This window comes from Pyxicephalus adspersus, chromosome 3 (genome assembly GCF_032062135.1).
Source record: "Pyxicephalus adspersus chromosome 3, UCB_Pads_2.0, whole genome shotgun sequence".
Taxonomy (NCBI): Eukaryota; Metazoa; Chordata; class Amphibia; order Anura; family Pyxicephalidae; genus Pyxicephalus; species Pyxicephalus adspersus.
Genome location: NC_092860.1, coordinates 49,284,029 through 49,352,922, shown reverse-complemented (window position 1 = coordinate 49,352,922; position 68,894 = coordinate 49,284,029). Strand labels below are relative to the sequence as shown.

The following is a 68,894-nucleotide window of genomic DNA, read 5'->3' as shown; positions in this document are numbered from 1 at the left end:
AGCTTATTCAGTTGCTGAATTGCGCGACGGCGTACGATTTCGGATCGCGAATACGAATGCGCGAGCGTCCGATTCTGCTTGATGAATTTGGGCCAAAGTTGCAATGCACAAAAGTCCAGTCTAGTCAGTGTGTGCAATAACATTGAAACTTAATTTTTCTTTAAATGAAAAATGCTAACATTCCTTTCCACTTAATTACCAAGAGCTATCATCATTGCACTGAATAGTTATCCCTTATCATGCAGTCTTCTCTAAGGTGCAAGGTGACCATTGCATATAGGTATGTGAGTAAATGCAGTTCTTTTGATTAGTCTCGTCTCTAGACCCCATTCTTTCCCTGGCTGATATCTCTAGTCAAGACACTAGTCATTGTATCAACTTTCATGTCACAAAAGAGGACCTGTGGGCCATAAAGCTTCATGCATCCCATTAGTTTCTCCAAAATAGAATCCAATAATAAAGAAACGGCACTCTGTATTTGTGTATTGTTTGGTTCTTCTAATCTTCTGATGTAATTGCTCCTGATCCAATAAATGTGGGATACCTAGATGGTGGATTTCCATAGTGCCACTAGCTGTAAGGCCTCAAACAGTTAAACAAACCTCTAAAAAATGAAAATGTATTATATGGTAACCAGTAATTGCTTTGACATACAGCAATGTCATTCCATACAATAGTGTGAAAATCTTAAAAGGAATGCAGCAAATAATGACATTTTCCAGTAATAATTTCTCTGCTCAATGGGACGCATTGAAAGTTTTTTCAACACTTAATTTAATGCCAGAGCACAAAGGAGTATTCTGTTTGGTATATTTGGTACATATGTATATAAATACTTTTATAATTGATGGGTGGACATGTTCATTTATGACATAACACATACCTAACTGAATAGCAAAAGGACATGATCACTTTATTGTGTATATAAATTTACACATGATGTTTAGACCTATATTTACCTATAAAGCTAATCACCTAATGCACAACATTGTCATTTTCTCTTTCTTGTAGGGATACCAACAAAAGTTCCTAAATGTACACTCATGTGAATAACTAAAAAAACATTGAAATCTACAAAAATGCTGCTGTTTAAAAAAAGTGTCTCTGTTCTGTGCTATTATGAGCGTTTGCACCAAATTCTACACAATTTGTCCTAAAATTATTGTAGTTTAAGCTTATACTGTAATTTAATATGCTTATAAAGGACCAGCCCAAATTGATACTAATTGTTTAGCTAGATTTAATAACTACAAAGCTATTTCAACTAACATAATTATCCTCCCCTTCTTCAAACAATATAGAGCTAAAGCCCCTATCATGAGTTTTCACCACACCTCCCTCCCACCTGCTTCTAGCTTCCCATACACATTTGTGTTTCCAGGTTGTGGGTGACCACTGATCCATTGCCACAATTGTGTCAGTTCTGGACTCTTGTGATGATGTGTGCCTGTTTGGGGTGCCAATGGCCAGATAGAGGGATGTAGGAGGAAGATGTTGGGGGGGGGGGGGTGTTTGGTTTTTCAAGTCTGACTAACATTTTCAGGGTAATGTGTAGACACAATTATTATTTTTAGATGTTCTCTGTACCATAGCAGACTTTTACTTTTTGAGTGCCCACTTTGAAAACAGACCTGCTGACAAAGTAAATATTAGCATCCTGACCACATGCATACTGTGCGGTGCATTGTAACTGGTATCTTTTTTTGTTGTTGATTTTGAATGTAGAAAAGTGTGCTACTAGAGTTTTAGCTTTGAAATGCAACAAAATCCTCTCCATGCCATCTCATATATCAAATAATTTAATAATATAAATCTGTGTCAAACTTAGTGAAACTAAGTTGGATTCAGTCCTATAAAGATTTCAAATATTAAAAGTTCACAGAGTTAGCAGGCTGTGCAGATGCCTGCATTCTTGGTAAATTGGATAATACATGTTGGTTCCCTGGAGTTTTATAGTTTCCTTGTGGATTGCCTCACCATGTGAAGTGTTCCTGTCTTTGTAAACGTATCATGTTAGTGACACCTTTTTTTTCAGACGTAAGAACAACCATTATTGCAGTCATGAGACTTTTCAAAGCTGCTTTACATTGACTGTACATGTAAAAGAGATAACCTTAATGTAAATAATCTTATCATAGCATGGTAATGTTTAACGTGTATTAATGTCTTATGGAAGAGCAATTCTTTGTAATTGCACTAAAACAATGGGAGAGAGAGAGCGACAGAGAGCACGATCATTCGTGCACTAGGAAGCTCAATAAAATTTCAGTAGACTGGATTGTGGCATCACTTTCCCTGTTTCACCTGCTCAACCCCTTGCTTACTATCCCAGAGAATGCACAGAAATAACCCCTATTCATATACAGTATGTCCAATTTAAAGACAAAGTTACAACACATGCAAAGTCCTCTGTAATAGTTTTGGTGGATTTCTAAAAGAAACTTTTGTGGGGGGCTTCTTATGTCTTGGAACTCTGTCCTGGAAATAAAGTCACCCTTCTGCTGGTGGAAGACAGGAGTAAGGTAAATAAATTTTCTAAATTTATTTACAAGTATTTTTTTACACCTTGAATGCAGCTATTTAGGACGTTTCTTGGATGAAACAAATTTGCAGTAGAATACAATGTAATGAAGAATTTCATGAATTCTAAAAAAATAAAAATAAAGAAAAAGTCTGGGTGTAGAAATGAGCTGTGCATTAAAGACTTCTGGTTGAAAACACCAATGCGTTTGCTTTGAATTAGCTTTAAAATCAGGTAGTTGACACTTTTTTTTTACAACACTTGGTGGCTTAGACTCTTAAAAAATAACATTAATTATAATTTTCAAGGAACTATTTGGAAGGATTAGCAGTCAGTGGATGGCTGCTAAATGTTAGGACAAACTGACATTGATATTTAATCACTGACAGAATCAGCCATTAAGTTAAGCTGTATATTGACATTAGGATTTATACACATGGTCTAAAGAAGCGTATTAAGCTCCAAGCTATGCAGTGGCTTTATTGTTTAGTGTATCTAAAATGAATCAGACCTGTTGAAATCAGGCTACTTCTCTACCTTTAAATAATGTTTTTGTCAGTGGAGAGGGGGAAATAGAACACATGTCTTCCAAATATAAGCAAGAAAGACTGAGAATCTTTGCTCCAAACTAACATCCAGAACTCCAGTCCCTTTTACATCTATGGGATCAGCCTCCCACAGCTCCATAGTTTAAAAGCTTCTCTAACTTTTAACATTGCACAGGTACCTAACTCTTCCTTGGATAGCTCCAGAGGACTAAAGCCTCCAAGTCTTTGAAAATATCCTCAACTCCGCCTGCAGCGTTTAATGTAACTAACACCGCTACCTGTGTGCAGCATATACATATTCTAACATTTCCCCATCAGTCCACAACCACACTGGGCCTAGTTTATTTAGGCTCTCCAAGGCTGGAGAGGATACACTTTCAACAGTGTACCTAGGTGATCTAGAAAACCTGGAATGGATCTAGGATTGAAAACATTTGCTAACAAATAGCAAATTACTTTAAACTTAATTACAGGTTTGCGTGATCACCCAGCTTCACTGATGAATGAAGTGTATCCTTTCCAGCACTGGAGAGCTTTAATAAATCAGGCTCACTGAATAACATACCTCACACCCTCCTTCCCCTTATATAATCGAACCTGTTGGGCACCAACTACCATTACACAATTGGCCTGAATTTTTTCTAGCTCTGGAAGACTGGAGAAGATAAACTAATATAAGAGACCTGGGTGATCTTGGACGTGAACAGTAAATGGTGGACAATTGTCTGATCACTTTCTGTTAACAGGAAACTAGAAGACAGGAGATGAGGTCAGATAGCTGTGCAGCTACAGACAGGCACAGCCACAAAAGAGTGAGTGTTTTTAGTTTGTAAAGTTCAGTTCCAAAGATAATAATACTAAACCATAAACACATTTGCTTTGAGAGTTTGCCTTTTTCAATTTTTGGCTTTCAATGTTAGCAGGAAATATCACAAGCAGGCAGGGGGATTTCCAGTTAAACTGGAAGTGAAAAAACATTCCTTAAGCAAATTATGTTCATGTCTAACAATGCAATCTTCATCCATCTTAATAATGTATGTCATGCTTATACTGTATATATCAAGCAGTATGTGGAGAATCTGGAACACCTACATACTTAGCATATATTTCTGCATTACGTTTTACCAATATCCAGGTCACTTAAAAGCAAAACTGTAAGCAAATAGTAAATGTCCTCATTTAACTTTAAGTTTTCCTTAATGTGTAAATTGTATTTACAGTTAGGTCCATAAATATTTGGACAGAGACAACTTTTTTTCTAATTTTGGTTCTGTACATTACCACAATTAATTTTAAATGAAACAACTCAGATCCAGTTGAACTGCAGACTTTCAGCTTTAATTCAGTGGGTTGAACAAAAAGATTGCATAAAAATGTGAGGAACTAAAAGCCTTTTTTTTTTTTTTTTTCACATTAACTTCATTTCAGGGGCTCAAAAGTAATTGGACAATTGACTCAAAGGCTATTTCATTAGCTGGTGTGGGCCATTTCTTCGTTATGTCATTATCAATTAAGCAGATAAAAGGCCTGGAGTTGATTGGGGTGTGTGTGTGCACTTTTATGTGAAAGATTTTGCTGTGAACAGACAACATGCGGTCAAAGAAGCTCTCCATGCAGGTAAAACAAGCCATCCATAAGCTGCAAAAACAGGAAAAACACATCTGAGAAATTGCTACAATATTAGGAGTGGCAAAGTAGTGGTGGATGATTGCAGAAATATTTCCATGCTGAAGAGAAACCCCTTCACAACAGCCAACCAAGTGAACAACACTCTCCAGGAAGTAGGCGTATCGATATCCAAGTCTACCATAAAGAGAAGACTGCATGAAAGTAAATACAGAGGGTGCACTGCAAGGTGCAAGCCACCCATAAGCCTCAAGAATAGAAAGGCTAGTATGGACTTTGCTCAAAAACATCTAAAAAAGCCTCCACAGTTTTGGAAAAACATTCTTTGGACAGATGAAACCAAGATCAACCTTTACCAGAATGACGGCAAGAAAAAAGTATGGAGAAGGCGTGGAACAGCTCATGATCCAAAGCATACCACATCATCTGTAAAACATGGCGGAGGCAATGTGATGGCTTGGGTGCATGGCTGCCAGTGGAAAATTCTTGAATGGCCAAGTCAGTCACCTGATCTGAACCGAATTGAGCATGCATTTTACTTGTTGAAGACAAAACTTGGGACAGAAGGGCCCACAAACAAACACCAACTGAAAGCCGCTGCAGTAAAGGCCTGGCAGAGCATTAAAAAGGAGGAAACCCAGCATCTGGTGATGTCCATGAGTTCAAGTCTACAGACTGTCATTGCCAGTCCAATTACTTTTGGGCCCCTGAAATGAAGTCATTGTGTTAAAAAAAAAAAAAAGGCTTTATTTCCTCACATTTTTATACATTTTTGTTCAACCCACTGAATTAAAGCTGAAAGTCTGCAGTTCAAATGCAGACTTATTTCATTTAAAATTGTGGTAATGTACAGAACCAAAAATAGAAAAAAAGTTGTCTCTGTCCAAATATTTATGGATCTAACTGTATATTCATCCCATGCAGTTAATTTCACAGCATGATTTAGGTTAGAAGAGAAGGTAGCAGCCCTGAAACTGAGACCATTTTTACCCCTTCTGGTCCAAAAGCCTGCATAAGGCCTCTTTTTGCACAGCTAATCTTGTTTTACCATGGGGAGGATGCAATTCCTGCTTCCCCCTCCAATCTGCATAGAACAGAAGACTTATTGTCACCTGAAACAATCTCTAAGGTACATTTTGGATGACAATTATTTAGCATCTATATGGGGCTTTAAACCAGGGTGTGTTGCTCAAATGCAGTAGTGTAGTGAGGTGTTATGAAGAGCAGGATCTAGCTGTGATTTCTGGTAAGTGGATCACGAGACTACCTAAGCACTGTATCTATTTTCAAAAACATTGCACTGCTCAGCCAGAGGTAGAATGAGATTTCCAGGGACATTCTGGTAAGGTACCAGGGGTAATAGGTGAGCGTGGTATATGTATTGGCATTGCTAAGTAAGGGAATGGAGAAATATTTCCAGGGACACCACTGGTATTCTTAGAGATATTGTGTTGCTTGGCTGAGCATAAACACTTGTATGTTTGTGAAAGAGATCTCCAAGGACACTCCATTGCTTTGTGTATCGAATGTTGACAGCAATTATCAATATGCAATGTGCTGTCAAACTAGGTATGGGACATGTTGTGCTGGGTTTGGGAAATGTTGGGGCACTGCTATATCATACATCCACATATTTCCAGGTACAATGTGCTCCTGAGCAAGATATGAGGCCAAAATTTACAGGTACATTGAAGTTTTAAATAGGAAACATGAAAATATGAATAAAAGTGTTGTGTAAATAGTGTTACCATGCAGGCACATTTTCCAGTACTCTATATATCCAACAACACATTTGCTGTTTGAAAGGATTAATAAGATTGCAACTTACTCTTTTGCAACGCAAAATTCTGACTTCATTCCTAACATTAGCTATTCAAGGCATACTGGGCAGGGGAGATGAGTATACAAACAAGAAACTAGCAGTGCCAACCCCACCAGTACCAAAAAACAATGTTCTGTTCACTGCCAGTGAGATTCTACTCCAACCACATGGTTTGGTCCCCCTTGTTTTTCCAGCTCCTTGGCACACACTTTGCTGCATTCCTTGGTAAGATCTTCATTTGTGCACAAGCAAATCATTCATCAGAAGTCTTTACAGGCACCTTCAAATCGGAAAGTTTACAAGCTACTCTTAGATTGTAAGCTCCTTGGGCAGGGTCCTCGCCTCTTTATGTGTCACTGTCTGTATCTGTCATTTGCAACCCCAATTTATTGTACAGTGCTGTGTAATATGTTGGAAAGGATCTTTCACAATCCTTTCCAATGACTAACAACTGCATGATGCATGAACAAGAGCTGTACATATAGCACCGTTCTGCTCTATGGAGAGGGGAGAACGATGGAGCGACACCCCCCTACGCTCTCTCCCACTTCACTTCTTGTACAATCATTTGTTCTCCGTGGATCCGCCAGGATGGTAATTTAGACGATGGACGACGAGCGCTGTACAAACGGAAGATTCCCATGCGATATCGGCCCTGAGCAGATTATCGGTCAAGAACAATTGCACATGTGTACCTAGCCTTAGGTTCCCAGGTCCTGTGACTGCAAAACAAGCCCACATAAACACTCTACCACAAGTGTGTCTGACATTTGGTATGTAATGTTTGCACTGATAGCCAGTGTTTGCTTTTCACCAATGGCGCTATTAATTATCACCAAACATCACCACAGGAGTCTTGTGGTTTGTTCAGATATAAATTTACAAACATAGGCCATATGCTGCTATTTTCTTTTAGGGAAAATGCTTTTTCCTGGCAATCCTTCTAAACAAGCCATTCTTGTTGAGCTTTTTTCTGATTGTACTGTCATGAACTTTAACAAGCGGAGGCCTATAGAGTCTGAGGTGCAGCTCTTGGGTTTTTTGCAACTTCTCATAGCATTGCTGGGTCAAATCTTGGGGTGGATTTGCTGGACATCTGCTCCTGGGAATATTGACAACTGTCTTGAATGTTTTCCACTTTCTAAGTGAAAAAATGACAGACATATTATTGTTTGGAAATAGACATATAACCCTTCCCATATTGATGACAGCAACAATTGCCTCTCTAAGATCATTGCTGGTGCCTTTCCTCCTTGGCATTGTGTTAACACAACCCGTGAATCTGCACGTTGACTCAAGTGTAATACAAAATTAAGTATATAATGACACAATGCAATATGCCATCCGGTGTTGTTCACCGGCGGTTGTATTTGCCTAATTTTAAGACCTGTCAAGGAGAAGATGATTTTTTTTAGTGTGTCGTTATATATAAGAAGACGTAAGAATATGATTTAAAATATATATATACACACACACGCACACTAAGGGTTCACGGCATTCAATTGGCCTTTTATACGTATTCCTGTTTCTGCGTTTTGTCTCTGGCTGACTTTGTATTTACAATTGTTTTATTGTCATTCTTACCTTTGTATTTGCTGTTAAGAAATAAAAAAAAATAAATTAAAAGTAACTGTACTTTCTTTTTCACATGCCTGTACCTAGCCTTTTTCTCAGAATGACTGTACCTGGTTCAATACTTTTGATCCACAGGACCAGTATAGTATAGGTGAGTGTCAAATTTCATAATTCCCACACTATAATGCTTCTCCTTTCCCTGTCCAGTCACAGCCTGGAGTTCAGGATGGGCTCAGGTGAAGTAAATGGAATAATGCCAACTATCACTGAGGACTAAGGGCAGAAAAAATATTTTGGATGGAAATTCTGGATTTCAGGTGAATTTGCTGCTGTATTACAATTTTATCTATTGAAGCAGAATAGCACTGGTTGGTGAGCTTCTGCCATAATCAGACAATATGCACAGCATCCTTACTGATTATGGCACATACTTACCTTGCACAGTCATCCTAACGGAGATGTTAATCCTGATTCATTGACTGGATAATGTACGTTACATCAGGGCTCCCCAACAAATGGTCTAAAAGGTGGGCCGTGGCTCTGGCCAGTTCAGAAGGACCCCACTTGGGGGGGCACCGCCCAGAGCCGCGGACCACATCTCCAGTACCCATCACAGGCTCAGGGAGGTGAGCGGGTTGTGTCTCTGGGCGTGTTCTGGCATCATAACGTCACTCTGGGGGGTGTCTCTTCTACCTTGGAGCAACACACGGCTCCTTGTGCATGCACGGTCCGGAGTCCATGCATTTAGTGTTCCGCGAGCTCCAAGTGGTGGAGTTAGATTATTCCTGGCTGTGTGCGTAGTGACGCCGCAGAGCCGAGCTCCAAGCTACATCGCACATGAGCAGAAACAATAAGCCACCTGGAGCCAGGGAGTTATTGGACTGAAGAGACCTGGCACACGCAGGGGAAGCCAGGAGCGCCGGGTTTCCCTGGTAACTGAGGCTGACATACTGTGCCGTGTGTACACCACAAGCCCCATACATGGCATTAGATAAGGGACATTGCCCATCTAAATACAATGACCGGCCTGACCATACAACTTTACCCACATAGTGTGAGCTTGTACCAAATGCCTCAGTGATGGTGTTGTTAGGTATTAATGTCAGCATCACTAGCTGTATTTTCAGCCTATTCTCCCATAGCAGCTTACACTATGCCCTCTATTCTAGTCACAACAAAACCGTGAACTCTTCCATCACGGTGACGTCACCTCCTTATCACTAGGACACAGCAACCAGTATCACAGCCTCACCACAACCTCTCCATGCCCTCAGGGGAATGACGACATCCCACATGACACGTTCCTCACACATACCACTAGCCACGCCCACCTCCGCTCGTGATGTCATCGCGTTTGATAGACAGTTTCACTATGGCGGTGTCACCTCCGCCCACCTGCTTCTTCAGGCGTAGGAGGAGGGGCTCCGCTGTTGGGCGTGGCCGTCTTGTAGTCCCAGGGAGGGCGTGTTTGGCGTGGAGAATAACACGGGTGTGCTTGGAATTGTCGTGGTGCTGATGAGTGAGTGAGCCGGACATGGGGTGGGCGTGGAGTGTACAGGGGGGCGTGGCTACGTGTGTGGCGGAGAAGGGTGGTTGAGCTCTTGCGCCGGTGTCACTTGTCAGAGAAAGCTACAGAGCTTTATTACCGTGCTGCGAGCTGGGCACAGGCGGTGACTGAGGAGCCTATGAATAGAGGGAGGCGGTAGAGAGCCCGCTCCTGTCACACCGACTCAGTATTACGTTCCGGCTGCGTCCATGTCGTGCTGTGTGAGCCATTGCTGACACTTGTCACCGCTATCCCGGACAGCACAGCTCGCCCACACACGGGAAGAAGAGGCGGCAGCGGAGGCTTCATATTACTGCTCGGTCTACTCAGCCCCGGTTATGGCCGTCCTGGATCTGGCCCTACAGGGACTCGCCATCTTCGGCGTCATCCTTTTCTTCGTCGTATGGTTCATGCATTTCTTATCCATTATTTACACGTGAGTACTCCCCTTCTGTATGTCACATCTAGGGCTGTGCATTCCCGTGTCCCCAGTGTACATCCTATATCATCATACATTGATGTGCTCCCCGTCATCTACATCACCCATTCTACCCATTCCATGTCTCTGGTAACCCCTGATCATTCAGTTTATTGGGGACTAATCAATGGGGGTCAGTGGCACAAAAGCCCCTTACCAATTGCTGCTGGTCACTGGGAGGAATTCCACTTTAAAAGTCAATGATGGTCTTTGGTCAGCATGCCCCCCCTTCCATTACATTGGTCAGCATGCCCCCCCCTTCCATTACATTGGTCAGCATGCCCCCCCCTTCCATTACATTGGTCAGCATGCCCCCCCCTCCATTACATTGGTCAGCATGCCCCCCCCCCTTCCATTACATTGGTCAGCATGCCCCCCCCCTCCATTACGTTGGTCAGCATTTACATTGCTGGTCAGTGGGAAGAATTTCCCATCACGTTGGTGATCAGTCAGGATACCACTCTTACAGACCACCAAGGAGTTTATGGTGCCATGCCTCTGGTGCCCTATGTATGCAGCCAGTGTTAGATGGTAAGTCCACACTTCAGGAACCTCTACCAACCAGGAGCCCTGGTGTAGAATGGGTGCTGCAGAATGTATTTATCCCATATCTGCTCCTTCCTAAATATTGCAGTGCTGGTAAATCATTCCATCTGCCTTTCAATGAAAACCTTCTGAAGCATTCATCTGCCTTTCAATGAAAACCTTCCGAAGCATTCCTCTCCTTGTACTGTAATCAGTGACCGGCCAGGGGCTGCTGAATAAATCAATCCTTGGAGGTAGAATAGGGTGTAGGGCCATCATTTGCCTGGCAACCTGCATCAGCTATTTTGGCAGGTTTGTGATGCTGGCTTCCGTGACTGGCATTGTAGGGTGCCCGTGTCTAGACAAAGACATGTGGTCGTGTCATGTAGTTGCCATATATGTGCCTTTAACATCTCTGTGCGGAATATATGGACAATTGTGCTATTGATAGCCATGCTGCTCTGAATGGTATGGATTTTTTAGAGTGGCAAGAGGAAGAAGCTGCTTACAGGAAGGGGGAGGGAGTATTTCCTTGCTGTCCTGCTGCTGCTAATGACACTTGAAGTATCTGCTAAAGCGGTTTAGGAACAGGAACATCTCGGCCTCCTCTTTATGATACTATATAATTTTAGGTGCATGAGATAATATATATCCTAGCAGAAGGGATGATATCTCATGGACTTAAAGAGGAACTAAACTCAAAAGTGCCTAAAACAAAAAAAAAAATCGACTTGCCTTCAATCTCGCAGCGCAGTCGATCAGTCCGCAGGTGTCTTCCATCGGGTCCCGGCATCCATCTCCGAGCCAGCGCGCCAGGTGGCACAATCATAGCCTCTTCTTCCGGGTTCTTCTTTCTATGTCACCCGACTCAAGTGCGAGATTGGGTGACATATGTTGGAAAAAAAACTTACTGATCTCACTGCGCATGCATGAGATCGGCAAACTTTTCTCTTTTCATGAAAAGGCTTCTGCACATGCCTGAGATGCTCGGACATGCGCAGAAGGAACACTCAAGCCTCTCGGGATGTGTGATGTAGGTATCCTGGGAAACTTTGCGCTCCCATTCATTCTCAATCGCCTAGGTGAAAAAAAAAAAGTATGTTGGACTTAAAAAACCTAAACAAACAGAATGTTTACCTTACATAAAATGGTTGTCTACCCTTTTATGTAAAGTGACATTTTTGAGTTTAGGTAAGCTTTAGGTGGAAATGTGGCCAAGGTAGTTGCCATCCATAACAAAATCTGTGCTGGAAAGTCTTTTTGGATGAGTAAAATTAGACACATATGCAACTGCCTGCAGAGTAAGTTACTACTATTGCAGGAACAACACTACTTTGTGTACGCAAACGGCAATATTAAGGAAGTGGTGCAATCATGTAAATTTTAGGCTAATATGTATATGACTAAGTGTATTAGACTTGATGCAATGGTAATTAGTATAATAAATGTTGTTCTTGGTGTCTAGGTTGTGCAAAACTGCTGAGTATCCTAGTTTCAGCCCATTATTGTCTCCCATGGTAATGGATAATTTCCTCTTACCCTTTGCTCACTTTGAAAAAGAAATCGTTACAGGGAGATGATTAAACTTTGCATTGCATCAGCAGATGGTATTTTATGTCATTGCCTTCAGGTGCAGTCTGCTGTTGTTATATCGTATATAAGTGGTCTGTATTGTTAGCCGTATCAACAAGGAACACAATTGTAATTTCTATCCATACTTCACAGAGTCTGTGCTGATGGTGGTTTAAGATCTGTGTAGGGCAGCTACCCATCTACATGTTTGTGCATTGCAATGTGTATCTGAAGACAATGTTGGGTTTCTATTATGTGGAGAAGGGGTAGCAGCCCTGTCAAGGTATTATTGGTGTCTGTGCCTGTTAGAGGTATTTCCCCTCTCTGCTCCTATTAATTATTATCCCATGGACTGTGAAAGTGATGGAAGAATCTAAAGGTTGCCAGCACAAGGATAAAAGGTTTTCCAGTGAGGACACTTTGGATTGTTGGAATGTCATCTTCTCACCTTTTGTCTAATGTACAGGAAGTATAAAGGAATCTCCCAGGTGACCACAACGGATCTAGCTTTTAAAAGTTTTTTTTTTATTATTTATTTAGAGTGTTGTTTTTTATTTCTCTATATATCACCCCTGGTCTCTTTACATGGAGGCTGTGCTTTGATAATGATGTATGCCAACATACATGCTTCCGGCATATTGCTCTGCTTCTGTCTACCAAGTTACCTTGTAATTACATTTATATTACTTGGAGAGATTGTTTTTGGAGGCTAGACTGTATGATATGCAGTTTGATGAAAATGATCTCCTGGTGCCTTCAGTGTCTCAGTACATTTAACCTAACATTCATACCTGCAAGGGCAATGGGGCACGTACATATATGCATTATACACAATATATTCATGACCTAATTACGGAAAGCGACCCTTCACAGTTGAATGTGAATCATACATAGAAGCGGTGGGGTTTTGTTGCCCAGCAACTGTCAGCTTCGTATCATCAAAGGAGGAGGGGGTTTCCATGGCATCCTCGGCCGTATCCATGGACAACTGGTGCAGAAGGTTACCACCTGTATTGTCTGCACAAATCACTTAACTACCATTCCAGTAAGTCACATCTGCTCTGTCCTTTGGTGACTTGTTGATATCCCAGTGGACCTCCAGTGCCAGCATTGATGAGATCAGGGCACATGTGCCTTGTGCCTCACTGTCCCTGGGTTTGTCATATCCTTTTTGGATTATCTGAAACTTTGCAAGTAGCAAGATTTTCTGCAGTGTAGTTTTGTTACTGGATTTTTAATCAAGTGACATCAGCAGCAGCTGATCTGTATTATTCCCCTGGAGATTTGTTCATTTAAAAAAATGTTCACTTGACAGCTTTCCTTGAACCTTGTTTCCTTTTGTTTTAACACATTGCAGAAACAATGACTTCCTTCTGATAAAGTGCTTGTGTAACTTTAGAAGGCTGAGCAACCATTGAAGCAGCTGCAGTTTCATGAGACTTGGGAAGAACAGATTTAAATGTTGTCTGGACAGAGTGAAATATTTGCTGACTGTTCTGTGTTTCAACTTAAATGTTGCTTATGCACATATTTTAGATCCTGCACTGTTACAGCTCCCTGGTTTCCTTTTAGTATCACTTGTCAGCATAACATCCTAAACACTGAACGCTAACCTGACATAAACCTTTTCCCATAAAAGCTGATTTTGATTTTATCTCTACCTGTAACTCTGGAAATAGTCATCTGTTCTGTATGCTATTTGAAAGATGCTAACTTCTACTTACACATTTTTGATCCTATACTCAGTGACAGACTTACCCTAAAGGAGATCACTGATTAGAGTAATAATTTCTTGTGCAATCATTTTTCAAGAATATCAGGTAATGCCAATTTGGTGTTTTTTTTTTTTGGGGCATCTATTCATGACCTTATAGCAAATTGCATTGCATTACTTGTGTCTTTTAAAGGTTTCCTTTTAAAATACTTGATTTGTTGAGCTGAACAACTAAAGTCTAGTGTTAGGTATTGAGCTGTTTCTTAAGCAAAGATCTAATAAAAAATCATTAGAATTCTTTGCAATGATTAAACATTTGTATTTCTTTGTAGCCGTTCCTCACAAAACTTGAAACTTAAAAGATCATATATTATACAAAAAGACCTTAAGCTGGTCACGTGCACAATATATTTTTATCTCTCAGTCAGATGTGATGGTTTTAAATATTTCTTTTGAAGTTTGTGTGTGCAAAATATTAAACTGACTGTAATCTATCAAGTTTCTGATTGAGCTGCTGTTGTAGTACAGTTTATACAGCTGATTTGTGAAGGATTAGATATGTGAAGGATTAGATTTGCATACATTTAGTAAATACCTTGTTTAATGGTTGCTTGCACTTGTTGATGAGGGGTTAAAAGTTCTTTTTTTCATTTTCATTTTTCACTTTTGCAAGTAGTTGACTTTTGTTCAGTTGTGGGAAGAGGAAGGATCAAGTTACATGTTTAATGAAGACTATATCAATATTTATTTAATATAGGTCTTTGTTTAGGTTTTCTTTAGGCTCTTGTTCTCTATATTGGGAAGCTAGTGCATGCTTAGAGCCTTTTGGAGATGTACAAGGACATAAAGGAAATATTTATTCACCGAGAGGAAGGGAAAAAAACATACAGAAGTATTAGTAAATCTGAAACCTCATAAATGGTGTAAGTAGCAGAAATTCTCTCTTAATATTGAAACTTGCATGGCAACAAAAACCACAAACTATTTTTAAGCAGTCTGTCCTCTCTTCTTTTGTTCCTATTTTTTGTTTTATTATGTCTCCATGCTTGTACTCAAATTGGCCATTGTGTACATGCCGTTTGTCATCAATGGGCAGTATATGGCCTAATAAAGACAATGGCAATGCATGATGCACATAATTCTTGCAAATGTACACAAAGTGTCCAGAAGGTTTTTGCCATTTAGAGCAATGTTTCTCAACCAGGGTTTCATGGAACCTAGGGTTCCCCCAGAGGTTGCTAGTGGTTCCTTTAGCAATGTCAGATCACATACCGCTGACACCAGTGATCTTTTTGGCTATCTGTAATGGTGACATTCTTCCCCTACCCCCCATGCTAATGTACCTTGAGCTGTGAAAATAGTAGCTATAGAGGGGGTTTCATGAAGACCCAAAAAGTATTTCAAGGGTTCCCCCATGTTAAAAAGGTTGTGAAACTGATCTAGATTACAACATTTCCAGTGTTAGTGAATTAAATATGTTGTTTATCTGTGTAAATGGGAGGCCCACTTGTGTTTTACTTTTCATTTCAGCTAGTTATGTACTGGAAGTATGAGAGCCCAATAAACCTGCGCATTAAATCACAAAAGATAGTTTTCTGTGCTTTACTGTGATGCTCAATTCGTTGTGGTACACTTCAACCACTAAACATGAATGATTGATGTGTTTATAAATGTAGTTTATTATCTTTTATTTATAAAGCTCCAAGATATTACACAGTGCTTCACATTAAATAGGGACTGCAGATGACAAACCTGCATACATTCAAGTACAAACAATGACACCGGGGGAGACCAGAAGCCTTCCCAATAAAGCATATTTTTCACAATCTAGTGGAAACAGTCCAGTCATGTGTACATTGCTGCATTGGTTTTGCTTAGGTAAAGGATCCTACAAATGTATTTATTGTTCGATATGCAGCCCCCTGTATTTACATATTAGCCCAAAATTGCTATTTTATTGTCTGTTCTAATTATCTGACTTACATTACCTTGAGATTTAGGGTTTGCTAATTGAACATGATCCTCACAATTGAATACAGTCAATCTGTAATATTTATTGTTTTATTTTTTGTGAGTGCTGCTCTTGGTTCCTATGGAGGATACATGAGTACCACCTATGATACCCATAGGGATTAAATAATCCAGTCCAAAGTCAAACTACTCTTCATTCCTGAGCATTTTAACCCATGGACTAATCAATTTACAAAAATAGCGCTCAAATCTGGTTTAAATGGCTACTTACGAGCCGTAGGATTTGTATCTGTGTAGCAGTTAAAGGGAAGATGGTTACTTAAAGTTAGATGTAATAAATCTAACTTAAAGTTAGATAAAAATGTCATTTCAGTAGATCTTTGACACAAAGGTTTGTTTATCTATGCAGCACCTTCCATTAGTTATGCAGTTCTGGCTGTAGGCATTTGCTTTTTAGTAGTGCCTTTTTAATTGTCTCATTCTGCTGATGTTCAGTGAATTCTCACATGAAGGCTCAAGGCAATTACTAGTGTGTTATCATGGGACCAGCAGTCACTACCAAAGACTATTTTCTTAATAGAGTTTCAGATCATTTCAGAATGTAGTCCTTGGTTAAGCTGGCACATTAACAGACTGAAATTGTTAGTTCTGTGCAGGAAAGGAGACGCGGCTTCCAGTGCTAGAAAATTGTACTTTTGTTTATCTGTCCAGATTTGTAATTCATGACAATTAAGCTAAACTCTAGGAAAACAGAAAAATGAACAGGCATGAGACCTGTTTTACCTGGCACAGGTTACTCATTTCTGAGGGTTGTATAGCCAAATCAATACACAGTTGAACTATATATATATATATATATATATATATATATATATATATATATATATATATATATATATATATATATATATGAACTATTTATCAGCCAAAAAGATTTGTAATTTCTATGGCATATGTTGTGATCCAGACAGCCCACAGTAGTAACACAGCTTGACCAAGAACAATGTGTTTAATACAATCTTGCCTGCGGATTAGACAGTAAAGCCACATACACACGTGCAATTAAAGTTGTTGGAAAGGATCTTACACGATCCTTTCCATCGCCTAAGCACTGCACGATGCATGAACGAGTGCTGTACATACAGTACCGTTCTGCTCTATGCAGAGGGGAGGGGGGTAATGGCGGAGTGGCACCCTGATGTGCACTCTCCCCCTTTCCTTGCATTACGATCGTTCACCATCCATCGTCTGTGGATCTGCCAGAATGGTCGTTCGGACGATGAACGATGGGTCCTGCACACACCAGATTCTCGTCCGATAATGGCCCTGACCCGATTATCGGGCAAAAACCATTGGTGTGTACGTAGATTAAGAGAGGAAATCATCGATTTGGGAGGTCATACTCCTGCTCATAACATAGCAGATTACAAAGACTAACTTGAGGTATTGGTTGTTTTTTAAAATAAACTTATTTTTGTATTTGACTGGTTTGTTATATGTTATCCAGCTTCATATTTTAATATTGGGTAACAATGCCCAATGGAAATTGTGTAATGTGCAGTTGCTACTCAAGCCATTTTGCAATTTAATATGATAAAAACGCTCCTTCCATTGCAATATGCAGATGTTGAAATTTACTAGACATATGTGCTCTTGATTTCATTATGTACGCTATCTTGCTGTAAGTGCAATCTGTCAAAATGTTGGTCACAAGGCCTGTGCTCTGAACATTAGAGCCTCTGTTCACCCCTATGTTTCCATGTTTGTTTGATATTTATAGCTTTAGGATAATATTTCCTTGCAGAAGCTCTGATATCATGTGGGCCTATATCTGCAGTGTGTACAGCACACAGAGTGACCATTGACATAGAAAGAGAAGACTGTTATAACTTCAGATTCTAAATTAATCCTAGTTCATTTTCATTACAGGAGATTACATCTTAACAAGAAAGCATCTGACAAGCAACCTTACAGCAAGCTTCCTGGGGTTTCTCTTCTTAAACCATTAAAAGGGGTGGATCCTAATCTTATCAACAATTTAGAAACCTTTTTTGAACTGGACTATCCAAAAGTACGTACAAACGTTCTTATCTATTATGTTTGTGGAATGTATCATACAGGTAGTCCCTGGGTCAAGGACATCTGACATACAGACGCCTCCTAGATACGAACAGGGTTGCCCTGTTTCCTGTATGAAGGACGGAGGCTTGATGGGGGGAGGGGGCAGTTTGCATGACTTGCAGAAGAAATCTTTTGCTAAACACAGCTGAGGTTGTGGGTGATCTCAAGAGCTGAGCAGAATTGTAGCATCTTGTAACTCTTAATTGAAGAAGATAAACTTTGCAGTTGTTTCTTTTTCCATATCAAAGCACAGCTTGCTCCAGAAGTTAATGAATGCCTAGGCTCCATAAAAGTTTATTTTTTTGCTTTGTGATTAGCTCACAGTGTGGATTTTATACAGTAACTGACACCTCCCTGCCTAATAATATGTTGAGATAAACATCTGTCCTAATTACATTTATTAAAATATTGTACCTGTTCTGACATGCTTACAAATTCAAATTCAACAAGAACAAACCTACAGTCCCTATCTCGTATGTAACCAAGGGACTACCTGTATATGCTTCTAAACCATGACTATCATCGCTGTGATCATCCCATACCCAATGCTAAGGACTGTTATTGAAGAACACTAAAAGGCTGCAGACAAGGATGAATCTAAAGCACCTAGCGGTGCCTTTACACGTCTATAAAAGTTCTGAGTATCCTGTGTTTTACCTAAATGCTGGATATAATGATCAGGCAAACTTTCCTCTTTTTGTTTGGCCACCACCTGCTTTGTTCCACACATTCCTATTCACATGTGATACTGCCCTTCAGAGTGTTGAGTTAAAAAGAATCTCTGTAGGTGTGATGCTCGAACACTTCAGTGATGCCCATTCAGAGCTGTCCTGGATTTCTATGAAGTACAGGATAATCAAAGCTGCTGCTGGTATGTTTAGGTACTTTTTTAAGGTCTACTTTTTGTAGCAGTGAGTAGACCACAATCACCTAAATTTTGCTGAGGACAGATTCATTTACTGAATCAAATGGTACAGTGTGGAAGGGAAATACATAGATAGAATATAGGTAATAATGTTTACTATTTTTTAAATATTCATTTGCAGCCAAACTAATATTTTGGCTTTGTGTGCTTCCAAGCTGTTTGAGTTGCATAAAAACTTCTGGTATTTCTTGAGAAATTGCCATAATTTCCAGTTCTCTTTTACTATTGTTACACTTACAACACTAATTGCACTTTCCTGATGGGTTTCCTATAACAAAGAATGATGCCATCAATATGGCTTTGCAAGAGATTAATATAACCTAACTAGTACAAGAAAATGCTGTTTTTTTTAGACCTGAAGTGCCCTTTCATAGATTTGAGAAATGTACCTCTGTTTTGTGAAGTATTAAAGCTGTACTACTTTTGACTTTTATAAAAATATTTTCTGTGTGTAAATATATTAGAACCTTATATTAGAACCTGGTGAATGTGCTTCTTCTATTTCTGGCCTTCAGCTAGTATGAAATCGTGGAGCTTCAAACAATTGCCCTTTATTTTAAGTGTATTTTTGGAACAATGGTTTCATCACATAGTGGTAGACGGGGTTTCTGAATGTGCTGCAGTTGGATATCTTATTCTAGAAACACTAGTCCAGCTTATTGCATGGGATTGAGTGCTTCAGCTGTGTTGAATCCTTTTTTATGAAGCTTTTAACTTTTTTTCCCACCTTTTTGTAGCAACCATAGAGTTTGTCCATCAATCAAAGTTTGTCTGATTTTAGTGTATTGAATGGGTATTTTTTATTTTCAAGCTGTCATGAACTTTACTTTACATGGTTTTGCATCATGATTGCGTGATCAGACAGTCAAGTGATATGGCCATAAACGCGTAGATTGAATGTAATTTCATTATGCAGATACCCTCCAGCTTTTGCTTAATGAACGAGGAAACAGTCTTCTATTTGATATAGGCTGCCTTATACAATTCCGGTGAAGGAAGCTGGCTGATAAATTAGTGAATATTTTAACTTTACCGCTTTGGAGCTAAATATCAAATTAGTGGAGTTTAGAATCACACCATTCATTTACTTCTGTCTTGCTTTTACATTGGATACCTCGGATGTTTACCAGTCAACTTTCTGATGACCTCAAATGAAGGAAAAGACATCAAGACAGGGAGGGTTTGGCTCCTAGGTTGCAGTAGTAGGGGGAATTTTTCCTGCTTTGTAAAGTTTTATTCTTTTTTTAAGTAGAAACAAATGAATTCTTGAACAAAAAATAATTTAGCTGTTCTGTAGTTGAAAATAAAAACCACACATTACTATTTCTGTTCCAATGCCAATAATTTATCTATTGAGAGATCTTGTCTGAAAACAAGGAATGTAGATAAAGGTATTGGGTGCAGTGTTGTGCCAAAATATTTGAGCTACAGTAGGTATGTCTGTGTATAGATCCATTAAAGAAAATAAATTACATCTAGAATGAAAGGCAAAATGGATATGTTAGCTGACAGAGTTTGTATTTCTGTTCAGCCAATCCCTTAGTTCACATACCTATTAAAACACCTTTTCCACACTGCACTTTCAGGAACGTGCATCCGCAGTTGGTAAAGATATTAAACCAAATTGTTCAATCATCACAGCTGTTTGGAACTTGAAATATTGTTCTCTTGGGATGAATTGACTGCTGAATTTACTTTAGATCTGATTGTTTTATAGAAGTAGAAAATCTGTCTGTGTGTACCAACCTTATGGTACCAACCCAAATTTTAGTGTACAGTCTGCCCTTAAAAAATGAATTAGAAGAGTAATGTGATTTGATTATTGGCGCGTCATCGGGGTGGCTATTGGGGTGTTCGTCTGTCTTGACTGTACAATGTGGTAGAGCCTCACAAGACTGAATTCCAAGAGTAGGTTTAGACCTCTTAGGAATCAAATAATCTAAATGCATGTTGTTCACTGGCAGTGAGTTGTACTGGTACTGCTCATTGCCACCCCAAGTCATTCTCTATAGGCTACTGCCTGGTGAAGTTACACTTAACGTCCTCTAAGAGGCAATGACTGCTTGGCATGCAGCGGTAAATGCACCACAACCTCCCCGCCAGTGTGAATGTAGCCTCAATATTTTGACAGGTAAATGGGATTCCCATTTCCTCCTGCTGCTCCAGTTTTTGTAAGTTGCCTCCTGTGTTGAGTGGAAAGTCCTTAAACAGATCTAGCATTTCCAAACCATTCAAAAGGTTGCCTGCCACAAAGGAAGGCTGATTTAATGTGTATTAGATGCACAAACAAAACTCTCACATATAATTTTTGAGTAACATTGAATTTGTAACCAATGCTTTATTCCAATGAAGCTTTTCCTGGTTCTCTACAGAAATTATTTTGTCTGGCACCAAACCAAATCTGTAAATCTGTCTTTAGCATTTAGGAGGAACACACACTTATTTTCTATAGAGTGTTTGAATTCCTTTATTGCGTGGGAAAATGAATCTTCCTAAGTGACACTGCAGTGCCTTTCCATTTATAGTATCCATAAATTCTGGAAGGTGTATTTGGTATGTATTGTTTCCTCTGCTTAGGAGTCACAGATTTGCTGAATTCAGTGTAAATGCGCACATTTATCTTTGGAAAACCTATGTAAGAAGCTGAAAAAAGCAGTGTGTTTGTTCTTCTGAGTTCCAGGGGAGGTTTGTTTTCATTGCAGTTAAGGTTAAAAAAAGTAAATAAAGAAAAACTAAAGATCAGCAAGTGTCCTCAAAAACTGTGTGCATAACAATTTGGGAGAGCACGGCCCAAGCTGTGTGTTTGCTTTCAGGAGTACATTACATTCCAGAAGAAATAAACAGTTTTGAGGCAGGCCTTTTCTGTTCATACAGATGCCACGTAAAAACATGTCTGCATTTAAATGGAATGTAATGCCAATAAAATCCTTTAAAAGTGTCACTAATACAATTCAACCACAGATATAACGTGTGTTATGTCTATCTCTAGCTTTGTGTATTAAATTCAGCACAGAATGGTTAAGACTCAGATCACTGTGTTTTTCTAACGTCCCTTCTATGGTGTATCTGGCTTAAGGGACTTTTCCAGAAATGCTAGTTGTACTGTATGCTTTATTTTGAAAATATTAGACGTTTATTTTTTTTTTTATGAAAGTAGATGTAAACCTTAAATGATACGTAGCGGGCTGCATGGCATTTCTTAGAGTGACTTTCCTAATGTGACCACAGTGGTTTCATTGCTGCAAAAAAATATGTGCTCTAACAACCATCAACATGGTGACAACAGAATGCGGAGAGATAAGGATGCAGAATTTTACCCCATCACAAAAACTGGCTTGCAGTATTGCTTGTCTAAATAATAAAGTATTGTATTTTGTTGCAAGTTTCCTGTTATCCAAAACTTTCACAAAGTCATGGAAATTTTGATACAATGCAAATTTCAAAGTTATCATTTGTTTCTGCTAAAGCTCTGTTTTCCTTGTTCATGCGATGATGTTGCATATATCAAAAACAGTGAAAGCTCAGAGAAATGTTACCAGATCTTCTAAGATTGCTATTTATCTTTGGAAAAACACACATGGGAATGATGAATATCACTGGAAAGTTCAAAGTAATGTTTTTAACATGTGGCTAAAGGTTATGTTATCCTCAAGTGTTTTCCTTTAACACATAAATATCTGCTTGTGTTAGAGTACCAAACAGATGTTCCTTGTTGGTTGATGCTTATACAGGACACATTGGAAGGTTACTGTGGGGTTCTAGCAGTGAGCTGTCTGGTGCCATTTCATTAGCATTTAATTATTGCTTAGCAGTTTTTGGCTTTTTATTTATCATTGTCTTCCTTCCTCTTCTTGTTTGACTAGTGTGCACTCTTTTAATGGATGCCCTATGTGGTGTTTAGTAGTCATTTGGCGTCTGGGTTTTGTAAATACCAACAGGTGTAAATAGCCATTGAGTTGCTAATGACATCATTGTTACCGTACTTACTTTGTATTTAGCACTTTTGCTTACACCGTTTCCTGTATCACAAATGACATTTACATGTCCAAGCCAAATATGAATCTAGATTGGTGTCTATAGGTGTCAGTTGGTATTCCAGCGTCACAAGCAGGCATGTTCTAGAATCACTGACTGGTGCCATGCCTGGGTGGGATTCAGGAATGCAACAGAAAGTTTTAGTTAGGATCATTTGCACAAACTAATACAAAACTAAATATTTTGGTAAATGGTTTACCAAACAATTTGTTATATATAGATTACAAATTTGAACGCTGCTGACACTTGTAATATTAGTAAGAGTGATATTAATAAAATATTCTCTCACTTTTCTTTTATTATTCTTTTGTAGTACAAAAACTCTCTAGCTGTTCTTCACAATTATGACAGAATTAATTTATTAAACCTCTCCGCTGCTAAACTTGACGATTGCCATGACGGTCATACCATGCACGTAATGAGCAATTACTGTTGTACAGGGCTGGGCGTGCAGAACTACTAATTACCCAATACCATCCTTGAAATAATTAAACCAATGTTTTTTAAATTGCTTTCCACTGATTTGTAGTGTCTTTAAGCAGCCTTTCCTTCCATTTGCTTGGTTATCATTTAAATAGTTTTAATACAAAGACCCTTGTCTGTCCTCAAGCATGATGACCTTGTTTGATTTTGCTTTATAATTTAGTATACTTTATTACGTACATTTTTTGTTAGTATAACTTTTGGCTTTGATCCGTTGCAGGGTTTTTTAGTGGTGAGGGAGCAGTTCGTTGTTGCAAGTGGTCAAAAGGTGCTTAAAACAAACGCCATTTATCTCCATTGTAGCCCATGATAATTCTCCACTTTCAGATTGTCTGAATTTATTAAAGGCATGATAAATATGTTACATATAGGTTTGGCAAAAAACTGTAAAGATTAAAAAAGAAGAAAAAAAAATGTAAAAAAAGTCATAATGCCCAACTGGCTTGGATTTGAGTTGACATTTGCTGGAAATGAACCGCAAAGGTGCTTTACAAGTGTATGTATGATGAAAAACTTCCCTTTGTTGTGAAGTTATGTTTAAAATAAAGTTAAGGAGGGACTATACTCAGAAAAAACAAAAACACACCTTCAATCCTGCAGGGCAGTCCGATCACTCCGGGGGTGTCCGGCATCGGGTCCTGCGTCCTCTCGGCATCTGTCCTGAAGCTCCGGGCATCTCCATCTTCGTCTTTTCTTCAGGGTTCTTCATCCCAGGCGTGAGATGGGGTGATGTAGGATTACATAAAAGGGTTCTTTACCCTTTTATGTATAGTGAAAATTCTGAGTTTTATAGGGTTTGCTTTTTCTTGATGGCCAACATTTTAGAATTCTCACCCTTCAGGCACTAAAAAGTCACATACAACTTTCTCTTTATCATTCTCACAAAGAAAATCTTGCCATGCACCAGGTCTTCAATGCTAATACAATGTTTTTGTGTATGTGTAACAAATTATTCCATTAGTAAGACTGGTTTAGCTAGGGCTTAAATTGAAGCTAATGAGAGGAATGTGTGTTGCCTTTGTCAACCTCATTTTGAGAATTGTTGTTGCCTAGTTTTCAGGCAGGACTTCCCGACCACTTATAAAATGACTTTCTGTAACCAGCATAGTTGAAATGACTAATGTTTGTGTTGAGTACTGCTACCGTCCATGATTGCTCAATTCACATATTTCTCAGATGACAGGTTCCCTGTAAGCACAAAATCAGGAAGTTGTTGCTGCATAGGATTTGGAACCACAGTCAGGATGAGCTCACTTGTTGCCTGGTTAAGCCCAGGGAGGTTCATAAGCTTTCTGAGAGCTGAGTTAATGAGTTACCTTGACATTACCTATAACTTATTCACATGTCCTGCTCCTATACAAGCTATTTATAGATAAGAACAGGAAGGCAGAAGAATAAGAAGATTATATGCTGTTTTCATTCACACATTAATTTACCTTTGGCTTAATAGGCTGGGGTTATTTAAAGGAAATATTTAATTTATACTATACATTACTTCTTGTAAAGTCCTCTCCAAAAGAAGGAATGTCTCAAAAAGAAGGAATGTCCCCAAAACTACTTCTCCACGTATATGGGCTTGGACAAGCTGTCGAGTCAAAGCAGAAATACACTTTTGGTGTAATAGAAATCAGTGTATTCATGTGAACCTGGGACAGAGAGGGGCGAGCATAGGATAGGATGATTTTTGCTATCCAAATGGCACAGTGCAGCAAATACTTTGCCATCTTTTCGCCATATTTTTGAAGCTTTGGTGGACCAACCTGTATTTTTTTTTATTTGCAGCATTTTAAATAGGTAAAACATGGAAAAATATGCATGTATTCCAGAGAAGTACTGAATATATCCCCCCCCCCAACATACACATCCTGGTGCCGATTTATACCAGGCACAATTCAGTTGCACTTTCTAGGATTGCCCATCCCCTGGGTTCAAAAATGTACAAAAGAGAGTATACCTTAAGAGTATGTTATGTGATGAAAGTAAGTACTTTTCTATACTTTTTTTAATTTTTTGGTGTCCATGCATATACCTTAAAATACACAATACTTTCCCTCTATTTTTTTAAAAATCATTTGGTTAGTATAGATGGACATCTCACAAACCTACATTTCTGCCTTCTAGTATTGACTGTAACATAAGAAATTTAAGTAAAAGTAACATACCATCCCTGCTTCTTTCCCAAGTTGTGATAACTGAATTCTTAACCAACATTTCATCTTTGTTTTTTGTCACCTACAGTTTGAAATCCTTCTCTGTGTGCAAGATGTTGATGACCCAGCAGTGGATGTGTGTAAAAAGCTGCTTGGAAAATACCCAAATGTGGATGCTAACTTGTTTATAGGTAAGGTTTATGCTAAATATGTTCATTTGTATAGAATATATGTGGGAGGTGGGTTAACCATTATGTACAGTAAAATCCATTTTATCCTGCCGTCATTCTCTGTGGTTCTATTCACTCCAATGTAATGCAACCTCTGTTGAATAGCAATGCATGGCATATGTAATACAGGAGGCTTTTATAGGGTAAGAGAATATTGGATGCCTTTTGGTTCAAGACTGGTGACTTGCATGCTATGTGCTTTAAGAAATAAATAAACAATGAGGGTGCTCTTCAATGAAGCTTTTTTTCTTCTTTAATATTGGGTTGAAAATGTTGGCGTTCAGGAAGAAGTCCAATCTAATGGGGTCAGGTGCTTCTGTTGACAGTTCACAGACACCAACTATAATAAACGATTTTAATTGTTAGGGTTGCCTAGGATTTTTTTTATTGGCTATATGTTAGATTTATGGTAGAGGTTATCCCCATGTTTGTAAAATTGCAGTTTTCATATGTAATATAGTTTTCTCACTGGCTTTGGCATGAAGAATCCCAGGCGCAAGACATACTATACTTCTGAGCTGAAACAGCAGGATGTATAACAGAGGAGCTTTGTTCATAAATCACTCCTCTGCGCTTTGTAATCTAATACATAAAATACATAACAAGCTGCTACACTATAAAAGCAATTGCTACAGTATCTGATACCCCAATTCCAGGGTATCCTTATCTCCTCAGGCAGGTGAATGCTTTGTTTTCATTATTGCTTTAAAGCTAGGAAAAACATACATGGTTTACTAATGAGAAATTCCTCTTAAAGTCTAATAAAGGCAACATGTATCCTAATCATGAAACTGTTTCATTCTAAACATTGTTACTGGTATTGGCTGCAAAGTTCCTGGCAGCTTATGCTGAGGAAGGGAAAACTCCTTTGACTTATTTCAGGATGCATCAAACAGCAGTGTTTGCATTTTCTAGTATTCTGGCACGCAAGAAAAACATAACTGGCCCACGAGACCCGCCAACAGCTGAGCTCCAACAAAACTGCCTGCTCTCAATCAGGCTGCCTCTTTCCTGCCAGTAATGAATATTTTATAGCTTGCGCTACACATTTCTATTATGTGCTGTCAGTCTCGCTGGAAAATTGGGGCATGTAAAAAAAATTTTAATAAGTTGCCATTTCTCCCTTCCTCCCTATTTATCCATTCTAAATTTACTAGGGACTGTGTTTTTTTTTGCCAGAGCTAACTGGAATGGAGACATCATTTAAAGTATAAAGAGAGTGTATAAGAATACCAGTAACAGACTAGCCATCCAGCTTCTTTGTAAATAACTGTATGTGATCGCTTTATTATTGTCATCACATGATCTGGAACCATACTGATTTCTGGTTCTAAAAGGCTAGCAAATACAGCACTCTATCCAGGTGCCAGCTCATACTTTAGATAAAGGATCAGTGTTCAAACCAGTAATTTTTTTTTAAGCTGGTTAAGAAGAAATTGTAGGTGGGTGGCAGCCCCTGGATTATGGGCCAACTCATCTGTCAGCAACAGCTGGGTGGTTACTGAAAATTGGTGGTTGTTTCGGCAGGGCTAAAAGGTGCTGGAGGATGTTTATTACCTTATCCCCAGCATGGGTTATTATACTGAGGAATGGTAGTGAGAGGATTCTAAATGAGGGGGAGGTGAAAGTGGTTCTCAAGTTCAATAACCCATGCACTTTTTCACAGTATAAAAGACCATTCTTATCATGAACAGCTGGTATGGATCCACTTCTCTTAAATAATTCATAATTTTGTGTACTTTTATTTTCTTTGGACCATACTTATATGTGCGTTTAGTTATAAACTAAATGCAGACATTTCGTGCCAAATTTAAGTAGGGATTTAATGTTTATAAACTTTTTTCATACATACATTCATGTTTTTGTTTTTTATGTAGCCGGGGTGACCCAATTTTTACAATTTACTTTTTTCCCCTAGGTGGCAAAAAGGTTGGAATTAATCCGAAAATAAACAACTTGATGCCTGGGTATGAACTTGCTAAGTATGACCTCATCTGGATTTGTGATAGTGGGATCAAAGGTATGTTGGTGATAGTACATTTCTAATGATTCTTATTCTGGTTATCAATGCAATCATGCATGCCAACATCAAGTAAAATAATACTTATCATAAAACATTTCTACCTATTGTGTACCTTCCATAAAATATGAACATAGTTTAATGTTTACTTCTTGTCAAGTAGCTTATTGTAGAATGGCTATGGTATTTGTCATGAAGGTTTATTTAAAACTATTTTTACATAATCACCGGAGTCCCCGTAGAACCCATACTGGCTGAGCTGTTTTTTTTTTCATGAGCTTTATGAGGCCTGCGGGATTTGATAAGATCTATTTATGCTTCCATATCCTCCTAGTACATAACGTGACTTGGTTATGTTGGCTGCTGTGTAGACAATGCAAACTGCAATTAGCTTTTTTCTTTCTTTTAATATTCTAAATCCCCTATGTACAGAGAAAAGAGCGAAGTTACAAAGTAAACACCAGGAACAATAGGATAACTGTGATGTGTGTATCTTGTAAAGACAGTAAAACTCTTTATTGCTACGTATTATTATTATTATTATTATTATTATTGTTTTTTTATTATTATTCTTAATAAAACTGTTTTACTTTTTGACAGTATTTTTGATTTAGTTCCTACATCATTAGGGCAAGTGTCATCATAAATAAGGAATCTTTCTCCATTGTCACATATACATATTAGCACTTGCTGTTCCATCTTTTCAGAGTAGTGATATTTGCAAGTAAGTCATACCTTACTATAAATGTTCTCCATTTTGGAGACTGACTTGATTGTAATCCTGGGTTTAGGTCAAAATTCCTTAATGTAAGGTCTTTTTTTTCTCTCTCGTTTTTCAAATTTCTAGACTATTATCCTCATCTTAGTTCACTGCAAGGTTTACTGCTAAGACTCCATGTTTAAAAGTACCTAAATCAAGTTCATGAAATGGTTTTATATTATGCCATGTGCTGCAATTGTTCTAGTCAAAAAATATTTTTTTTTTTTTTTTTTTATGGCAGTGAAACCTGACACATTGACTGATATGGCCAACCAGATGACAGAAAAAGTTGGCTTGGTCCATGGACTTCCTTATGTAGCAGACAGGCAAGGCTTTGCTGCTACACTAGAACAGGTATGCTAAAATTAGAGTGTGACACAATACCTAGCATTACTGCAGAGAAGAACTAGTTATGTGAGGGTGGGTGTGTGGAAGCTTTTAGTCTGCTGTGCATTTCATCATCCACTTTAGGGATAAATATTGGTGCATTGCAAGCACACCATTCCTAATTTTTTTTTTTATATGGGCAATGTTTTGGTACATAATATCATACCAAGAGGGAGCATTAGAATAATAAATTGGCATGTGGTGTACACATGATGATGTCACCTGGAGCCAGTCTGTAATTGGTATTTTAGTTCTAAAAAAGTAAAATCAAAATATTTCACTTGGGCCCTTTACAGTTTGTGGTTTAAATCTCATCTTGAGTGCATCCCATCTATTCTGTCATGGTTTCATTTTAAAGAGACTCTGTCACCAGGCTCTCACAGATACATGCACTCTTTTTTGTTCATCGCCCAGAAGCTACATACAAGGTAGGGAAGTGAGGGGAAAAATGCTGGATTTAAACATACCCAGAAACATAGGGCTGTGCTTGGAAAATGACGCAGTCTAGAGCAGTGTTTCTTGACCTATCCAACATGTACGAAACCCCTAGGGGTTCCTTGCTTGAGGAACACTAGTTCTAGTGTTAATAAGAGACACATTGCAAGGCAATAACATGTTCATGGAAGAGAAAGTTATAATTTGGAATTCTTGTTTGTGTATATATATATATATATATATATTATAATGGTTATTCAATTTAAGGCTGACCGCTACATTAATTGCACACAGCAAATTGTGACTTCAGGTCATGGCCTAAAGTTGAACTAGGATTGTCAAGTGCATGACTGGGGACAGGATATCATGCAGATTTCTGGTGCTTGAGATAAAGAAAAATTTGTCAAAGTAATCAGTTTGTCCCTGTTCTTACGTCCATTCTGGTGAGCAGAAGATGTAATGATATACATTTTATAAAGTCTAAGCAGAAAAAGATGGATATCATGTATAGTTTATGTGTAAACACAATTTGAAGTAAATGTGTTCACTTTTAATAGTATTAGAATATTTAGCTACTTAAGACATTTTTTAAACTATTATTGGTATTTTATGTAAACAGAGTTGGACACACAGGTCAAGTCACCCATAATAACTAGTCAGGGATCATTTAGATGGCGTTGGGAGTGCAAGGATGCATTCTTTTTAGTTAATGCAAATTTCTTTATTTGCTACTTGCAGTTTTTATTGACAAAAACTGGCAAATATGTATATCCTCTGTAATGCTGGGTATAATGAATTATACTTCTTTTAATATTTAAATTTTTGGTTGGCCTTCATCACAACGAAGCAATAATACCAAATTCAAATACCTGATTAATTGATTGAAGTGTTTCATTCCATCTTTCCTATTTTGCATCCTAGGTTTATTTTGGGACATCCCATCCAAGGTCTTACATTTCTGCCAATGTGACTGGTTTTAAGTGTGTAACTGGCATGTCTTGTTTGATGAGAAAAGAGGTCCTGGATCAAGCAGGAGGCCTTATTGCATTTGCCCAATACATAGCCGAAGATTATTTCATGGCCAAAGCAATCGCAGATCGGTAGGTTGTGGAAATCAGATGTTTTTTTTCATCATCAACTTTTATTCTTGGTAGCAGACTAATAAAGTTTATGGTGGCTCACTGTTTTGTTTTTATATGTACAGGGGTTGGAAGTTTTCTATGGCCACACAAGTCGCAATGCAAAACTCTGGTTGCTACTCTATTTCTCAGTTTCAGTCCAGAATGATTAGGTAAATATATATATATTTTTCTTTACTTGTTCATTGTCTATTTAATATTTGGCAGCCTTGTTTTAAATGTGTTTGTAGAAATTGATAAACATCAATCCACTAAAGATAAAAGGGCCATGAACAGCCTTCACAATACATGTCATTAGTTCTGGTTCCTTTTCAATGAAAATAGATTACCGTATTTTTCGGACTATAAGACGCACTTTTTCTTCCCCAAAACTGGGGGGGAAAAGTGGGTGCGTCTTATACACCGAATACATATTAAATATAACGGTAATTAAAAAAAAATACTCACCCGATCCCGCGATGCTGTGGGCTGCTTCTTCTCCTCGCTCTCCTCCAAAATTGGGTGCGTCTTATAGGCCGGAGCGTCTTATAGTCCGAAAAATACGGTAATAAAGTTTAAAGTGCAGAAGAAATTGACAGTGGCTGCAATAATGATATCCACATTATCAGACCCTTGATAGATTGCTCGAGACATGACTGTGGACTTTGTAGAGTGCTGCATAATATGTCAGCGCCATATAAATTCTGTAATGTTAAGGGAAAGAGATATGAAAAAAAATGTATTTCACAGTGAAACATGTTTATGATCAAAAATAAATCATTCCTACTTGTAACTCTAGAATGTCGTTTATGGAAATGATTGTTGTTTTTATCCAAGATTCTCTACAACTTTTAGTTTTTGCATGTATTGTTTGAAAAATGTTTAAAGTTTGGCAAAGAAGCACTAAAAAAACCTGTCCCCTACCCTGTTAAAGTGTGACTGCAGACACAAGCAATATTTTTAAAGCTGTTCAGTAGCCTATGGATAAGTGGATAAAATCTCTGGGTAAAACATGTATAGACTGTGTCTTTACTACAGCATTTGAGTATGATGTGTCTCTTTTTAAGGGATCTTCTGTTACTGCAACAGCAGGATTTTTAATGCTAAGTTCAAATTTTGCTTTTGGTGAGGCAGATAGTGTATAATTTTATCTTGGTTATACAATTTTTTTTTCAATTCTTGGACTGCCCACTTTGCTTTAGTGAAACATTTCTGAGAAGCAGCAGTATGTCATGGAAGTAACTGGTTGGAGGAGGAAAAAGTCTTATTTAATTCCAATATCCCTCACTGAAAACATTATTTTTTTTTTTTTTTTTTAGGTGGACTAAGCTTAGAATCAATATGGTGCCAGCTACAATCATATGTGAGCCTATATCTGAATGTTTCGTGGCCAGTTTAATCATTGGTTGGGCCGCACATCATATCTTCCGATGGGATATCATGGTGTTTTTTATGTGTCATTGTCTAGCGTGGTTTATATTTGACTACATTCAACTCAGAGGCGTTCAGGTGAGGTTTCCTAATCTCTTTTGCAATGTATTTGTCCAAGCCACTGCACCTTCTACCAAACATTTCAAAATTTTTACTGATTGGGATTAAACGTGCAAAGCATGCACAATCCGTATTAACGTTGCAGTACTTTTTGCTACTACTGTTGGTAGGGGCAGTACTTTTGAGCAACAAACATCTGTGTAACTTTATAATCAGAATATGAGCTACAGAATAGATTCAAAGGCTAACTTTATTTTGTTTAGAAAACTACTCCAGCATTGTAAAGGTTAAATGCTCCTTTTTTTTTCCCCTAGTGGTAAAAGAAAGTTTTGCTTGCCTCATACCTTACCCCCTTGCATGCTCCACCCCTATGTAACCATTCATCTGCAACATTCTATGTAAGCCCCTCCATGGTTGAAGACCGAACATCATCCCCTACAACCCAGTGCCGATATTGCTACAATGTGGGAATAAGGGCCTCCCCTCAATCCAAAGCATCAGAATAAAGGCCACATTCACACCTACTTTAGATTTTTGTTGTTAGATCCTTTCCAGTGACAAACGACTGAAAAAATGAATAAAAGAGCGTGGTACATATAACGCTGTTCTCCTCTATGGAGAAAGGAGGGGGAGAACAACGAAGCAGCACCCCGCTGCACTTTGTCACCCTCATTTGTATTGCAGTTGTTCGTCTTTTGCTGGGACGGATCCATGAACGACATTGGATGGCTGGTATACACCTGTCAGATTCTTGTAAGTTATTAGCCCCGCGGCGAGAATCAGATGAGAATTGTCTGACTTGTGTAGCCTAAGAGCGCTGGCTACTGGGAGGTGAGAGAGGGCATAGTTACCTGCTTTCCAGCACTCCTAGGCAAAAAATGAGCATCTAACTGCTGTACAGTTTCTAGTTTTCCATTCCAAGCACGGAGTTCATCACTAACTAGGCAAGTTTGTGTAGTTACTGTAATGACGTGTATTCTCCACCTTTTTTATCTTTGTACGAGCCTGATAAATATTAGGATATATTCAATTTCCCCAGCAGATATATTCGCTACTTGCCTTAATATTACCACTATTCTTGTTGCACTCTGAGCATGTAAAAACAAACCCTACTCATGGCTGTTTGTAGAATTCATTAGGTTTACATGCATTTAAATCCAATAAACTAATAACTCCCAATGTATAACTTAACCTGCCAATACCAGGCATGTTTTTGCACAAATGGCATGTTTTTGCACAAAAACCTACATTTGGCCACCATCCTTACTATCCATGTGGATTTGCATTGTGCTATAGGCTGTGTATACAGAAGGGAGTACAGTACAGTATTCTTGTTCAGGGTTTTGTTTCCTGACCTGTTTTATGTTCTCTGGTTCTCTCTCAAGGTTTCTTTGCTAGAACTTTTGTTTTGACACCTTTCCAAAAGCTTTATTATACTGGTTGATTATACATGCATACACATTTTTTTTTAGAAGTGTGATATAACAGATGTAAAATACTGTGTGTGTATACATATATATTATTACACTGCACAACATCGATTTTGCCACTGGGAATAACACATGTGATTTACATGATATCGAGTGTGCTGATTCTAAATCTAAAATATACCCCATGTGATCAACACAAGAACCTAACCAAGAGGGTGAGATTTGCTTACAAGTATTACTTTGAATGTGATATTGGAGATCACAAGAGAATGTAGCTAATCTTGTCTATATGCGTAATTATTTAGGATTGTGACATCCTAGGCAGAATCGGACTTCAGATTTGGATTCAGCACACTTGATTTAGTATAGGACACATGGATGGATTAGACCAAGTAGCAGACAATATTTATTATTTTGTGATGCAGTGTTATGTATGTTTTTTTTTTGACTGACTGACTGTGGTACACATGTTGGTGACCTTTTTTCTGGAATTGCTTCTTTAATGATGTGTTGCCCTAAAAAAACGTGTGCAGAAACGTGTGCAGAAAAAGCATTATAACGTGAATTATGTTTAGATGTCACCTTTAGCCTAACATGACAATAAGGTATTCAGCAAGATATACAAATTTGAATTCTGATTTGCCTATGTTTATGGAAGCTTTTATGTTTAGTTGATTGGTCACTATTAGCACTGTGTACTGAAATAAGCAAATAAACATTAATTTTTACTTCTCAATAACATTTAATTTTTTTTGTTTTTAGGGAGGTCCTCTTTCTTTTTCAAAATTGGACTATGCAGTTGCCTGGTTTATTCGTGAATCCATGACAATATATATTTTTCTGTCTGCTCTGTGGGATCCCACGATCAGCTGGAGGACGGGGCGGTATAGATTAAGATGTGGAGGCACAGCTGAAGAAATTCTAGATGTATAGTTTTCAGTTTCTGACTGTATATAAAAGTAGAAAAATGGAAAAAAAAGTATTATAAATTGTTTATACGAATGCTTTAAAAAGACAAAAACCTACCTTTTGAATAGTTTTTACATGTTTGTTTTGCTGTCTGATCTTTAAATTATTTTGCATGGCACTTGCATCTGTGAAGACTTAACTTTTTTTTTTTTTAACATAGTCCATAAGGGGCAATGTATTGAATTAATTTCTTTTTTTTTAAAAAGAGAGGATTTCAAGATGTAGTTAATCTGCAGTAAACTCCAGGAGATATAACAGTCCTGTTTTGAGAATATGTGGAGTTTGGATGCAGTTTTTGTGAAAATAGGAAATTAAGAGAGTAACATTGTCTTTTGTTTATAATCTGAGCCCGAACACAATTACAATAATATTTGTACCAATTCACCATTCCTTTTTATTTTTTTGTGTGAAAACCAGAGGCTCCTTTACTGGATTTCTTACACACTGTTTGGCTACCTCGTAGCATTGCTGCAGGGAAAGTATAATTTTCACTTATTGGTATGTGGTTGTTCTGATAACAGCAAGAGAAGCATTGTTAAAGCGTGCCCGTTGTCTGAAGCAGCCGTTTTGTTGGTGGACAGTATATAAGTAAATGCAAAGTACTAAGAACCAGTGACTGCCCTAGTAGTTCTACTGGTTGATAGTATATGGAAAAGAAAGGATGAAAAATAAGTATTGGCACAGGCTAAATGGCTGACTTTTTTTTGTGTATAAGCAAAAGTTGAAAGAATGGGTTGTCTTCCTAGCTGTTACTGCAATGAACCAAAAGTAGACTGTTTGATTGCTCCCTATGGCTAGCTATGCTCTTAAAGATCAATACTAATTTGTCCCATCTGGGACCCTCGCTAATGCCATTGCTGTACATCACGTTAGCCTTTGCTTCCATACTTCCTCCTGGTGAGGTGTTTATTTTTTATGTTTCGTGTTCTTCCATTTCTGTTTGTTACTTCAAATGGTTGACATGCCATTTAGAAAGGAGCTTTCGCGTTTACCTATTTTCTTACTCCATTTAAAAATCGGATTTTGCTGTCATTTTGTAACCTATTTAGTATCTTTTTAATGCATGTATGATAAGCAAAATGAGAAAATCACAGTAAATATTGTAAATATATATTTAAATGTAAAAAAAAAACTGTGAGGTTATATTTGCTGCATTGAAGAGCTGTACACAGTCTTAATTTATTAGCTATCAAACATGTCTACTGTTGGGTTATATGCTTTATACAGTTGGATCTAGTTGTATTTAAATTTATTTTTTTGTTAATTATTTTTTTTTAATCTATACTTGTATAACCGCTTAAAGTGCAAAATGTAAATGCATGCTGTATATTATTCCTATTACTATTTGTATTTATTGTTCTCATATCTGGTTTTCTGTGAACCTGTGGTGAACTGGGCGTGTTTTGGTTATGTACCTGCACTCAAAAGAAGTGAACAAGATATGCATAAGCCTTTAAAAAGTCCATGTATCAGTGTCTTGCTATGCCATCCCCATCGCCTCTCATGGTGTTACCACCCTGGCTAGTGTATAGGACTCATTTAAGCTTGAACCTTTTGTTCTTGAGCTTAACTCATGCCAGAGAACTTTTTTTTTTTTTAATTGCCCAGCTACTAAAAAATATTTGAGTTTTGAATAGATGCTGTTGGTTTGAGTTTTGTGTCCATTTTCTGTAATTTTCAAGGTCAGCAGTTGATTTTTTTGCAGCAAAGTTTCCAAATGACCACTAGGAAGGGTTTCATAGACCCTAATTGATTCTTTTTTTTACAGAGATACTAGTGGGAGGTTTACAACTTGCAAAAAAGTGGACTGCAACTTCAAAGCTTAATGGAGCTGGAATCACCAGTGGGTGAATCTCCTCACTTAAGTTCTAGTAGAAACTAATGGGCGATTCAGGCTACCAGCATTTATTCTTATATACAAAGTACCAAGGTTGGGTGGACTAGCCTGAAATATGGCAAAAAGCAACATTCAAACATCTTTAGCAAACATATTAAAATTGCCTGTGTCTTAAACTGCAGACAATTGGTTGCTATAGGCAAAGTTAAGTCCTGTTTTTTAAAAGCAATAATTACCTCTGGTAATATTTGGGCACTTGTTCCTCATACTGAGCCAGTAAGTAATTTGACCCAAATTGTGTCCATTTAAAGTGATTTCTCTGGTATGATCCATCCTAGCCAGCTTACTGTTTTGCCTTATGACATCACTATATTTTGTTTGAAGGGCATCTGTATCAAACAGGTGGGGTGAGGCTTTTGTTGCATGTTCGCATTCTTTACATGAATCAGGGACCCATTTTCCTGAGGAAATAGCACATTGCAAGCCAGTCTAGTTGTGACCCACATAAGCTGTCCATTATCTGCTTTCTATAATTTGTTACATATTTTTGTATTTTTTTTTTTTTTTTTTTTACTTTTTTGTCTGTTTTTGAAGTTTGATTGATGCCATCCCTTTTACACTGCTATTCACAGCATACTCCATATTATCTGGAAGCTTTTTTAGTGTTCGCAGTGTATAGAGGCTGAAGGCTGGACAGACTTCAATGTTTATTTTCTTGATAGAACAATGATGTTTTGCACTTCTCGTTCATCTGCTTATTGAGGAAACGTGGAGCTGCCCTAAAGAGAACTGAAGCTTTGGAGTTAAAATACTGTGTCAAAGTGGTCTTAAAGTAGATGCAAATGAGGACTTGTGTAGATTTTTTCAGTGTTTATTTAAAATCATTGTTCCTCAAGTACTTTGTTCCAGGAAAAAAGAATAAATTTTGATTATAGTGAAATGATACACTTGTGTTTTTCTATTATTTGTGTGTGTACACTACTACCGTTCAGGTATGCTTATATTACAGGGCTTCTTTTATGTCTAGTTGATGAATATGAAAGATATTTTTCTTTAAGGCTTCGTCTACATGGACGTTTCCCCCAGCGTTTAACCTGAGGCTTGAAAGGCCCATGTTTGAAATTCCCATGCATTCCCATGCATTCCAATGGACTAATCTGCACCAGTTTCCTTTAGGCACGTTTATGAGCGTTGTCTATAACGTTGCTTGCAACGTTTGAAAAATAAAATGTGGAGTTAACGCTGGAAAACGCTCAAAAACGTGGATAAACGCTTCTCTTGATTTCAATTGGGCCTTTTCCAGCAATTATAAGCACTTGAAACGAAAACGCGCCATAGACATTTTCCAGCGTTTTAAAGGCCTGCATGTAAACGCAGAAGGACCGTTTCATGCATTTTTAAAAACAGTGTAGACCCAGCCTAAAAGATTATGTTTCTATATTTCTACTCATCTTGAGCCTTTTTTTGTTGTTTAGAGCACTTGTTCATGGTTAGTACTATAAAGAGCTTATGTTCATCCCTCCAATGGGTAGGAGTGACAATTCCCTTCCTAATGTGTTTCGTGGTGCTACAGTTTAGTTGCATTACTTGCAATGGACACGTAAAATTTGGTTGGGGTTATTAGAAAGGTAACAACACTGCACTAATACAATTCCAGAACATTATTACTTTATTACTTGTTGACATGTTATCTGAAGGACCAGAGGCTGCTGTAGAGAGGAAACACTGCAGTACACTTAATGTACCTGCAGCAGCCTGGTGTATTAAAAGTTCTAGTAAAAAGAACAAACATTTTCATACCTGGGGCTAATGGACTTTGACCATATTTAAGCTAGTATAGGAAATACCACTCTGTGTGGAAGCCATCTAACTTACCTGTAAGTTTTGTAGGACTGATATCTGTTCCTTAGGATTATAGTTTTTAACTGCTTAGTTAACGTGTTAGCCTAAAACACTGCATAAAGAAAATCTAAAGCTTATCAATAACTAAAGTACTAAATAGGAAATAAGTAATAAATCTGTAGCTTTTATTGCCAGTATACCTGTAATCTTGCCATGAAGGTTTTGTTCAGGCTTTAACTGTTCATGTTGTCTAAAAGTGCTAGGAACTTCTCTCAGACTTGTATTTCTGTCTGTTTTCTTGTGGAAATCTCTAACCTTGTAAAGTGGCAAAAACGGACAAGGGTTTTACCTTTCTTTATTCTATCCAAAAAAAAAAAAAGCAAGAAGGCAGAAGAACCAAACCTGGAAGAAGCTGGCAAATGTTGGCGAGAGTGCTTGCTGATGTTAAATCACTGAGAGGGAAGGAAAAGTTAGAGAGAGAAGTTAGAGAGGTTTGCAGCTCACAGAGATGCTTAATGAACTTGTTTGTATATTTGTAGCTTTACTTATTCATACACAATACAAGTACAAATTCAACATTTTTGCTAAAACACGTGTTACAATACTTACAGGGTTTAGGTGTTCATTAAAATATACATAGGTTAACAAAATAGTCAAAAAAACAAAACAAAATGGGTAACCGCGTTTTGCCGTACGAGATCCTACATGTTTCTCCACAAAGGGCTTCCTCAGGGATAGGTTATTGTATGGGTGTAGCGGTCTTAATACATATATTCAAAGAATAAATATACATATAGAGGACAATCAAATTTACATGTGCAATGGGTACATGACATTCATAATAAGTACATAATCTCAAAATATCAAAAATACTATTTCTGAATTATTAGCTATAAATTTAATATTAAGATGATAGTAGTATAATACTTTTCTATATGAATATGTTTGTGTATTCACTTGAGTTATCCAACACTAAAATGTAGATAAATATCCTTTTACATAATGTAGATTTATTTTCTTTTTGGATGTCATACAGAAAAGTATGATACTACTACCATCTTAATATTGAATTTTTAGCTAACAATTCAGAAATAGTATTTTTGATATTTTGAGTATTGTGTATGAATAGGTAAAGCTACAAATATACAAACAAGTTCATTAGGCATCTCCGTGAGCCGCAAACCTCTTTTCTCTAACCTTTCCTTCCCTCTCATTTATAACTTACTAGAGGTGGCTCCAACTATATTATATGAATTGGGCAATAGGAGAGAATATACAACAAAAACCTCCCTTTCTCTTCGATGTTAAATCACTGGTAATTGTATAGTTCAATTTTAACAAAATTTGGCTATCTAAGCATAGAAACATGGATTTCATAGGATTCTTATAAATAAATGACTTAAAGGGTAGTCATATACTTACCTACACTACACTTTATGTACCACTTACACTTTAGTATGAAGATGGTTTATTTTCTTAACAGTACTGAAGTTTGGTCTACACTAGAAAGAAAAGTATACAAAAAACACTTCTCCAGAATCTAAATGATTCGGTTGTATTTTAAAATTAATTTCCTGTTTTCTCTTTTTTTCTGACATGCAAAGTTTGAAGTTCAGCCAATTGCTGACCTTGGTATTAACATTTGGCGCAGCTCTGCATACACTTGATGTGGAAAATACAACAGAGCTGTTAATGCACTGCACAGAAATGTTCCTAGGTTTATGTTGGAGACACATTAGAGATGGAACCGAGGAAACTGAAAACTAATTAGTAGATTAACTTTACAGAAATCCTCTGTCTACGTACGATTAGTTCATTCAGTAGACGCAAGTTACATCTTTTGTATTGACCAGAGTATTTGTTTTTCTTTCTCCATGTCTCCATTCTCTCTGTGATCCCATACATTTTACATCTTTCTGACTACTTTAAAGCTGCAGATGTCTGTTTGGACAATGGCACTTCCAAATGTTAGGCTAAAATAATACTTAAAGAGTTAAGTGGGAGTTTACCTAATCTATTAATTTTACTAAGTCTATGAGAAACCACAATCATTGACAAACCCAGATACTGTGTGCTGTCCTTTGTGTAAGGCAAGACATGTTTAGCTAGTAAAGCCTGTTTGACTTGTCCTTGCCTGGACAGTATGCCTGGAACCTGTAAAGTAAAGATCACAGCCTTTTATATTACTGCATGAATATAACCTTAAAGCTGAACTGCAGACGAACTTCTGAATACACAGATTAAATATACGTTTCCTGACAAAGGATTTGTTTTTGTGTCCATCAAATAGAATTTACACAATTCTGTCTTGGGACCTTTTAAACATGGGGGGAACCCTTGCTGTACTTATTATATCCACAGCTCACAGTACATCTGATGACCAGTGGGAAGGGCCTAAAAGATCATTGGTGTCAAAGGTATAGGCCTGAGAGGTCCAAATTTTTCATGACACATGTAACCCCTAGCAACCTCTGAAGGAACCCTAGTTGAGAAACACTGCGTTAGGGTGACAGTAGGGGTAAAGATGCTGATACCCAAGACAGGGCAAAGAGAGGTGAGTGTTGTTAAAAATAAATGTGAACAGGCAAGTTAATTTTATTGCAAAAGAGACAAGTGAAAGTTCAGTTGAACTATAATGGACTTCACTTTAGTTATTTTTTACACTGATTTAAACTTCTGAAAGTCACCACTTTTTTACATTTTTCCATTGTTCCATACCTACAGGTACAGTGTCTGTGTATAAAGAAAAAATGGCTCCTCCTGGCCCATCTGTTACAGTTAAGAGTAGACTTCTATACATTTTAAACTCGGCTTGGCAAAGTTTGGGAATTTGGAGTGCCGTGTGATTACAAGGTTTTTTTTTCTTGAATGGTGCGATAGATAAGCATAGAGAAGACAGGCTTTTTAAGTTGCCTTATACCATTGTAGTGCAAGGAAGCATAATGACAACACCGCACCGGATTCTAGAGCTGTGCAGTAATATTGTCACAGGTAGCTGCATGTAGTGGACCCAACTGGCATTCTCATAAATTTTAACATTTTCAAGTTGAATAGAGGAAAATTATAAACCTATAATTCACCAGAAATCTGGATGTGTTTTTAAAAGCATGATTAGCTATATGGGATAACTTTTGAGGTCTTATTCTTTACAAGTACAAGTAAATGTATGTAGCGTAGCATGCTTTAGAGGAAAACAAATACCTTTTATATAAATCAGACATCCAAAATTTAGATACTGATTTTGCAACACCCTTTTTTAATGGGATTCTGCTTGAACATATACTTACTGCATGACTAATACACAGGTAAACACCAGAACAATGCACACGGATAGACTTGCTCAGGGAAGGTGCAACAATACTGTTGCGTAAACAGACAATGTTCTGTACTGAGAGCATACTCTAAATTTAAATCCTGGAGCAATAGAACAGGAAGTTATAGCTTACATTTTTACTTAGAATAAGATTTATGCAGAAGTGTGAAATGTCTGCAAGCAATACAAAGCAGATGCAAATACAACTATCATCTACAAATAATATGAATGTCAAATATTACACTCACAAGGTTGCTGTCTTAAGCTGTAAAATTTTAAATGTACTTCACACCCTGTATTGACTTGTTACTAATTTAGAGGATTTTCAGTTTCTCATCTAAAGGACTAATAAAGTAGTATGGTTATAATAAGACAACATCCGCAATGTAGTAATATAAACACACAACACACTTTATTAGGTACACCTGTTCAAATGCTAGTTAATGCAAATATCTAATCAGCCAATGACATGGCAACAGGCAGCATGTAGGCATTATTAAAGTTTAAACTAAGTATCAGAACAGGACAGAGGTGATTAATGTGACTTTGAACGTAGCATGCTTGTTGGAACAAGACAGGCTGCGCTGGTCTGAGTAGTTCAGAAACTGCTGATTTGCTGGGATTTTCCTGCATGATCATCTCCAAGGTTTACAGAAAACAGTGCGAAAAAGGGAAAATATCCAGTGTGTACCAGCTTTCTGGGTTTATGACAGAGGTCAAAGAATAGTCAGACTGCTTCAAGCTGATAGAAGGCAACAATAACTCAACCCATTGTCACAACTAAGGAATCTAAAAAGCGCACCCCAAAATGCAAATGTCTAGCCTTGACCTCCCTGGCGGTATTCCTGAGCATGGTTCGGGGTTCATTTTCACTACCAAAAGCAGTAACCCTGAGTCACACTCGAGGTGGAATTGTAAAGGGCTTACCTGGTTCCCACGGGCCCGCAGCGTCCTTGGCGATGCCTTCCCGGCATCTGCGTCCCCTGGCCTTGTGTGAATGTTGAGGGCGAAGATGCAGAAGCGGCCATAGGACGTGTGGCGGCAGTGCGCTGGGGGGTGGGACATTTAAAGTTTTTAAATGTCAAATGTACCACTTTGACATTCAAAAATACTGATATAATTATACCACCATGGAGGGTAAGAAGATAGGTTACAGCAGCAGTAACCACTCTTGGTGCTGCTCCTGTCATCAGGCACCTGAGGCTACATTTTGTCACCAAAATTAGACCAAGATTGGAAAAACAATGTCTGGTCCAGTGGGTGTCTTGTATTACTAGTTCAGGTTGATGGTGTAATGGTATGGACAACCTTAGCATTGTTGACCATATCCATCCCTTTATAACCACTGTGTACCAATCTTCTGATGGCTGCTTCCAGCAGGATAACATGCCGTGTTACAAAGCTCAGATCATCTCACACTGTTTTTTTAACATGACAATGAGTTCACTATACTCAAACAGCCTTCACATTCACCACTTCATTCACTCAATTTATTAGAGCACCTTTTGGATGTGGTAAAATGAGAGATTCACATTATGGATGTGCCACCTACAAATCTGCAGCAACTTTGTAATACTATCATGTTAAAAAAAGTCTGTTTAATAAAGATAAACTTTATCTTTGAAAGAAACTATTGCTTTGAGGAACATATACCTTTAGGTACATTCTATACAATATAATTGAGGCTTTACAAAAAAACCCCCATAGGTCTGCTTAAATCTCACTCCTCTAAAATGAATGAATTATTTTAACGAGTCTAGGTAATGAGATAAAAAACTTAATTTGTGCCACTTGAGATGATATAATCAACTTGCTTTGCAATTTCCTACCAGATTAAGTTTAATATAAGCGATGACACACTCCACAAGCAATGTCTTGCTAAGCCAACTAGTGATAACCAGTCTAGATTGGAACACAGAGAGATATAGTAAATTATTTAACCAATATTCACCTATAGATGAAAGAATAGGTAACAATAATGCCTTACAGTACTAAAATTATTGAATAATGACCACACTTGGCATTGCCTTATACAGTTAGGCCCATAAATATGTGGACAGAGACAACTTTTTTCTAATGTTGGTTCTGTACATTACCACAATTAATTTTAAATGAAACAACTCAGATGCAGTTGAACTTCAGACTTTCAGCTTTAATTCAGTGGGCTGAACAAAAAGATTGCAAAACAAAGTGGAGAACTAAAGCCTTTTTTTATACACAATCACTTCATTTCAGGGGCTCAAAAATATTTGGAAAAATTAAAAAGCTGAAAATAAAATGTTTATGTCTAATACTTGGTTGAAAACCCTTTGCTGGCAATGACAGCCTGTAGTCTTGAACTCATGGACATCACCAGATGCTGGGTTTCCTCCTATTAATGCTCTGCCAGGCCTTTACTGCAACGGCTTTCAGTTGCTGTTTGTAGGCCTTTCTGTCCGAAGTTTAGTCTTCAACAAGTGAAATGCATGCTCAATTGGGTTCAGATCAGGTGACTGACTTGGCCATTCAAGAATATTCCACTTCTGTGCTCCAATAAACTCCTGGGTTGCTTTGGCTGTATGTTTTGGGTCATTTTTCATAAATAATGACAATAAAGCCTCAATATGTGTAGCATTGACAGCTTTTTGCTAACTTTTCATATTGATGTTATTGTAATATTCTAATTACATTTAGTAATAAACAAAGTAGTATAGTATTGTATGTAAGAAGTACAAATTTTAGTAGCATATGAACATAGTAAGTAGGAATTTTGTTGCACTAAGTCTTGTGTTTTGTAGTTAAGGGTATCTGTGTAACAGAAACAGCATCAGTGGAAGCACTGAACAAAGACGCAAGTTGTTTAATGAATACAATACAATGGTAGTGATAGCACGGACACTATATCAACTGTTTGTACTACATACGTATGTTAATCAGGGACCTAGCAACAATTGTAGCTGATTGTAAAGCTGGGCATACTGTATGTGCCCAACAAAAAAAAACAGGATATTGTTTGTGCTGCACCTATTCTAGGGGAAGATTTAAGTTAAGGTGCGTACACACTTCCAATTTTTATCGTTCTAATCGAACGACGAACGATCGATTGGGCAAAAAATCGTTCGTAAAAAAGTAACCAACGACGCCGACGAACGAGGAAAGTCGCTGGAAACGAACGACCGGACCGACGGATCGGATTGGGCGACGATCGTTGAACATCGTTCGTGTGTACGGTCGTTCGTTGATCGTCCATGTTCAGAGCATGCGTGATGAACGAACGTCCGTTCACGTTCCTGTCGTGCACATAGTTCCTCTATCGCTCAAACAATCGTATCTATTGTGTGTACAATATCTACGAACGATCGTGTCGTTAACTCTATGTGCAGGATCGGTGCTATACGATCGTTCATATATATCGTGCATGAACGTTCGTCGTTCGTTTTCCAACGATAATAATTGGAAGTGTGTATGTAGCTTTACATTGGTTTAGTGGCTCATTTAAATGATGGTCCATTACTTTTAATAAATGTATTAACTTTTCATCTGTGGCTTGAAATACATAAGCAAAAGCCATTCCAATATTTAAGAAATATGCTTGCTGTTTTACTAGGGGTTTTATTGCTTTTAGATGAAAAGTGGAAATCCTTAGTATATCCCCCTACTACAAGTCAATAGGTTATGCTAAATCCATAGCAAAAGGGTTTGCAAAACCATTGAACGGGTTTATCTGTGCAAATAGAAGAAAATAGGTTTAATATCTGCATATAGGTAATATTCTTTACTGTAAATTTTTAAAATGTAGAATAGTGTTCGCAGAAACTGGTTTTAGTTGGTGTTATCAGTGTTTCATCGAATAGATTTTTGTATCAGGTTTTAATAACCGCTTGTTTCCCAAAGCACTAATATTCTAGTTTGATCGTGTGGTAGGTTTCATTAGAACAGCCTTTCTTGACCTTTTTTTAACATGGGGAAACTTTTGAAATAATTTTCAGGTCTTCAGGGAACCCCTGTTACTTTATCCACAACTCACACATTGCTGGCCAGTGGAAGCTATGCAACCCTTAGAAAGACAAAAAGATGATTGGTGTCACTTAAGCTGATCTGGAAGGCACAAATTGCTCATTGTTTAAGTAACCCCTAGCAACCTCTGGATGAACCCTGGTTGAAAAACACTGGACTGGAACCATTGTCATTCACAATTTGTGCAAACATAATGTAAATTGCAACAGACAAACCACAAAAGGTTGGCAAGGTAGCAACAAGCTCCCAGACAATGGGAGCCAATTCATAGGGTAGGCAGAGTAGTTTTTTGGTTACTGGTTTTGGTTAGTGATTATCAGCTGTGGTTCATAACATGACAAAAGTAGAGTCCTATTGCTTTTTAGGATTCTACTTACTACTTAAATGCTTTTTTCTCCTATTTCAGCAATTTTAGTGACAATACCATCCTAAGGACTTGGCAATAACTTGTAAAATCAGAAGGGTAAATTCACAGAAATTATGGAAAATATGCTCTATAGGCCTTACAGTTATCCGGAGAACTGCTACAGCCCTCGACTTAGAAGGCCTAAATCAGTGTTTCTCAACCATGGTTCCTCCGGAGGTCACTAGGGGTTCTTTGAGCCAAGAGGAATTTGTGACTCTCAGGTCAGTTTAACTGACACCTATGTTCTTTTTGGCTATCTGTAAGGATGACATTCTTCCCAATGGCCGGCCATCTAGGAGGCATACTTCCCATTGACCACCACTTTAATACAATGGGAGATGTAGATATAGTAATTATAGTAGGAGTTCCATGAAGTGCTGAAAGTGTTAAAAAGGTCATGAAACACTGCTCTAAATGAATGTTTTGGGTTTTTTTTTTGGTGATTTATTGCATAAACCAGTTAGATTTACATGCACCTTCCTTCATTAAGTTACAATAGACTTCAAATAAAATCATGTGTTATTTTTAGTGATCCTTAAGGCAGTTAAAGCGGACCTATCACCACATTTTTAACATTATATACAAGTGTGGCTAACCCCTTTAAATAATGTAAAATGTGTGCATTTCCTTCCCCTCCCATCTGGGGTAGTAAAGACTGAAGGGGAAACCCACAACCTCCTAATATAGAAACAATGCATATCCTGGAAGCCTGTGGGCTCATTTTTCTGTGCATGCCCAGGACTTTCCTAGAATCTATTTAAAAAAATGTTCTTGATCTCACACATGCACAGTGAGATTGGCACTTTTTTTTATTTTACATTTTCAGAAAGACCCATTACCCGATCTCGCACCTGCGCTGTGGGAGGTTGGGTGACATTAAGAAGAAGAAAGAATACAGTCCCATCCATAAAGATGAGAGTAGCGTGGGACCTACTGGACTTGGCTTGCTAAGGGATTTTGGGTTTTTCAGCAATAAAGGTAAGTTATTTTTTGATGATAGTTCCACTTTATGTCATTATTTAGCGGTTTATACAGAAACATATAGGTATCTTCCAGAAATTCTCTATATCCCATAGATTTAGTCCTCATAGGCTGTAGGGCTTCAACCCGAGTAGTATAGGTTATCATACCTTTTATCCACAATAAATATTCAATATATGTTCTAACCTGACTGTATAGTCTCTGTTCCTTTTTTTTTAGATAATACTATTTCTATGCAATAAGGTAGACCAAAAACCTAAAGGTGTTTGTACTGTCAGACTAGAACACGTGTGGCCAGACATCAGAGCACTTTTGTCCTAATGCAGAACTGTGACTTCCCTCATAAAAGAAATATAAGCTGCAACTTATTTGTGTGCATCTACACGTACACACAGATACCTGTTGAGCCTGCTGGGAAAGTCCACCTAATGCAGCTTTCTTTTTCCTGCTTTCTGGTTCATGACCATGGGAGATGAAAGGGACACCTGGTTTTTCAGGAGTTTTGGAATGTTGAAGCATAATTAAAACATTTTCTTGTTGTACTTTCTATTTTAAACACAAAAAAAGACATACAAATCAACACTTAGAAAACAACATAACGGTATACTACACCAAAAATGCCATTCAACATGGAAAAACTAATTACACACAGTCTGGCTATAATCTATACCCCGATTACATTTCATTGCCAACAATTTTAATATTACTGTCTGTAATAATAACAGCTACAAAAACACATGTAAATAATAGCTAAGTAGTCAATTGCTTTAACAACATAATTCACCAGCATATGACACACATCTTAAATTGGCTGAAGCATTACATAATGGAAAAGCAGAATCATATGGATGTGGTCAACAGATTACCTTAAAATGCTGCCAGGTGGCCATTGCTTCCATATATTGACAACACATTTGCCAGGTGGACCTGGTAGTTATCTAGAACAGCCGCTTGCTTACTGTTTTTCACTACTTAATAAATTCAATTTACCAATGTGGGTATTCTGATATGGTCTCATCTCTTATTCAACCCTAATAAAATCTCTGTAAATTATGATGTAACAAAGTTGCTTTCAAAATGAATCAAATCACAGAACTGTATTTGTTTAGTTAACTAAGCTACCTTTTGTTCAATAACAAGATTTGATACTGTTTACTTTAGTTCCACTAAACAATAAATCAGTTGTACTTGGTGTAACCTGAATTGTTGGAATATCTACCTATGCATGTGATAATCTGGTTTGATGATTACATTCTTTATTACATAAGTCACTGAAGTCAGGAAATTCAACTACATTTTTTTGCCAAATATCACAGAACCATATAAGGTTAATGGGATATTTGTAAAGAAAAAAAAAAACAGTTATCCATTCTTCTATTAGGTGTTGCATTAAAACAGAACATAGGAATTAGGTAAAATTTCTCCAATGAAGCCCTTGATAAAATGCAGACAGGAGTTTTAAAAGTTGTTTCTGTATAGACACATATTGTAAATATACTATTGAAAGTGTTTTATATATGTTTGCAAAAAACTAATGATTCTGGCACACCTATTTTACAGGTTAGACCTGGGTGTTTCTATTGTTTGCTGAATAATTGCTTCATTTCAGAAGCAGCTGGGAATGCTTCACACTTCTAATGCCAGAGAAGGAATCCTAAAGGCTACAGCAGCATGAACCTGTGCCTAGGTAAGTATGCATTATACTGCTACCTATGTAGTCAGTGCCAATACCAAAAGCAGGAGTGTGCCAAAGCAAATGAAGAACAAACAAAAGTGAGAAGGATTATAAAAGGAGACATTATTGATTAAGGTGACAATGAGTGGGCATGAATGTTAATGAGGGAGGATATAGGAGTGAATAGAAGCATGACAAGGCAAGAGGAGTGAATGGGAGTTAACGAAATAGAATGAGAGAGGCATAGGTGAGATTATAGCGCTGCAAGGAAGAGGAGAATAAGAGGACAATTAGACTGGAGAAAATAAGAGGGAAAGAAGAGGAAAATTAAAGAGTATCACAATATATAAACATAGCAAATAAAAGTAAGGAAAGAGAATGAAGAATAATGAAAGAGACAGTGAGGAGAAAGATGGGTTAAAGTTTCGTGTTGTTCTTGTCCACAGGTTCATTTGTTTGACATGAGCTATTGTGGTCACATATTTTTTGTAACCACAATAGTTCCTGCTAAATGAGTGTGAAATGTTTATGGGTTGGTGTTAGCATAGGAAGGGAAGTCTTTGTGTTACCTGTTCTGTTTGACTGATATGGTTTTGAGATGGAGATTATGTTTTACGTTAAAGGATAACTAAAGCAGGCAAGTCCAAAGTCCGGCCCGAGGGCCAATTGCGGCCCGTGTTCAGATTTCCACCAACCCGCAGCCTTTGTCAAAAAAATCAATATTATGCGGCCCACCAGCACTGTTGACCACAGTATAAAACATACGCGTACAAAAAAGCTTTTTTATTTTTCATTGGAGTTGATCAACCGCCTTGCATTTATCGTCACGCTACTCAGCGGGCATAATCGGCAGGGCAGGAGTCCCCATGTGTGCACAGAAAATCCCCTATGTCATTATAGTGGGTGTAAGCTGTGCGGTATCCGCACTGACTATGCCCACTCTGATTCCAAGAATGCGCTCTGCGCGGAGCCTGCACTGACACCGGACTACATGCACAGAGAATCCCTCACGTCACCCTGGTGGGCGTGTGCTGTGTGGGACCCTCACAGACCACGCCCACAGTAACCCTGAGTAGGTGCTGAATAGTCGGCCCCCACACATTTTCACCTCACCAAATCTGGCCCTCTTTGCAAAAAGTTTGGACACCCCTGAACTAAACCCAAGAATTTTGTGACAACCATAACTTCCTCCATAGATACTGGAGGAGTAATTGTAGAAACCCAGAGACAAAAAGATAAAGAGAACACATTCTAAAGAAAAAAATATTAAACCACATCCAAAGACTAGTAAGTTGCAATATATTACAGTTTTTTTTTATTCTGATATGCTTTATATTTAGTGCTAATAGATCAAATTACAGGACTGGATCAGTCAAAATGAAATGTAAGTATCTATGGTTCAACCTAAGAATCATAAGAGCTTCTTTACATTGTTACATATGGTACTTATGGTGCGATATAGTATCTATTGGCCTGATTTATTAAAGCTCTCCAACACTGGAGAAGATACACTATCATGGGAGAACCCTGGAATGGATTTTCTGAAAAATCATTTGCATTTATTTTAAATCCTGGACCAGATCCATTAATGATTTGCTGGATCACCCAGGTTCTCCCATGACAGTATATCCACTCCAGTCTTGGAGACCTTTATTAAATGAGGCCCATTGTTTTAACATTTATTGTACCAATACACTGCAACAAATAAAACAATGTGCCAATACAACACAACACAAAAACCCAAGACACGTGCATACACAGTTGCACAAGTTGCCAAGTGTGTGTCAATCTCAATAAATGCCACAAAAGAAAAAGTTCTGTGGGTAATATCAGTCGAAGTCTTGTTTTACAGTGCATTACTGCAACCTAAAAGAAAGTTGTCAAAAGAAACATGGAAGCAGCTCTTCATGCTTTTAAAAAAGCTAGTTTTTTAGTATTTAGTTGACCCTTTTGCTTTCATACTTTCGGTCATTGTCTCAGAACAAGTGTACCGATTTGGACTTCTGAGTTTACATATCTCATGGGTCACCATACTATCCAGACTAGCAGACCTCAGCTCCAAATACTTCCCATTCATTGACCACAGATATGGATGTTCAAAGAAAGGATAGGAAGGCTAATTAGGTAAAATCAAGGTCTCACATGAATAAAACTTAATTAAAGTGCACCTGTGCCTAAACATTCTTTCCATTTTCCCTTCCAATGCCTCACAGATACCTGATAATCCTGCCACCGTCCAGAACACAAACATCATTTTAGTACAAGTCTCTGTTATTATGGCTAATATACATATATAATAATAATAATATACATTCAATATAAAAAATGCCATAGAAAGTAACTGGCATTTTAAGACTAACTAGTGGCAACATTGTTGTGCCTCTTTCAAACCCATTAATAGAACACATTTAAATAAATTAAAAATTTAACCTTTGTAACACTGTAAAAAATGTCATGGTTTTAATGAGATCACCCTGATTATTGCTCTGCCAGACAGGGATGTTGTATTTACAGGTAATAAACACAAATCATATGAAAATAAATGTCCGTTGCTTTCTATGGGTCTGTTCTGTAAATTTTAAAAAACCTTATGCCTATACTAACAGTACTTTTAAAGTGTTTTCCATTCCTCACATGTTTGGCATTGCTTATCGCAATGCCATACATGTTTGCAAATGGTAAAAAAAAGTGCTTCTAATAACAAATAAACTAATACAAACTTTAATGGGAGTTTTTTTAAATACTACTATATGGAGTTATTTAATTTTATAACCAGTTGAAAGCTGAATGTAGCTTGTTAAATAGCATGTGGATAAAGTACTGCAAGCAAACTCTTAAAAAACAAATAGGTGAATGAATGAGTCCATTTGTTCCAAGGTTACCTTTTTTTAGGGGGGTGGCTAAATGTGGTCAACTGCAGCAGTACCGCTTGGGAAAACAAAATCTAGTATGAACATTCACAAAATGTACCCAGTTAGGATAATCTCTATGCACTTACTGGGCACTTTTTCCTGTCTATACGATGAAGAGAACAAAACTGTCCCGATGCATACAATACAATTGTATATATGTACAGTACATATTTCTAAAACATTTTTATGCTGCCGATGCAGTTGGGAAGGGTTTGTACTTAAAATATGTATTTATATATGTCTTGTGTGAGCATTGGACTGACAACACACAGAATTTTTGTGGGCTGATTGTCTCGTGTCTTTTGCTAATATTCTCAGCCACTACTATTCCCAGATATCTGCAATACAAAAGTTAATCATCTTGTAGTTTGGGGAAGGAAATATAAGGCCACAGATAAGCTCTACATTTCAAAGGTTAATAGGTTTTCCCCTGCACTTATCAAACAGATACAAAAAATGTGCGATGGTATATTTAGGTAACCAAAAGGCAAGTTATTTGTTAATGTTTACGAACACATCAAGAGGGAAATACAGTGAAATGAGAACGTTGCAATAAGAATGTTGCAATTATTAGCCCTTTAAATTTAAACTTTTCTATCCAGATTCTTTAAAAATAACTTCCTCTTTCAGCAGAGTTTTGAAAGTCTTTGTTTAGTCTGTCATGGAGTATATATGTTATTAGATGATGTCACTGTTTTGTTTTGTTTTTGTCAGTCCTTAAAGTGGAACTATGACACTGCAAATAAACACTGTGAGCAAGCAGGGCATGCATAGTTCAGATGCCTGGAAATGCCAGGTATGAATGAAGAAGCCGAAGACATTCCAAGCGGGGCCAATCAAGATGACCAAAGATATGGAACCCAGAAGAAGAATGAACGAAGATGGCAGTGCCCTCAATGGCCTGAGGATTTATTGTATTTCAGATGGGGTATTGCTTGTCTCTTCTGCAATGTAGGACCTGCCTTCTAACAATTTGTTATATTGAATTTTAGTTTCGCTTCGATCAGGGTCTAACCGCAGAAGTGTTTGGTTTCTTTGCTGACTATTTTTAATAAAGCTATCATATAAACATGAAACAATGTGTCTTCTTTATTCAACCATTACCACAACAGAACAAAACAATCTTTAATAGTTTCAGCTAAGCTTTCTTTTCTTCCGATGTGTCATAGTAAAATATTCCACATAAAAGAAATTCAAAATCATTAAAATAAAAATATCTCTGCAACTTAATGATTAAATAATTGTATTAATATTACAATTATTACTATTAATAAACAGGTTTTATATAGCGCCAACATATTATGCAGCGCTCTACATTAAATAGGGGTTGACTCATCCATCCTTCCCTCCGCTCCTCTTCCACTGCATCTCTTTGTAGTTCTCTCCTTTGGCTTCCATTTCACCTTAGAATCAAATTTAAGCTCCTGTGCTTTGCCTTCAAATCCCTACACAGTTATTGTCCCACTTACATCTCTGACATGGTTAAAAAAATACTCCCCCTGACGCTCTCTCCGCTCCTCCAATGACCTACTAATGACTTCCTCACTCATAACCTCATCACACGCACAGACACAAGACTTCTCTAGAGCTGCCCCAACTCTCTGGAATGGTCTTCCTCGTCCTATTCGGCTTGCTCCTACTTTCTGCTCATTTAAAAGAGCGCTCAAAACCCATTTTTTCAAACTTGCCTACCCATCTTCTTCTGTCTGCTAAACCCTCACTTCTTCCCACCACTACATATCGCCCATCCTATTGTGTGTGAAATTCCCCCACCTACTAGATTGTAAGCTCTTCGGGGCAGGGTCCTCTCCTCCTGTATCACTGTCTGTATTAGTCTGTCATTTGCAATCCCTATTTAATGTACAGCGCTGCATAATATGTTGGTGCTATATAAATCCTGTTTATTAATAATAATAATAATAATAATATTAATAATAATAGGGGTTGCAAATAACAGATAAATACGGACAGTGATACTGGAGGAGAGGACCCTGCCCAGAAGAGATTTAATAAACTATTTTAATTATTATAGCATTTTGTGCTATTGTAGAGGTTCAAAATTTTGCTTTTTTGCTCAAAATAGCAGACATATACAATAAATATTTTAGCCTTCAAAGTTTCTAAAAATGATAAAAAATCAATAAAGGGTTGCTTGAAATAAAGTGTTTTTTTACTCAATTGTTGAAATCTCTTGGCGTTTAAAAAGCAAATAAGTGAACTTTACTTTTATGGCATCCCAAATATTCAACTCCTGAAAATTGTACACTTTTACTTGACATAGTCAATGATTTGAAAAAAAAATACTAAATTGACAAAATAAATACCATTTTGGAAAATGGGTCAGGCCAAAAAGAGAACACACCTTCATATTTAAGGGAAAACTTTGAGCATGATTCCATTTTATTTTACACTGTCTACCATATTTTTTTAAAGTGTACAGTGGAAAAAAATCTAGTTAAATATTAAATCCAAACACGTATTATTATCAATCTATTCATTAAAAAATATAAATAGCTTTGAAATATTTTTTTCAAATTTAATTCACATGACTCTGTTTGCAAGATTCCTCAAAAAATGATGCCAGTTATAGAACAATATATTGTTGAAATGAACCCCCTAATTCCTGTATTGCATTTATATGACCCAATATAAAATATGACAGCTATTGGATAGGGATTAACCTAAAATTCTTGTAAATTAAACTCTACTCTTAACTTTTATTCACTCTGCCATTTCTTTGTACACGGGAAGCAAGCAAGTAAGACTAATTAACTCTTTTTTCTTTACCTAATGTATGCACATAAATAATCAAAGTTATTTTATGTCTTTATTTATACAAATATGACAGCACATTGTTTATATATTACATTTGGAATCCATAAATCACAATGAATGCACACAGTTAAACCAATTCAGAAATAACATACGAAGCCAAGTTTCACTAATATACCTGTTTATCAGCAATTCAACTATGTAGTATATCTTATATGAAATGAGACTGGAAGGAAAGTAATTATTGAGAAATTATTGAGAACACTACAGGGAATGTTCGGGCTGGTTGTAGCTAATGAGACAAGTGAAGGCAAGGCAACAGAAGTTTACCCTTCTCTATATATTTACATATGTAACTAATTTTATTTACTGTATATACACAAATAACCTACCTTTTCCTGAAGAAAACAGAAAAACTGTATTTACTTGACTATAAATCTAGGGCTGAAAATACATCTGTCACTGCTAACATAAAAACAGTTATCAGCAGGAAATCCAATAAAATGAATGTGCATAGATACATCTATAATGTGGTATTTTAAAAACATTTATTTAAATGGGTAAAAAATTAAAACAGCATGGGGTCATCTGTTTATCTTTTTTCCCCCCCTTTCAACTCTTTACAAAAATGAAATTATCTTTTGTTTTATTATTGTAGGCCACCATTAGATGGTGCTGTTTCCTTTTGTAATGTGCAACAAACTTTGTCTCAGACGACATGGTATACACTACAATTTACACTAGCACACAATGCCATCTAGTGGCTAGTGGCCTCTAGTGGTAAAAGGTTCTTTGTCTAATGGTATTTTTAGGTATATGTATATATATATATATATATATATATATATATATATATATATATATATAAAAATAAAGGTTTATACTTGAGTATATACAGCCTGTTGTGTTTGATTTTTTCCTGTCATTGGTAGCTCTGAATACCAGGGATTCTGTCCCCTTATAATTACATTCCCTTCACCACTATTAAGCCAACCATGTTCCGACTGCTTTGCAAAGAGACGCATATCTGATGATGTCCTTGTTGTCTAAAATGAGGTATGTATTATAAACAGAAAGGTTTTGCATTTTGAAAGTATTTGGTATGTATTATAAACAGTCTTATAAAAAGTCTTTGGTATGTATTATAAACAGAAAGGTTTAATAAGGTTAATAAGTTTATTAGCATGTGGAGGAAACCAGAAAAGGCAAAATATATGTAACATTAAACTTCGTCTTTGAAAAAAAATAGAATGATAAATGTTTCAACCCAGAAAAAAGCTAGCTATGTGTGAAATAACAAGTACATTTGAAGATTAGAAGAATTATTTTTTATTGAGTGCAGCCCCATATGATCCAGTCTGTGCCTATGCACCATGTTTTCTGTTCCAGCTGGTCTAGCAAAGACAACCAAGTTTTTAAAAGTAAATGTTGAATGTGACATCAAGTCTTTTAATATATTACTTGGCTCCATGCTCTGTTACAGTTCTGCTCTTGAATTTGGCTCCCTGCCCTGTGTAGAGAGGGCAGGATCACGATGTAGAATACCATGCATTAGCGACATGACTCATCCAGGGAGACCTTCAGCTGTCATTGGCTCCTATAAAAGCCTAGATCAGACCACATGGACAAAAAGTAACAGCAATTTATTAGATTAGTGGACAGAAAAAAATGTAATTAAAGAGGGTCAACTACGACTAAATAGAAGCAAAAATAAAAATTTGAAATATATGTTCTCAGAGTTTAATGCCTAATGGTCATGTGAGAAGAAAGATCACAGAGTTGCAGAGCAAATTAAAGCAAGAACAAATTTAATTTCTGTTATAGTGTCCATTTAAACACATTCATTTAGCAAAGTGACATTTTCAATTGGATCATTATTCTGACTGGATTTATGAAAATTCAAATTGTATATAATCCTTTTTCAGTTTTTTGCAAATGTTGTTTTTTGATCACTAAATGACCAGAAATCAGTCATATTATTCAATCAGTATAGCATAAATGAGATTTCTTTAAATCAGCCATCATTGTAGATAAAACTTTAATCTATTTTTGGTTTAAAAAATAAATAAAGCAGAAAACACAACTGGACAAATTAAAATGCTGTGTTTTAACATGGCAGTCTCTCCAAGGCTTTGGAGAGCAGAACTGCTACATGGCTATCCGTTGTGATGCCGACCCCATTCATTATATTGAATTGAGCAGCACACAAAAATGTGCAGAAACATACACTATTTTGGTTCAAATTATTTAGCAAAGCTGCAGTATCTGCATCCTTTAACTGACCCTTCTGGAATTTCTCCCCAAAACTGGAATTCCTATTGAATGGTATGGCTAAAATTTGACTTTGAAAATCAGTGAGCCAATCACACATGCAGTAAGTGATATGTCTGGGGCTTGATGAACAGAATGGGCCTAATTTATTAAAGCTCTCCAAGGCTGGTGAGGATACACTTTCATCAGTGAAGCTCGGTGATCCAGAAAAGGAGAGGAGTAGTGATCAATTGGTGTTGTCACCTGGAGGAATTATGGCTTTCATTGGTCCAGTAGGTGAAGTTATGCCCCATGTTTGCTGTTGTTGAAGCATTGTGTTCATCATTGGTGTGAGTGTGAAAAATTGTCACCATTGTTGGTGCCAGTAGAGGAATTATGTCCAGCATTGGTGTCAATGGTAAAAATTATCCACCATGGTTGGTTTCAGTGGGAGGAACTCAGCCCTAAGGAGTGGATAAAGGCAAGGAAAAGCAACCACAAGGCAAGGACCTTAAAAGAAATTTGGTACCACTGGACAAGCACATTATATAAGGCAATGAACCACTGTCAGATTTTTATTGTCGTCTTTTTCTTTAGGGGGATTTATTCTATTTGTCCTGATCACAATTGACATTAGGAATAAAAGTAAGGCTCCAAGAAGGGGTCATTATATCTTTGCCATCTGCAGAACAGAAAAATATGATAGAGAATCCTATAAAGGCAATACGTTTTCAGAATCCTGTAAACGAAAGGGTGTACACCAACAATGTAAAGGGTGACCCTTCTCAGACCTTCATGCATTTCTTCCTTTACCTTTCGGTTGAGTCCTTGTCCTTTTGCTCTCATGTTTATTTGGAGAAGAAATGGCAGTGTAAGGCACACCCAGTAACAGAATGTTTTCTCTAGTCTTGTTCCTGCATGTCCTGTAAACCCCTGTCCTTTAAGCTTTACTTCCTATACAAGTGTTATCTAAATTTTGATCAGTGTGGTTCAGTTTAACAATATATAAATTTAGAATTAGCGTTACATACAGGAAGGAGATTTGTAATCTAATTTGACATCTGTTGTTAGTTCTGTGGGTGAGACAAGGACATCCTGTTCAATGACTCTTTAAAATGAAAACAGTTAATAACACTAGTGATTTGTTAATGTTTCTTTTAAACTGGATATGTATTATTGAATTAGATATTTTAAATTATAAAGAATTACATAAGCATTAAAACATAATTTTGTGGTTGGCCTGCAGTAAGTATGGAACTCCTAAGTATGTGGCCCCAAAAAGGATTTTAGTTAGTAATAAGAGTAGTCATGAGAAAAGGAAAGTATGCTATATTTTAATTCTAAAGTTTCATGTAACAGGATATAAGAATATTAAATAAGTTGGTCCATCCATACCACGTGCTAAAAATGTAAATATGATTAAAATGACAACACATAACAGATACCAATGTGTCATTATCTGTTTTACAAAAATTAAGACAAAATGAAAAGGCCATGTGTCAAAGTGCAACCCATGATTAAAGAGCTTCATGATTAAAGACCGCCTTTATCAGCAATAAATGTATTGCTAAAGTAATTGTTTTTTAAATGACTTTATCACTCTCTAACATTGTTGTGGAAGAATGACTGCAAAGTGCAAAACAAGTATTTATCATCCCCTCCACCACTATGCTTGGCAATCGGTATGTGGTGCTGTACAATATGGCCAAACATCTCAATTTTCTTTCTTTTTGCCAAAAGTCTTGTGGTTGGTTCAGATGCAGGTCCGTAAACCTAGGCTAAGGACCTGCTGTGGACCAGATGATTATTTGTGGTGTCCTGATATGGGAAACCCCATCATTAAAAAATAAACAGTGTACCTTCTTTTTTACATGACTTTATTTATAAGAATTAAATAAACAAATGTCATAGCAAACAATTTATCTTTAGATTATTTTCAAGAACAGTAAACTCTGATACACCATACTTTAGAGTGTGTACTTTCATTCCCTCATAACTGTGTATGTATATATGTACTTCTTTAAAGTCATGAAATAATTTTTCAATTTATCTGATGTCATTGGAAGGAAAGAATTGTGTGAATGTCACTCATTAATTGATGATCACTAGTAGTTCCAAAAAGTACAAGGTGCTAAGTGTTTAAAACCAAAAGTAAAGTCCTGAGGTTTGTGTCAGCTCTGAACCTCCCTCCTCCCACCCTGTGTAACTATTTTGACTATAAATCACTAACAGTCAGAGTGAAATATTGCACTTACCCTTCCCCCTAGAGAGGAATCAAATGCAAATAAATGAAGAATTATCCGAATGGTGCCTCCGTGGTTATTTCTTCATAGGTTTGGCTCCTTGCCAGCTCCAGTTGGGTGGTGACTGACACGGGAGGGCAGGTTCTGCACTGTCAACTGTGTGAAAATCAATAAAAAGGAAAATTAGCCAATTTGATAACCTGTTGTGGTCCCTGCTTCCATCTGACTCCCAGGCCCTGATCTATGTGCCTTCTTGACCTTGAACTTTCTTTACACTTGAATACATCATGTAAAGAATACAAGAAAAATATCAAGTAAAGGTAGAAAGAAACGGTAATGTATTTCACAGATGATCCAAAGGTAAATGAACCGGCAAAAGTTTATTTTACTAAGATAATTAGTTTTAGTAAAGAACTACTAATCACCAGAAAGTAATAATATAACTGGTGAACTCCAAAAAAAAAAATTGGCAGCTTTGGAAAAAAGAAAGTTTGATTTGGTTTTAAAGATATGGAAAGAGGAGAGAATTCCAGAAACATTAAAAAAGAGTATAGTATTACCAACAGATAATAGGAAAAACTACAGAATCTACAGAGGAGTTATCATACTGAATACAGTTTTTAAAGTCTTCCCCAGTCTTCTGTAAATTATACACAGAATATTCTAGACAGCAGATTGCAGGCTAATAATGTGTATTCAGTGGGGTAGGTCAACCCTTAAAGAGGAACTATACTGAAAACTGAAAAACAAAAAAAAAACACACTTACCTTCAATTCGGCAGGGCAGAATGATCACTCCCGAGGTGTCCGGCATCTGGTCCCGCGTCATCTCGACATCTGTCCCGGAGCCGGCGCTACGGGCGCCGCCATCTTTGTCTTCTCTTCCGGGTTCTTCATCCTACGTCACCCCACCCAGGCCCAAGATCGGGTGACGTAGGATAAAAAAAAAATTGCCGATCTCACTGCGCATTATTATTATTAATAATAATAAACAAGTTTTTAAATAGTGCCAACATATTATGCAGTGCTGTACATTAAATAGGGGTTTGCCAATGACAGACAAATACAGATTGTGACACAGGAGGAGGAGAAGAACCTCCCACAAAATGCTTACAATCTAGTAGGTGGAGGAAGTAACACACAATAGGAGGGGAAATATGTGAAAACAGGACTCCTGTGTTCCTGGATAGAGAAACTCTATCCAGGAACACATACTACAAAGCGGCAACAGCAATCAGGTGAGCGTAGCAGCTCCACTCCTCTGAGTGCTGTTGCAGTCCTGTACTATGTGTTTCTGGATAGAGTTTCTCTATCCAGGAACACAGTGTGAGTCTCACTGGCTGCACATGAATGAATGCAGCGTGGGAAAAATCCTATGATTTTTCCCATGGCCTTGTTCATTCATAAACGCAAGCCGCATGACTCGGGACTCTGGGAGGAGGATTGCCACGGCTGTATTTATGAATGCAGCCGTGATAATCCTCCTATAGTGATTTCCGATGGTTTCGCGAAATTTTGCAAACCCATTGGAACTTCAAGGAAATTTTCGCTCATCCCTAAAGATAACGTTCTTTGTGATATCAGTTTAACTCAAGCTATAACAAGCTATATTAGCACTGTATTTCTAGCAGAATTAATGGGTATAGGCTAAAGATGATCTTGGCCTGGAAAATGAAAACCAATACAGACCACATCTAAGCACCTTAAAAGCTGCAATACCTTACATTTTTGTTCTTGCATTACAATATCCAATGATATCCTTTACATCTAAATTATTGATGTTGCTTTGTTATTTGCATTGTCCTAGCAATTAAGCCTATAAGACAGTTCTTCATATCCATCTCTGTTTTTTTGTAATCATATCTAGTAAATGTGCCTTTATAACAGCTTGAAGATAAAAACTATACTTTTTAAGTGCTTAGTATTGACCAAGAAATATATCTACAGGAACAAACACATTAGTAAAACCTGCTAACTCTGCATTATAAATATTATCATATGTGAATGTTCCCCTTGGAATTTTTTTTAAGTTGTGATGGTGCTTTTTATTATTTGCTCTGTAGTAAAATGAGGAACTTTCTTTTTGAAAAACAATTTCAGGCAAAACCATTAAAAAAGCACTAGGTCTTTTTACATTCAAAGCCACTTCATCAATATTGCCCTATCCCCTATCTGATGAGTTCTGCCCCCTTTTACTTGCATGTGCAGTGCTGAAAAGGACTGCACTAGCACATCACACCGGAGAAGGTATAATCTGCTAACACTAAACATTGCATATGCATTATTATATTCACATAATGTATCCTAAAGGGCATAATAACTTACATTAGAATTTGAAACAGTCGAGTCCAGGACTCTTAGTCCTTATAGGGAAAATGAAGGGATCACTGTAGTTGTGGGCAGCACGGTGGCTCAGGGGTTAGCACTCCGGCCTTTGCAGCGCTAGGTCCCAGGTTCAATCCCCAGCCAAGACATTATCTGCATGGAGTTTGCAGGTTCTCCCTGTGTCTGCGTGGGTTTCTTCCAGATACTCCAGTTTCCTCCCACATCCCAAAAACATGTGGTTAGGTTCATTGGCTTCTCCCTAACAATTGACCTTAGACTACATTAATCACATATGACTATGGTAGGGACATTAGATTAGAGCTCCTTTGAGGGACAGTTAGTGACATGACTATGGACTTTGTACAGCGCTGTGTAATATGATGGTGTGTAATACTGTGTAATAATAATATTAGTTGTAGACTAGATTTGTGCAAAATGTTCTGACGGTGTTGGTATGCTGGTACCTGATAACATATTCTAAAAGGCTTAAGCCCAGTAAAGTACAAACTTTTTTTTTGGAAAATCAGTTATGGATTTCAACAGCCATTATTTATTGTAGCATGGAAAATGTAGTAATCCTGTAAACTATTCATTTATTTAGTTTCTCTAATCTGTTTATTGATGGGAACCAGAAAAGTGGAAAAGTGTGCTAGAGACCTGCTTTAGATGCCCTGAAGCAACATGGCCATGTCAAGAGATAAAAAGAAGAAAGCAGTGACCCTTCTAGTAGGAAAATTACAATTACAAATTACACAATTAATTCAGTGGTACACAGAAGAAGGGGCAGAATTATATTTTTTATTCTTTTTTAATTCTGCTTTTTAATGCTCCACCATGCTGTACATATAGGGCATTCTAGGAACCAGATGTGCACATGAGGTCTGATATTTCAGGTGATGCCAAGGCCTTTTTTCTGCTCAATTGCAATTGCGGGAAGAAACCCAGTGAGAGAAAGGCCTGGACATTTGTTGCTCCTTTTTAGGGGTTTATTTCTGTCTGTTGTTTTGCTTCCTCTTTTTACCTTCTTTGTTTATAATCATTAAATGGTAAATATAGGAAGGTTGTTACTTGGCTGAATAATTGTGACTGGTTGTATCCATTAGCTTTGGCGCTGCCCTGATGGAGATAGGGTTAGGAGGCAAATAAAGGCGAGTGATATCAGGAAAGGAGCTTCTGCCCCACAAGCCAAAAGAAAGAAAGAGAAGGGCAACAGGCAAGGAGGAGGATTCACAGAAATTAACTGTCTGAAGTTAAGGGTGCAAGGGAGAATTCTGGGAGGTGTGTGTTTATTACAAAATATTTGTGCTAGTGTTTATTGTAGTTGTGTTTAGTGTTTGTTGTGAATAACTATCACTGTGGGGTTTCAGGTGATAAAAGAGTGTCCACAGACAGGTGGAAAAGGACCCTGAGTCTTCTCTATTTTCTTCTAGGGGTGGAGGTGGGTACCACATGAAAGGTTTGGGGTCCCATTGATTTCTAATTACATCCCTGTGGTTACAAGAAAAAAGGGAGGAGAGAAAAATCTTTTTTTAATGCATATTCCTACAACATAAGTGAGGTTGTTTTGTTATTTAAGGTCTCCTCATTCCTTATGTTTTTATAATTGTTGATATGATTACTTGTAAGAAGTTACTTCCCATTACTTGTAAGAAATTACTTCCCTTTTTTCTTGTAATTATAAATAGGGGATGTGGAATATGATTAATTGTATATCAAGGGGAACTGTTATTTTCTACATCCCTATGGTCATGCAAAAGTTGATGTCATGCAATGGCCCTGCCGGCCGGTCAGTAAATTACACCCATGGCATTAGATAAAAGCCTAATATCTAGTAATCTACAGTTGTACATATGTGTTAAAATTGTATATATATATATATATATATATATATATATATATATCAAAATGTATACATATTTAAGCTCAGTGTACTTAGTATAAAAAGGAGAAAATAACAAAAATAAATACTATCTTTTACAATAGTAATATTATTTAATATATATGTTACACATGTGTTACATATGTAACAAAACAATACAATCATATCATATCATTGATTGAATGAAAGGTTGTATACTGTAAAAATTTAATATTTAGCATAGATAGGTATATAAAAATTGGTGTACTGTCTTTTTGTCTTTTTAAGCTTGAAAACCACCAACTGAATTTGCAGATATATTACAAAACAAAGATACATTAGATGTTTTTAAGCAAAAGATCTTACATGTGGGTCTTACATAGTCTTGTATCCACCCTGTAGTTTTCTGTAAAATGCCTGGGACCATTGGTCCCTCCAACTATTCTGCACACTGCACAGGATGCAGTATGGCATTGGACAGCATGGTGGTAACACTAGGCTTGCAAAGGTGTTTAGTACACCTAAAGTTGATGTTTTCACACCGAGATATGCTTTTGAAGGGTAATGATTCTCAGGTATTAGAACAATAAACAATACGATGGCCAGATGCCATGATACAGTCAAACTTGAATTTATCTGTGGTGAACCATAATGCCTGACACACCCTAAAAAGAATGAAAAAATTAGTAAAATATTCTCTCTTCTGGAAAATACACAAAATATTTTCCAAGGTGTCACACTTACATAAAGATATTAAAGATATTATAAACTCCTGAAAAAAGTGTATATTATACAGTATTTGTATTAACTCCTATAACACAGATTATAATGTATGAACCGATCTGGATGCAGCTCACAGGTTTACATCTAATAGGAGCTTATATAAAAGTGGAGTTATTCAGCCACATCGGCCAATTACATTGAAAGATTTTGCATATCAGGACATAATAAAAAAAGAGGAAGACCCTAGCAGGTCTTAAAGTTAGGAAAATAGAACCTCAGATGACAATAGCACTTGACATTTTTTTACAAATTTACACCTCACATGTCAATATTTATTTACTAAAGACTAAGTCATTTAGGAATGAGGGAATATATAAATACACTTATCATTTCTATAGGAATTAGGAAGGTAAAAAAAACAGGCTAATCAAATGTACCTAATTATTCTTCATCAGCAAGTGAGCACTGTTAAAAAATCTGAAAGTTTGATAGTTTGCTGGTCTAAAGGGCATTCAGGTGTGTGTTACCACAGTACCAAGGAGGAAATACATCGGCAATGGGAAATACAATTGTTGTTGCCCTTCAATCTAGGAAGATTTATAAGGTCATTTTTAAACAATTTGAAGTTCGTCATTCTACAGGAAGACAGATTATTCACAAGTGTAAAACATTTAGGACAGTTGCCAATCCCCCCAGGAATGGACATCCTAGGTAATTCAACCCAAGGTCAGACCATGCAATACTCTGAGAAATTGCCAAAAAAAAACAACAACAACCGCATCCTAAATTTTACAGGCATCAGATAGTATGCTAATTGTTATTGTTTATGGCAGTACTAGTATTGTAATAGTATTAGTATTAGAAAAAGACTGAACAAGTATGACTTGTTTAAAAGGGTTACCAGGACAAAGCCTCATTGCTCCCCCCACAAAAAACCTGACAGCAAGGTTGAGGTTTGCAATGTGGCTTTTGAACAAACCACAGGAATTCTAGAACAATGTCCTTTGGACTGACGAGACCAAAGTAGAGATGTTTTGCCATAATGTACAGCACCACGTTTGGTCAAAAGCAAACACAGCATATCTACATCTCATACCAACTGTCAAACATGGTGATGTTCTGCGGCCAACTGCATTGAGACAACCATGAAATCTTCCCTATACCAAAGTATTCTAGTGCCAATCTGTGACTGAGGCCATCTGTGGAAGAGCTAAAGCTTGATTGAAATTGGTTCATGCAACAGGACATAAATCCCAAAGACACCAGCAAATCTTTAACAAGATGTCTGAAAAAGAAAAGAACCAAGATGTTAAAATGGCCCAATCAAGGTCTAGACCTCAACCCAATACAAATGCTGTGTCAAAACCATAAGAGGGCTGTCCTTACAACCACAATGAATTGAAGCAATGTTGTAATGAAGAGTGGGCCAAAATTCCTCCACAATGATGAAAAAGACTAATAAAGCCATACAGAAAGCAATTACTTGCTGCTAAATGTAGTTCTAAAAGCTACTAAATCATGGCGTGTACTTATTTTTTCATGTATGGCTTCTCCACTTGGGCTTAATATTTTGTTAGATAACTAATGACATGGCGGAATCTGTTCCTGTAGGACCTGCTATGGACTAGATTACGTTTTATGTCCTGGTACCTTAAAATTGAAAGAGAGTATATTTTCTTTTAATAAGACTGTTGGAGACCCCTATGTAGTCACCCATAGAATCTGTATTTTACTGATATGACATCAGCACAGTAAAATAAGACTGACTGCTAAGTATTAACTTCCAGTACATGGTGTATTTGTATTTACTCTTAATGAAAATAAATTCACTGCTGGTATTAAGTTAGTTGCTTATAATTAAAGTATGTAGATAGCACAAGTGCAGGTGTAATTAAAAAACAGAGATACACCCCAAAGTGAGGAGCAAACAGGTGTTTTACTGACTGCAAAATCCAACACAGGATTTCAATTTAACAATTAATTCTTCTAGTAATTAAAGTGAAAAAATATAAACATAGTCTGTGTATTTGATTAGTAATATGTTGCTTTTTTAACATTTAAATTGGAGTGCACTGAGCTGCCTGGATTAAAATATATGAAAACATAATTTGGATTATGTATATTTCCCACAGTTATTTATAGAGGGTGGTTAACCATTCATTATCTCTATATTACCAGTGTTTATTCTTCTGAAAGAATAAACAGTGATAACTAAATTACATTTCATGTGTCTGTTGTAAACTTTAAAAAATATATTCCAACAATAAGTTATCCTTGTGAGTGTAATTAGTTGGCTGTTTTTATGCAAGCCTTTCTCTAGTTGTTAAAAATGTAAATTAAAGTGTTTTATAGTATTGTTTTGGGGAAAAAAACTTGAGGATATATGGAACACTGCAATCAAAGGAGGATTATCACAATTTGCCTTATTTAACACCACAAACAATATTTAGTATATTAAAAAGGTTTAAAATGTGTGCAACTACATTTCAAAGAAAGCTTCATCTACCAAATGGTAAATTGTTTAGTTACAGTTTATTGTTAGAAGTTTATGATTTTGATTACAACTGGCAAAGCAATCATGCTCTGATGTCACCCATGACTCAGTGATCGCAGACCCGAACTAGCTAAGAAAGAATAGCCATGGGCATATGTGGCGAATACTAACAAAATGTTATCCTAAAAAATATTTAATTTCTTTAGCTACATATGTACATAGTACATGGTTGTAATACCTGTAGCCACTCCAAGTGTGCAGTGGTCACATATGCAGTGAGCTGCAGTAAGAAATGCATAGAAAGATTTTCTGTAATCAGTGCAAGGCAACTTTTCTAAAGGCTTTGGAGGTACACATCATCATAACTAAAGGAATACAGTTTTTTTCTAATGGAATATGTGCTGTTCACATGTCAAAATTAATTGTTGCCTTGCAAGGGATAATTAGTTAAGTGAAAGAGAACCTCTATTGACTCCAACCACATAATCATGTGTAAGCAAAAATTTCATTTTTTTTTCTTTTGATTTCCTTGCACATGAGTGGGTATCCTTAGAAAAGTGATTTTTAGCCACATTTACTTAGCTAAGCGAATTATACCCTGCAGAGGTATTATTATATTAAAGCTGAATTTCCCTTTGGTAAATTATCCCTATGTCTAGAACAATGGGATCTTACACCGTGGCTGGGGAGCTACAAGGTACACTTTTTCACATATATATATTTGTATATAAAATACAGAAGTTAATGTCTAAAATACACAGCCTAAATATTAAGCATAATGTTCTTTTTCTGTGTGGATGATAGGTATGCCTCAAACAGCAGAAATAATAAAGTTGCTAATAGAGAACCAAGAGTAATGCATGCACCAGTATGTTACAATTTATAATACTTAAGTTCATTCTAACAGAACCCAGGTAAGCACTATTATGCTGAGGTTAATTGAACTGATTTCAGAAGTAATTCCCTGAGTGCCCTGTTTCAGTTTATGGCAGCACATTGTAGTAATAATAGCGCCGGATTATCAACAAGCATATTCTGCCCTAGCTGATTCATGTTCCTCCAACAGATTTTAAAAGCTAAATGGGCTAGATGAAAAGTGCATATGGTAACATGGAAAGAACAGGTATAAGAGTAGATATCTCTTTCTATTAGTGATACAATATACAATTAAAGCCTATGACTTTTTTCTCAAATAAAAAAACTACTTCTTATTCGATATCCCCCATCTCTATAAAGCAGTGTTTACTTTGGATCTTTGGAAGCCCACATCATTTTTATTTCTACATTTTTCCTATTTATCGGACATCTACCTGTCAAGAAAACATATAGAAAAATTCAAAACATTGGTGACGTTTTTCTATTTTTTCCAGGCATTACACTTGGATGATTGATTGGTTTAGATCTCTGGGTAATACACTCACATTCAGTCTGATTACTAATATGAAAGTTAATATAATGTCCGATTTAGGGAATCCTTAACAGCTGCACTTTACAATGTTTACATGCATAAAATGAATAAACAAAAAGGTTACCCTATATATCTGGGTTAAGGTTTAAATGCTCAAACCACCTAAAGCAAACCAAATTTTCATGGTTTTGGTGTTACAGCATTCTTCAACAAGAGTTCAAGCAATAACCACAGATTTCCTTGTGGAAATCCCAACAACCCTATAGGAAAATGTCAGTCAGCGGAACCCAATACTATCCACAGAAAGCTAAAGTATTAATTTTACATGAAAATATAATACTGCACAATGTTTTGGACCTGCCCTTGTCAGAGCATCCAGCTCAGTGCTAAACAACTCTCGTCCTTGGAGCCAGAATCTGAACTCATTTTTAATATTTCTCTAACAGATGGCAGTAAATTTAGTAAGGTTTCCAAACAGCCAGAATTTTACTGTTTTTTTTGGAAACACTGACCTGTGTGTGGCCCCTAATGACTGGAGTTGTCTTTCTAAATCAGGTTTTAGAGTTAGCAAACTAGTCTCTTTAAAAACAAAGAATGGCTATTGATGGCCAGATGTCTTCTCAAGAGTGGTAAGGCAAGAGTGGTAAGGCACTTAAGTTGTTGCGCCAAGATCTGCTTTTGTTTCTATTCATAGGTATTTATACTGCAACATGCATGTCATTAGAAAAATATATAAAGGCTGCTTTGTCTGGGTTTATTAATGTTGCAATAATATTACAGAAGACCTCAAATGTTGCCACCCCTGGAGTACAATCCTGTTATGTGGAAGAGGGTAAATATAATATATACTTATATCCAATATTTCTTATTTAGTACTCTAAAAATGTATTTTGTTTTGAGTCTAAATAAGGAATACAATTGGAAAACTTTTTTATACGATTTATTTGTAATGCTTTATGCTCACTATTATCATGCAACAAAATGCACTGTGCCGCTCTGTAGCGGAAATTTAGGCATGCCATACATAAAACTCATTTATTTGTAGGATAATTACATACTACAGCAAGCTTAAGGGGATCAAACATGTACTGTATATAGTAATAATTACTATCATTACTCAACACAGCTTATTATTTCCGTATACAGATAACAATCACTGGCTTCTGCTGCCCCTTTCTGCAAGCAAATCACTGCTGACAGTCTTTGGAAATCATTTGTTGGTTGCTATGAAGCCTTTCACTGCCGAGGAGAAATAACAACACAGCATAATAAAAGAGTAGAGACAGAGAAACTTGCAAGTTCAACAGAAAGGACAATTACATCTGTCTTTAGGGCTTTCGTAAGAGGACATGCAATTAGCTGTGAATGTGCTTGGTCAACAGTATGTTCATGATCCTATGGTTACTGA

General features: G+C 37.1%; 1 protein-coding gene and 1 long non-coding RNA gene across 2 annotated transcripts; both read left to right on the top strand.

Moving 5' to 3' along the window:
* The first annotated feature begins 9,644 nt into the window (after positions 1-9,644).
* On the top strand, positions 9,645-37,232 carry UGCG (UDP-glucose ceramide glucosyltransferase). Its single transcript, XM_072404517.1, has 9 exons — positions 9,645-10,074; positions 17,828-17,969; positions 25,701-25,803; positions 27,761-27,862; positions 28,864-28,976; positions 30,366-30,544; positions 30,649-30,735; positions 31,882-32,071; positions 34,246-37,232. The coding sequence occupies exons 1-9, from the start codon at positions 9,977-9,979 to the stop codon at positions 34,414-34,416; spliced, it is 1,185 nt and encodes a 394-aa protein (XP_072260618.1). The 5' UTR covers positions 9,645-9,976; the 3' UTR covers positions 34,417-37,232.
* Positions 37,233-46,513: 9,281 nt separating this feature from the next.
* LOC140326156 (uncharacterized) lies at positions 46,514-52,493 on the top strand. Its single transcript, XR_011919794.1, has 3 exons — positions 46,514-46,824; positions 48,388-48,514; positions 52,129-52,493. It is a non-coding gene; the product is annotated as an uncharacterized lncRNA (long non-coding RNA).
* Positions 52,494-68,894: the final 16,401 nt, after the last annotated feature.

Excerpts from the sequence above, each read along its gene's own strand:
- UGCG (XM_072404517.1), top strand. The coding sequence starts at position 9,977 with ATGGCCGTCCTGGATCTGGCCCTACAGGGACTCGCCATCTTCGGCGTC. Across the intron at positions 17,970-25,700 it reads TTGAACTGGACTATCCAAAA|TTTGAAATCCTTCTCTGTGT; the intron begins GTACGTACAAAC and ends TGTCACCTACAG. Across the intron at positions 27,863-28,863 it reads TTGTGATAGTGGGATCAAAG|TGAAACCTGACACATTGACT; the intron begins GTATGTTGGTGA and ends TTTTTATGGCAG.